At 43.5% G+C, this 71,063-nt stretch overlaps 3 protein-coding genes, 1 long non-coding RNA gene, 1 other non-coding gene and 1 pseudogene across 10 annotated transcripts; 1 reads left to right on the top strand and 5 right to left on the bottom strand.

Moving 5' to 3' along the window:
- Window positions 1-9,013: 9,013 nt before the first annotated feature.
- LOC122682536 (zinc finger protein 621-like) lies at window positions 9,014-30,371 on the bottom strand. Of its 6 annotated transcripts, none has more exons than XM_043885351.1 (6): window positions 30,125-30,276; window positions 29,345-29,428; window positions 14,123-14,349; window positions 12,103-12,229; window positions 11,450-11,557; window positions 9,014-10,089 (listed from the first exon to the last, which is right to left on the bottom strand). In XM_043885351.1, exons 3-6 carry the CDS (start codon window positions 14,285-14,287, stop codon window positions 9,125-9,127), a joined length of 1,365 nt encoding a protein of 454 aa, XP_043741286.1. In that variant the 5' UTR covers window positions 14,288-14,349; window positions 29,345-29,428; window positions 30,125-30,276; the 3' UTR covers window positions 9,014-9,124. The 6 variants fall into 6 exon arrangements, with proteins under 6 accessions (XP_043741286.1, XP_043741291.1, XP_043741287.1 ...); XM_043885356.1 differs by lacking the exon at window positions 14,123-14,349 and adding an exon at window positions 28,803-28,875 and having other exon boundaries at window positions 30,125-30,273; XM_043885352.1 differs by having other exon boundaries at window positions 11,450-11,554; window positions 30,125-30,271.
- Window positions 30,372-36,870: 6,499 nt separating this feature from the next.
- LOC122682734 lies at window positions 36,871-39,827 on the bottom strand. Its single transcript, XR_006337503.1, has 2 exons — window positions 39,081-39,827; window positions 36,871-37,734 (listed from the first exon to the last, which is right to left on the bottom strand). It is a non-coding gene; the product is annotated as an uncharacterized LOC122682734 (long non-coding RNA).
- A 4,367-nt stretch (window positions 39,828-44,194) lies between these two features.
- ZNF619 (zinc finger protein 619) lies at window positions 44,195-58,389 on the bottom strand. Its single transcript, XM_043885808.1, has 5 exons — window positions 57,888-58,389; window positions 57,329-57,411; window positions 51,481-51,681; window positions 50,394-50,510; window positions 44,195-46,156 (listed from the first exon to the last, which is right to left on the bottom strand). The coding sequence occupies exons 1-5, from the start codon at window positions 58,223-58,225 to the stop codon at window positions 44,913-44,915; spliced, it is 1,983 nt and encodes a 660-aa protein (XP_043741743.1). The 5' UTR covers window positions 58,226-58,389; the 3' UTR covers window positions 44,195-44,912.
- Window positions 51,784-52,395, top strand: LOC122683179 (annotated as a pseudogene).
- Window positions 58,390-61,035: 2,646 nt separating the features above from the next.
- RPL14 (ribosomal protein L14) lies at window positions 61,036-64,536 on the bottom strand. The gene is made up of 6 exons (XM_043885809.1): window positions 64,452-64,536; window positions 63,809-63,910; window positions 62,876-62,970; window positions 61,736-61,835; window positions 61,590-61,643; window positions 61,036-61,381 (listed from the first exon to the last, which is right to left on the bottom strand). Exons 1-6 carry the CDS (start codon window positions 64,452-64,454, stop codon window positions 61,094-61,096), a joined length of 642 nt encoding a protein of 213 aa, XP_043741744.1. The 5' UTR covers window positions 64,455-64,536; the 3' UTR covers window positions 61,036-61,093.
- Window positions 64,537-66,275: 1,739 nt separating this feature from the next.
- On the bottom strand, window positions 66,276-66,382 carry LOC122683419. Its single transcript, XR_006337756.1, has one exon. It is a non-coding gene; the product is annotated as a U6 spliceosomal RNA (small nuclear RNA).
- Between the last annotated feature and the right edge of the window lie 4,681 nt (window positions 66,383-71,063).

The raw sequence follows: 71,063 nt of genomic DNA, 5'->3' as shown, positions 1-71,063 counted from the left end.
ATGAATGTGAGAGTTGGGACTATAAAGAAAGCTGAGCGCCGAAGAATTGATGCTTTTGAACTGTGGTGTTGGAGAAGACTCTTGAGAGTCCCTTGGACTGCAAGGAGAGCCGACCAGTCCATCCTAAAGGAGATCAGTCCTGGGTGTTCATTGGAAGGACGGATGCTGAAGCTAAAACTCCAATACTTTGGCCACCTCATGCAAAGAGCTGACTCACTGAAAAGACCCTGATGCTGGAAAAGATTGAGGGCAGGAGGAGAAGGGGACAACAGAGGATGAGACGGTTGGATGGCATCACCAACTCAATGAACATGGGTTTCGGTAGACTCCAGGAGTTGGTGATGGACAGGGAGGCCCGGAGTGCTGCGGTTCATGGGGTCGCAAAGAGTCGGACACGACTGAGTGACTGAACTGAACTGAAATCATATAACTTCTTTCTGGACAGCCGTAAAATAAGCTTTTTGTACTGATCTACTTACAGAGGAGTAAAAAGACCACATTTTGTAAAGCACTTTGAGAATCTTTAATTCAAGATACTTTAGAAACAGAATATCTACTATTGCTTTCAGAAAAGGAATAGGGCAAAGGTGTGGAGTGTTGGACCACTGAGGGGCAGCATTTGGGACTGGGTTCCTGGAATGTGGGACAGAATGAAAGAAGTAGTAAGAGGAGAACAGAGGAGCAAGAAGAGGAGAGGAGGTGTATTTTCTCAGCCTGTGCCACTGATGCTGATCACTCTATACTTTCTCCATAATTCTGTACTTTGTATAAAGGTATATAACTGTGTATAAAATGTGTCCATTTCTAAAGACTCCTTTGCTGTTTTAACTCACATAAATCATATTACAGTGTACGTTAAGGTTAGGGAGGCTTTGTTTTTGCTGTTGTTTGGTTGCTTTTGATTATCAATATATTTATTCTCTGGTAGCACAAAATCAGCCAACTTCTTCAAAAATGTCTTAGCTATTCTTTGTCCTTTTCTGTATAAATTCTAGAGTCAATTTGTGAGGTTCCACACGTACACACGTGCACACACACACAGACAACTTCCCTTGTAAACTTTGATTGGAATTACTTTTAACATAAAAATTCACTTGGCAAAAACTGGAATCTGGATATTGACCTTCTCTACCCATGAATATCATGTATTCTTCAGAAATTTTGGTCATTTTCTATGTCTCAAAAGAATATTTGATATTTTATAAAAGCTGTCCAAAATGTTTTGAAAATCCTTTCTGTTTTAGGACTGCTCCACATTATAAATCTCACTTTCTGAGGCAGAATTCAAAAACTATTTCCCAGAAGCCCTTGCTCTTTAGATGTACACATACAACCAATTTTCACTGAGCAGGTACAACTTGGAAGATGGAAATAAAGGTCATGAGACCGTATAGTCAGGATCGTTCTCAAGTGGATGTGGATGACTTGGTTTTTCTCAGAACAGGTAGCAAACCTCCTGGAGGTCTAGCCCCTCTCTTCGGTGCGGTGAGGGTGCCAGTCTAGTAGCAGGCACCAGCAGCTGCTGGGTTTCCACTGGAGCCTCTTGGTACTGTCCTTGGTCCCTTTTCTGGGCATCTGCCTATGTGAGAGCCCAGCTTGGTTCCTTTTTGGGAATTCTGTAAGCTACCTAGTGGTTTGTACCAAATCCATTTCTGCTTAAACATGTTAAAATAGATTCTGGGGAATTCGCTGATGGTCCAGTGGACAGGACTTTGCATTTTCCCTGCTGTGGGCCCAGGTTCAGTTCCTGCTTCGGGGACTGAGATCCTATAAACTGCACAGTGTGAACAAAGAAAAAAAGATAATGTTGTCTGCAACTACACACAGACACAGAATTAGAAAGTAGAAGTGGGCTGCTGAATGTGACAGAACTGCCTTAGTATACAGGAATGAGAACTGAGTATTGCAAGTTGAAAAGGAGGTGGAAGAGATGAGGTAGGGCCCATCTGTGTCTTTTCAGAATTCTGGCACCAGGGATGAAGCCACAGCCACTCCCTGGAGGTCAGTTATCCCAGCAGAGAGCAGAATGTATCAGCTGAGGCTGGTGAGGACTGGGCAGGAGGTACTGGGAGGTTTGAGAGAGGAGGTGCATAGCAGCAGTCCAGCAAAATGAAGGGAACCCTAGAGATACAGTATCATGAAGAGGTCTAGGACACAATCAAAGGAGTGGTTCAGGTAAAATGAAAGGGTAAGAAGGAAAATGAGAGGTGAGCTGTTGGCAGGCTCGTCCACTGAAAACACCAAGAATTCAGATAAGATTAATGCTGAGCAGAGTGAGAGCAGGTGATGAGCTGACACCTTCAAGGAACAAAGGGCACAGGATCCAGAGGTTCCAGCCTGATGACAGGATTCAAAGGTGGAGGTTTTGGGGAAAAGTCAGAGGTGAAGAATGGCCTGAAACTTTCACAGAGAAAGGACCCAGAATATGTGATGTGAGGGATGCTGCTAGGGAAGCAGCATCCTCAAGAGATGAGGAGGTTTTGGACAGGGAGAAGGACTTAACATCTATTGTTGTTCCCCAACACCCAAAATTCCTGCTACACTGCTCCCAAGGAGAGGGGGTGGGTAAGTGACATGGAATCTCAGTGTTTCTTAAAGACTTTTAGTTGATTTTCCTGTTCTTCACCCCACCAGCATCACCTACACTTCCAGAAAAGAGAAAGTGTTAGTCGCATAGTCATGTCCAAACTGTAGCCCTCCAGGCTCCTTTGTCCATGGGATTTTTCACTCAAGAATACTGGAGTGGGTTGCCATTTCCTTGTCCAGGGGACCTTCCTGACCCAAGGATCAAACCCAGGTCTCCTGCTTTGTAGGCAGATACTTTACCACTAATCCACCTGGGAAGTTTGAAGTCTTGTAGTTCAGAGTTGGGGATGGTGGTAGTTGTGGGAACCAAAATAATTACCCCAAAACTAAAAACAAATATAGACCCTTTCCCCCAGTAAACTTAGCAGAAATAAGATACAATGGACTCTGTTAAAGATGGCCATTGAACATAGCATTCACACCCTCCTGAAACCCCATTGAGAAAGAGATTAAAAATTGAAAGGCATAAACTCAGAAGGACAGTGAAAATAAGCTAATTATAACAGTTTGGGAAATCGAAATTAGGTGAAGGAGTTATGACTTTGAGTAGAGCTAAGAAAAGTAAATCCTGGGCTTTATCCCAGGAATGCAAGGATTCTTTAATATCCGCAAATCAATCAATGTAATACACCACATTACCAAATTGAAAGATAAAAACCATATGATTATCTCAATAGATGCAGAGAAAGCCTTTGACAAAATTCAACACTCATTTATGATTAAAACTCTCCAAAAAGCAGGAATAGAAGGAACATACCTCAACATAATAAAAGCTATATATGACAAACCCACAGCAAGCATCACCCTCAATGGTGAAGAATTGAAGGCATTTCCCCTGAAATCAGGAACAAGACAAGGGTGCCCACTCTCACCACTACTATTCAACATAGTGTTGGAAGTTCTGGCCACAGCAATCAGAGCAGAAAAAGAAGTAAAAGGAATCCAGATAGGAAAAGAAGAAGTAAAACTCTCACTGTTTGCAGATGACATGATCCTCTATATAGAAAACCCTAAAGACTCTACCAGAAAATTACTAGAGCTAATCAATGAATATAGTAAAGTTGCAGGATATAAAATTAACACACAGAAATCCCTTGCATTCCTATATACTAACAATGAAAAAACAGAAAGAGAAATTAAGGAAACAATACCATTCACCATTGCAACAAAAAGAATAAAATACTTAGGAGTATATCTACCTAAAGAAACAAAGGACCTATACATAGAAAACTATAAAACACTGATGAAAGAAATCAAAGAGGACACAAACAGATGGAGAAACATACCGTGTTCATGGATTGGAAGAATCAATATTGTCAAAATGGCTATTCTACCCAAAGCAGTGTATAGATTCAATGCAATCCCTATCAAGCTACCAATGTTATTTTTCACAGAACTAGACCAAAGAATTTCACAATTTGTATGGAAATACAAAAAACCTCGAATAGCCAAAATAATCTTGAGAAAGAAGAATGGAACTGGAGGAATCAACCTGCCTGACTTCAGACTCTACTACAAAGCCACAGTCATCAAGACAGTATGGTACTGGCACAAAGACAGAAATATAGATCAATGGAACAGAATAGAAAGCCCAGAGATAAATCCACGAACCTATGGACACCTTATCTTTGACAAAGGAGGCAAGGATATACAATGGAAAAAGACAACCTCTTTAACAAGTGGTGCTGGGAAAACTGGTCAACCACTTGTAAAAGAATGAAACTAGAACACTTTCCAACACCATACACAAAAATAAACTCAAAATGGATTAAAGATCTAAATGTAAGACCAGAAACTATAAAACTCCTAGAGGAGAACATAGGCAAAACACTCTCCGACATAAATCACAGCAAGATCCTCTATGACCCACCTCCCAGAATATTGGAAATAAAAGCAAAAATAAACAAATGGGACCTAATGAAACTTAAAAGCTTTTGCACTACAAAGGAAACTATAAGCAAGGTGAAAAGACAGCCCTCAGATTGGGAGAAAATAATAGCAAATGAAGAAACAGACAAAGGATTAATCTCTAAAATATACAAGCAACTCCTGAAGCTCAATTCCAGAAAAATAAATGACCCAATCAAAAAATGGGCCAAAGAACTAAACAGACATTTCTCCAAAGAAGACATACAGATGGCTAACAAACACATGAAAAGATGCTCAACATCACTCATTATTAGAGAAATGCAAATCAAAACCACAATGAGGTACCATTACACGCCAGTCAGGATGGCTGCTATCCAAAAGTCTACAAGCAATAAATGCTGGAGAGGGTGTGGAGAAAAGGGAACCCTCTTACACTGTTGGTGGGAATGCAAACTAGTACAGCCGCTATGGAGAACAGTGTGGAGATTTCTTAAAAACCTGGAAATAGAACTGCCATATGACCCAGCAATCCCACTTCTGGGCATACACACTGAGGAAACCAGATCTGAAAGAGACACGTGCACCCCAATGTTCATCGCAGCACTGTTTATAATAGCCAGGACATGGAAGCAACCTAGATGCCCATCAGCAGATGAATGGATAAGGAAGCTGTGGTACATATACACCATGGAATATTACTCAGCTGTTAAAAAGAATTCATTTGAACCAGTCCTAATGAGATGGATGAAGCTGGAGCCCATTATACAGAGTGAAGTAAGCCAGAAAGATAAAGAACATTACAGCATACTAACACATATATATGGAATTTAGAAAGGTGATAACGATAACCCTATATGCAAAACAGAAAAAGAGACACAGAAATACAGAACAGACTTTTGAACTTTGTGGGAGAATGTGAGGGTGGGATATTTCAAAAGAACAGCATGTATACTATCTATGGTGAAACAGATCACCAGCCCAGGTGGGATGCATGAGACAAGTGCTCGGGCCTGGTGCACTGGGAAGACCCAGAGGAATCGGGTGGAGAGGGAGGTGGGGGGTGGGGGGATCGGGATTGGGAATACATGTAAATCCATGGCTGATTCATATCAATGTATGACAAAACCCACTGGAAAAAAATAATAATAATAATAAAAAAAAAAAAAAAAGAAAAGTAAATCCTAAAGCATGTTGCAGGAAGCTGAACAGCGCCTCCATGTGGCAGAAAAGGTTAGGAAAGATTCAGGTAACTTCTGATGAAAGTCTGCTGACAATGCAGAAGACCTGGGTTGGATCCCAGGATGGGGAAGATCCCTTGGAGAAGGGAATGGCTACCGACTCCAGTGTTCTTGCCTGGACATCCTATGGACTGAGGAGCCTGGCAGACTATACAGTTCATGGGGTCGCAAAGAGTCAGAACACGACCAAGTGACTTTTCACAGAAAGAATGCATCCAAGACTATAAACCTTATTCCAAGCCCCACCTTCTGTCACATCCCATAGGCCCGGCTACATCTCATTCTTACTGTTGTTGTTCAGTTCCATTCATCTGCAGCATCCACTTTGTGCTCTCTTTAACCCAAGTGTATTAACTTTATATAAGCAAAAAAATTTTCTCACTCTTTCAGTCAACATGCAAATAAGCCACAAAAACAGCAAAAAGTAGCCACTGTCCACCTCAGGAACTTCCTGGTGGTTGAGAACTCAAGGACTCTCCATAGGCCACATCAGATCTCTTTCCCCTTCCCTTTTCTTCCCTATGGACCAATTCCACTTCCTTTTCTCTCTCCTTCTAAAGTGACACCACCCAAACTATTTTTAGAGGTTTCTTTCCTGAAGACCACTGAGTTAACAGTGCAAGCCCTTTATCAATGTATGCCCCCAGACATCTTCTGCTCAAGGCAGCTCTCTCAAAGCGTGGTCCACACTAAAGGGCTGGGCATCACCATGGATATCCACAATCAGACACTTTGCTGTAGAGCAGAAACTAACACAACGTTGTAAATCAACTATACTCTCATAAAACATTGTTTTAAAAATCAGAATCTCTGAGAGTTAGGCCAGAAAATTACTCTTTCTATACCAGGTTGTTGAGACACATGGTGAAGTTTAAAAAGCACTAATTTCAATGGAGAAACATGTAGATAGAAAAGCAACTTTAAAAAAACGTATGGCCCATTCCATAAACATTTAAGGATTTACTTTAAATTTGTGCTAATACTTTACCAGCTTCCATGGTCGCTCAGCTGGGAAAGAATCCGCTTGCAATGCAGGAGACCCCAGTTCAATTCCTGGGTCGGGAAGATCCCCTGCAGAAGGGAAAGGCTACCTACTCCAGTATTCTTGGGCTCCCTGGTTGCTCAGATGGTAAAAAATCCGCCTGCAATGCAGGAGACTTAGGTTTGATCGCTGAGTTGGGAAGATCCCCTGGAGGAGGACATGGCAACCCATTTCAGTATTCTTGCTTGGAGAACCCCCATGGACAGAGGAGCCTGGCAGGCTACAGTCCATGAGGTCACAAAGAGTCAGACACGACTGAGAGACGAAGCACAGCACAACAGTGCTAGTAAGGCCTATGTTGGAGATACTGTGGGTTGGTTCCAGAGCACCATGATAAAGCAAATACAGCAAGCAAGCAAGGCACATGAATTCTTTGGTTTCCCAGTGCATATAAAAGTTATTTACACTACAATCTGTGAGGTGTGTAATAGTATTATGTCAAAAAAAAAAAAAGAGGAACAGCTTTAATTAAAAATTACTTTATTGCTAAAATATTAGCCATTTTCCAATAATGCAGTATTGTCACAAACCTTCAATTTGTAAAAAACACAGTATATGCAAAACAGATATAATGAAGCACAATAAAATAAGGTGTGCCTGTAATGAATAACTCAAGTTCTTTTCCCAGGAATTACTTCACATAGTCCTTTGCATAGTTATAAAAGACCTCATCTAAAGTCAAAAGCAAGAGCAGTCCATAGTTCTACTTCACTAACCTGTCACAACCTCTTGAGGGTCCCTTGACCTGCAAGGAGATCAAACCAGCCAATCTAAAGGATATCAACCCTGAGTATTCATTGGAGGGACTGATGCTGAAGCTGAAGCTCCAATAATTTAGCTACCTGATATAAAGTTGACTCACTGGAAAAGACCCTGATGCTAGGAAAGACTGAAGGCAAAAGGAGAAGGCAGAGGACTAGATGGTTAACTAGCTTCACCGATCAATGGATAAGAATTTGAGCTAACTCCAAGAGACAGTGGAGGACAGAGGAGCCTGGTGGACTGCAGGTTTGATCCCAGGTCTGGGAAGACTTCACATAATATGGGGCAACTAAGGCTATGTGCCAAAACTACTGAGCCCACACACCTTAGAGCCCATGCTCCACAACAAAAGAAGCCACTGCAATGAGAAGCCCACACACCACATGTAGAGAAAGCCCATGTGCAGCAATGAAGACCCAGTGCCAACAAAAATTAATAAATAAATAATTATTTTAAAAACATGACACAGGCATATTCAGATTTCCCCCAAATCATCTGCTCCTATTTCTTTAGTAATTTTCCAAACTCATAATTTATGCTATCTGGAGAAAAGGAAATGCAGAAACCAACGCTTGCAAACAGCAAACCAGAACCACCACCAAGAAAAATGTACACAATGGGTGGAGCAAAGACGAATGCTTTGGTGTATGTGTGCTTAGGAAACCAAAGTTAAAAGGAAACAACTACGTATCAAGAGCAAAACTAAAGATTAAAAAAAAAAAACCTTTCACGACATGACTGCTATCAATCATATAAATAATTGCTATCACTATGTACACGAATTTCTTTCCTTTTTTTGGATGTGCTGGGTCTTCTTTACTGCACAGGCTGATCTCTGCCTGCAGCAATTAGAGGCTATTCTCTAGTTGCAGTATAGGCTTCTCACGGCACTGGCTTCTCTTGCTGCAGAGCATGGGTTCTCGGGCAATCGGGCTCCAGCAGCTGAGGCAGGTGGGCTCAGTAGCTGCAACACAGGGGCCTAGTTTCTCCAGAGCATGTGGGATCTCCCAGACCAGGGATTGAGCCCGTTTCTCTTGCATTGGGGGTGAATTCTTTACCCCTGAGCCACCAGGGAAGCCCAATACATGTTTTTTAACTGGTTATTTCACATGATTTTTTTGCAGATGTACGAGATCCTCAATGATCTGTGTCAAAGATAACCCAACTTCAACTGCATGAAAACACCATGAACCTTCAACCACTGAACCACCTGCATTAATTTCTAGAGGCCCTGGTTGGAAACTCAGGCCAATTCTAAACTCTGACAGATCTCACATGCCTCCTGTTTCTCCCAGGCAGCTTCTCTCACATCACAGGGACCTGACACGGGGATATCTTCTCTCAAATGTCCGTAATTCACCGCAGCGTCCTACCAGCCCTTCACCCACGGGCAGCCCCATGAGGCAGATACGGTCATTACTGTTCAAGTCTGAAAGGGACCAATATGAAAGTCAAGTGTTTCCATTTTCCACCCAGAAGAGAATATATTGTATATAACACAGTCTTTAAATATATCTCGATTACAATGGGGTTTATGCTCAAATAGCTGGAACACAGGTACAGTATAATCAAGCTGAAGGTAGGTTAGAGATCTGCTGCAACCGCAAGAGAAGTGCCAAGACAGAGGTCACGGGGGGTGAGGAGCAGGGGTCAGAATAACTGGGGAAGGCTTCACAGCAGGAGGAAGACCCTGGAAGACACGAACTACTTGGACAGAGGACGAAAGCACCCCAGAGGCGGGCAGCAGCATGAACACGGGCCCGGAGGCAGGAATGAGGACAGCGTGTGGCAAGGCCATGACCACAGCAGGAGCAGAGCCCGGGCCCTGGAGACGCCCGGGAGCTGAGGGTGCAGAGGGGCCCTGGGGACGCAGCAGGGGCGGCCCGAGAGCCTTGATGGGCTTCTCCACACGGTGCCTTTTCTGATGCTGAAGAAAGCTGGGGTACCACTTGAAGGCTTTCCGACACACCTTACACTCATAGGGCTTCTCTCCGGTGTGAACTCTCTGATGCTGAATGGAGGTGATCTTCTGGGTGAACGCCTTCCCACACTCCTTACACTTATAGAGCTTCTCCCCAGTGTGGAGCCTCTGGTGCTGGGTCAAGGCGGTGCTGGAACTCAGACCTTTGCCACACTCCGTACATTTATAGCGCTTCTCCCCCGTGTGGATCCTCTGATGCTGGGTCAAGGCAGTTTTGGAACTCAGACCTTTGCCACACTCCTTACATTCATAGGGTCCTTTGCCAATGTGATTTTTCTCATGTATGATACAGTTCTGGCTGGACTTGAAAGCTTTGCCACACTCCTTGCACTTGAAGGGCTTTTCCCCAGTGTGCCTACTCTGATGCCGAAGGAGCTGAGAATTATATCGGAAGATCTTGCCACATTCTTTACATTTGTAGAACTTCATGCCGCCTCGGAGTATCAGATTGGGATTCAGATTGAAAGTCTGCCACACTGCCTTGCTTTCAAAATCCAAGTGCTGAGACACGTTCGTGAGAAGCCCTCCCACGGGCCTGCCGTGGGCCTCTGTGCCCTCAGAGGCTTGCTGCTCGACCGCCGGCTCTTCTGTCTTGATGCCCCTCTCACCACCTGACCAAAGAAACCACAAGTTTCCTCATTACTGAACTGGAAGGGAAACGGGTTCCAGCAGTCCTGGTTTTCTCTTCTAGGATGCGGTATTTCAAAAACATACCATGAGATGGTTATGAGCTTCCAAAGGAGGATAAGAAAGAAATAGAAAAACAACAGCATAAACTGGACAAGTGATGACATTGCAGTCCAGGAAGTGCCTCTTATAAGGAAGGGCTGTGGAATGAACCAGGGAATGTGAGGTGGGCAAATGAGAACTTGAAAGAGTGGGAAGGAAAGGAACCAAGAGGGGAAAAAAAGAGTGGGCGAGGTAAGACAGACCAGCACGAAATGCAAACAGGCTTCAAAAGAGAGAGAGGGAGACCCCCAAGGAGGGAAGAGACATCGGTGAGATGAAGGGGAGCAGCTGAGAAGCCCAGAAACAGAGAGAAATGATGGATCCCAATGCCCCACCTGGAAGCCAGGAAACCACCCCCAATTTTGAATTCTAAATAACAACGCAACAATTCTACTTTTAAATATTTCATATAATATTCTGGGATAAAACATTATTTATTTCAGAAAGTCAGTGGGAATACAAGTTGATTGGAGAACTGTAGGCCACCATGGTTCTACTGCTAAAGAAACCACTTTTTACAATATTACAATATGTGTGAGAAGTGAGGCCTGGAAAGTTTCCTCCTAAAGCAAAGAAAAGTGAAGTCGCTCAGTTGCGTCCAACTCTTTATGACCCCATGGACTGTAGCCTGCCAGGCTCCTCCATCCATGGGACTTTCCAGGCAAGAATACTGGAGTGGGTTACCATTTCCTTCTCCAGGGGATCTTCCCAACCAAGGGATTAAACCTAGGTTTCCCACATTGCAGGCAGATTCTTTACCATCTGAGCCACCTGGGAATGAGCAAAGAAAACCCAAATAATTAAAACCTCCCAGGATTAACTCATCAGCAAAGATTCCAGGAAATTTTAGGGTGAGTGGGTGTGTGTGTGTTCAGTGTGGAAATGGGGCAGTATTCTTGCCCTTTCCTCTATGGCCCCATTTAAAACAAATTCATTGTAAACTACAACATTCTAGCATCAGGAACTTTAAAATACTAAAAATGATATAAACACTAAAAAGGCAAATAAAATCATAGCTATGGTACAAATCAGTCTGATGCACAGAATCACACTTTCCTTAAAGTATGGCTGAAACCCTACCACCCCGCCATGAAAACCATCCTTACAGGTTAGGAACAGGAACTCAATACAGGTCAGCAAGTGACCGAGTCAGCTACAGGGAGCTTTGCTCTCCACTGCAGAAGAAACATTTCCAGTAAACCAGGAAGGCGAAACCAGAAGGTGCTAAGTCCCCTTACTTACCTGGACAGATGCCTCTCAAATCCTCTGCTTCCCAGGGATTGGGGTCCCATGGAGCTTCCCCTCTCTCCAGCTGGGAGATCAGATCGGGTCTGGGGAATGGAGATACTACTCCAGCAAGAAAGAGAGACAGACAAGTTGAAGGGAGACATCCAGAGCTGTTACTGAGATCCCTCTGCCCACCCCAAGGCAGGCAAATTGAACTGGGCGGGGGAGAAGGGGGCTTCCTGGGGGACCAATGAGCCACACAGGGGTTCTGAGGAAAGGGTCCAAACTACACTCTGTGGAAAGATCAGGGAGACAGTGATTCTCCCTAGGGAGAAAGTGCAAGCTCGCCCTGACTCAGAAGAAAGGACATCCCCTCAGGAAGGATGAATGTACTGAGATCCTGGGAGGCTCCTGCACACAGGAGAGGGCCCACATCCACGACACTGCAAGGACGGAGGAACTGAGGCCTCCTGGGGGCACCCCAAGAGTCCTTTCCTTCAGGGTCCAAAACCACGCTCTTCCCTGGGAAGGAATAAAGTCCAACTTCAAAGCCAGAGGGAACCTGGCATTTCCCCACCCAGCATCTCCACAGAACCCTAAGGACTACTAGAACCTCCAAGACAATTGAGGAGTACGTCAACTATCAGAGGGCCACTGAGAGACCTTACCCAGGGAAGCCACGTTTGCATAATTCTCCAGCATCACCTCCCTGTACAGGGCCCTCTGCGCAGAGTCCAGGCTGGCCCATTGGTTCTGGGTGAAGTACACAGCCACGTCCTCAAAGGTCACTGGCTCCTGAAACAACAGGTTCCTGCTCAAGCTCTGACTGAGGGCCAGAGGGGGCCAGTGTGAGCTTCTGGGAAGAGGTGGACCTGCCAAGGTCTGTGACTGAGCCCCATGGAAGGCCTGTTCCATGGACAAGAGCACTGGCTCCCACCTTCAAATGTGGAACGCCAAGGCTGTCCCACCTGCTCAGCCCTGCGGCTCCAAACTGACATCCCAACCTCACAGCCTGGCATCCGGGGCTCTCCAGGCTGTGACTGTATCAACCGCTTATGTCCCTGTCTCCATGGAGCTGTCTCTCTAGCATCTGCTGCCCTGACATACCATAGTAAAAGTCGCTCAGTTGTGTCTTTGCAACCCCGTGGACTGTAGCCTGCCAGGCTCTCTGTCCATGGAATTCTTCAAGCCAGAATACTGGAGTCGTAGCCATTCCCTTCTCCAGGGGATCTTCTCAACCCAGAGATCAAGGCCAGGTGTCTTGCATTGTATGTGGATTGTTTACCATCTCAGCCCCCAGGGAAGCCCAAGAAAACTGGAATGGGTAGCCTATTCTTTCTTCATCAGATCTTCCTGAGCCAGGAATCGAACCAGGGTCTCCTGCGTTGCAGGCAGATTCTTTACCAGCTGAGCTACCAGGGAAGTCTGAGGTACCCATAACCTGTCACCTTATTCTCTGTACACCAATTACTCTCCCCATCTCTGCTCAGTGAAAATACACATGCACAACCGCATGGTTTCCTCGCCCTAGTTTCTCTCTAGCCTTCCCCACCAGCTTCCACTACACACAGAGAAGCTACTCCTTTGAAATAGTCCCACTACAGCTACACATTAAAAAAAATGAAATGAGAACTTTAACACCATCTACAAAAAGAAATTCAAAATAGATTAAATAACTAAATGTAAGACCAGATACTATAAAACAGAGGAAAACATAGGCAGAACACTCTGACATAAATCGCGGCAGTATCTTTAAGTTCATCTCCCAGAGTAATGGAAAGAAGAAAATGAGACCTAATTGCACTCAAAAGCCTTTGCACAGAAAAAACCCACAGAGTGGGAAAAAATATCGGCAAGCCATATTACCAATAAGGGATTAATCTCCCAAGTTTACAAATAGCTCATGTATTCAATAAAAAAAAAAACCCAAATCACAAATGAGCAGATCTAAACAGACATCTCCAAGGAAGACACACACATGGTCAAGAAGCACACGAAAAGATGCAAATCAAAACTACAGTGAGGTATCACACTGATCAGAAGAGCCATCATCCAAAAATCTACCAATATAAATGCTGGAGAGGGTGTGGCGAAAAGAGAACCTGCCTACACCGCTGATGGGAAAGTAAACTGATACAGACTCTGTGGAAAAGAGTACAGAGGTTCCTTAAAAAACTAAAAATAGGCATGTTCGGGATATCCAAGATGGTGGAGGCAGAGGTGGACAAACAGTACTTCTCCCTCCATGGATTCATCAGGAATACACCTTCAGACACAGACGATCTTGCAGAACACCAGCTGAGAGTGAGCAGCAGTACCTGATCACCAGAAAAGAATATACAGAACCATGCAAACTCTGTAGGATGAAAGAAGTAGGGGGGAAAAGAGGAGTGTGAAGAGGACTGCACCTGGGGGTGAACTGAAGCAGGGGTGAGATCCCACACTGAAACAACCGTTTGGGACAGAGGAGAAGCACTTGAGGCTGTTGGACAGTGAGGCAACTGATCTGTGACTGTCCGAATGGAATGAGAATCACACAGACAATCCTTGCTGCAGCCATACGTACCCTGAACAGGGATGCTGTATAACTTCAGTGGCTCAGTCGATACAAATTTTTGCGACCCCACGGACTACAGCATGCCAGGCTTCCCCATCCATCACCAACTCCCAGAGCTTACTCAAACTCACATCCATCGAGTTGGTGATGCCATCCAACCATCCCGTCCTCTGTTGTCCCCTTCTCCTCCTGCCTTTAATGCTTCCCAGCATCAGGGTCTTTTCCAATGGGTCAGTTCTTCCCATCAGGTGGCCAAAGTATTGGAGCCTCAGCTTGAGCATCAGTCCCTGCTTCATCTTCTATCCCAAAGTCAAAGTTGCCTGTATCTCTTGACTTCCTACTTTTGCATTCTAGTCTCCTGTGATGAAAAAGGACAACTTTTTTGGTGTTACTTCTAGAAGGTCTTGTAGGTCTTCCTGGAACCATTCAACTTCAGCTTCTTTGGCATTACTGGTTGGGGCACAGACTTGGATTACTGTGATATTGAATGGTTTGCCTTGGAAACAAACAGAGATCATTCTGTCATTTTTGAGACTGCATCCAAGTACTGCATTTCGGACTGTTTTGTTGACTGTGAGGGCTACTCCATTTCTTCTAAGGGATTCTTACCCACAGTAGTAGTTATAATGGTCATCTGAGTTAAATTCACCCATTGCAGTCCGTTTTAGTTCCCTGATTCCTAAAGTGTCGATGTTCCTCTAGCCATGTCCTGTCTGACTACTTCCAATTTACCTTGATTCATGGACCTAACATTCCAGGTTCCTATGGAATACTATTTCTTTACATCATCTGATTTTACTTCCACCACCAGTCACATCCACAACTGAGCGTTGTTTTCGCTTTGGCTCAAACTCTTCATTCTTTCTGGAGTTTCTTCTTGGACAGGGACAGAAGTCCCCTAGAAAGCATAGCAGCTGGGAGTTGGAGCTTAGCGATTTCAGAGCAATCCCAAGGCAAGGTCTACTACTGACTGCAGGGAGACAGCTGGAGTGGACATGAGGGAGGAGACTGCAGTGGGAAATGCATGTGAAGGAAAGCAGGCAAACATGGAGGCAGGGGATACTGCTGAGCCACACACGGGGTGGAGCCATCTCTATAGACTCTCTCTCCCCACACATTCAACACTGGACAGATGAAAGACCCCAGACAGGGTAGCCCTTTAAGCTCCTGACGCTCTGAGCAACAGAGAAGGATCCCACCAGGGTGGCCCTTTGGTGCCTGATGTACCAAACAACAGAGAAGGACCCCAGCGAGGGTGGCCCTTTAAGTGCCTGACGTGCCAAAAAACAGAAATGAACCCCAACTGGTGGATCCTGTGAGTGCCTGACATGCCAAAAGCAGAGAAGGACCCTAATGTAAAGGTCCTGTAAGTGTCTGAACAGGCCAAGCAAGAGAAGAACCAGCCAGAGGCCCTTGATCACCAGCTGCCAGAGGCTAGGAGACTGATAGGACCATAGCTCTTTCGTCTGAGGCAGCTGGTGTCCCTGAATACGCAGCGCTGCCAGAATTCCCATGATCTAAGCAAGCAGCTGTGCCACCTACATGCTCAATCCTCACTGGAGTAGAGCTGCCAGAAGCTAGAAAAAGCTTTACTAGCACCATGCCTCCTGGGACAACTGCCGCCGGCAGCCCTGCGTATCTGGCATTGCCAGGGTCCCTGTGATGCAAGCTTTCCTGCCACCTCCTCATGCGATCCCCACTGGGACAGAGCAGCCAGAGGCTAGAGAAACCCTGAGTAAGTGAAGTTGCTCAGTTGTGTCTGACTCTTTGTGACCCCGTGGACTGTAGCCCACCAGGCTCCTCCGTCCATGGGATTCTCCAGGCAAGAATACTGGAGTGGGTTGCCATTTCCTTCTCCAGGGGCTCTTCCTGACCCAGGGACCGAACGCAGGTCTCCCGCATTGCAGGCAGACGCTTTAACCTCTGAGCCACCAGGAAAGCCCAGAAAAACGCTAAGAGCACCATATTTCCTGCTGCCCTAGACAGTGGCTCCCCTGAGTACCCGAGACTGCCAGGGCTCCTGCGATCCAAGCAGCTACACCACCTCCACACAGAGTCCCCCCTGGGGAAGATCCAGTTCCTCCAGGGCAGCCTTGGGAGCAAACCCCTGGGGATGACTCATGCAGAGGGGGAGATAAAACCACAACTGAAACCCAGGGGCAGTGTGGCTCTTAGCCAAAACCTTCCCACCAGTGGTACAAGCTGCAGATTAAATCCACACAATCAACTAGGCAGATTTTGTGTCTGGAATATGGAAAAGGTCAATGAAACCCGCAAAAGAAAACACACTAGCACTGGCAGTTACAGACAATGGAGGCAAGAACACGCCATTGGAGGACCAGATTAGAGTCTGAGCTGCCCCCAAACAGATCCAGAGGCCAGCCCAGTATTGGAGGGCATCCTAGGAAAACGAGATGGACTGTGACTCACAGGAAGGGAAAAGACACTGACAGTTGAGATCCAAGAAAAAACTTATTATTTTTATATTTTAATTTATATGGTAGTTGCCTTTGGATTTTTTTTTTCTTTTCCTCTGTTGCTATAGTTGTTGATTTTATTAGTACTATTTTTTTTTAACCCCGCCGCCACCCCTCTCCTTGTTAGTACTATTAAATCTATTCATGCTTTTGAGAGTTTTTTATTTCCTTTAAATACATCTGACTTTATGTTGGCCTTTTGCGGTTTTGAGGGGGTTTTTCCCTTTTAAAACAAACTTTTTGAATTTATTATCATTTTTCTACATACATTTTTGTCTGCTTTTCTTATTCTTTTCCTGTTGTTATTTTTAATATATATAAATCTCCTTTAGCTACCTCTATTTAACTTTGCTTTTCTAGTCTTTTCTTCCTTTTCTCTCTTTTCCTCACCATGTTTATTAGCCTGTTTTGTTTTTGTTGCATTATTCCCCAGTTGGCACATTGCTTTGGTTTTTTTTTCCAGTTTATGCTTTAGTTAGTTTTGTTTTTAACTAGTTGATATCATTTTTGCTTTCCTTTGCTTGAAGGGTGAATATCTTCTTTCTTTCTTTTTTTTTGGACTGTTTGGTTTTGTTTATGGGTGTATGTGTGTGTGTATGTATTCCATTATTGTAGTTACCATTTGCCTGATTTTGCATTTGCCATTTGTCTGGGGTTTGCTTTTTTTTTCTTGTTTTAGTGTGCTTGTTTTAATACTCTTTAATGCCAAAACAAACCACCTGTGGAATTTCAGTTCCTAGGTCAGTACTAGATGAAGTACTGAAAGAAAATGTCTACAACCAAAATTGCTCTAACCAGCAAGAATCTCATTCTAAATTGATGGAGAAATCAAATGCTTTACAGAGAAGAAAAGTTAAGAGAATTTAGCTTCACCAAACAGGGACATATATAGGCAATAAACACAAGAGAAAGGAAAGACCTATGAAAACAAACCAAAAACAAACAAATGTTTTAATTGACACTAAAAAAATGTCAATAGGAACATATATATCAATAATTACTTTAAATGTAAATGGATTAAACACTCCAACCAAAAGACACAAACTGGTTGAATGGATACAAAAACAAGATCCATATATATGCTGTCTACAATAGACCCACTTCAGACCTAGAGATACATATAGACTGAAAGTAAAACAATAGAAGGGCTTCCCTGATAGCTCAGTTGGTAAAGGATCCGCCTGCAATGCAGGAGACCCCGATTCGATCCCTGTGTTGGGAAGATCCGCTGCAGAAGGGAGAAAGCTACCATCTGGCCTTCAGAACTAGTCCAGGGGGTCACATGATGTCAGACAGGGCGGTGTGTGCGTGCGCTCTCTCGCGAAGCGAAGCGTAAGGGGGAATAAAAAATTTAAAAAAATGAAAAAAGATACTCCATGCAAATGGAAATCAAAAGAAAGCTGGAGTAGCAATGCTCGATGTCAGGCAAAACAGACATTAAAATAAAGAATATTACAAGAGGTAAAGAAGAACACTACATAATGACCAAGGGATCAATCCAAGAAATCCAAGAAGACATAAAGACTGTATATACCCAACAAGAGTGTCTTGCCCATGCGTGTGCAGGTGTCTCCAGTGGAGGCATGGGTCAGTAGTGGCCCACTGCATGGTTGGGGGCACTGAGTGTGCCTGCACAAGACCTTCTGAAGGAGGTCCCCATCATCTCCATTACCTCCATCATAGTTTGGCCTCAGGTGAAACAACAGGGAGGGAACACAGCCCCGCCTAGGGACAAAAACTGGACTAAATTTGCTGAGCAGGGCCCCAGCCATCAGGGTAAGACCCAGTTTCCCGCTCAGTCAGTTTCTCCCATGAATATTCATAAGCCTCTTATACTTATCCTTCAGAGGGCAGTTCAGTTCAGTCTCAATCCTGTCTGACTCTTTGCAAATCCATGGACTGCAGCACACCAGGCTTCCCTGTTCATCACCAGCTCCTGGAGCTTACTCAAACTTATGTCCATCAAGTTGGTGATGCCATCCAACCATCTCGTCCTCTCTTCCCCTTATCCTCCTGCCTTCAATCTTTCCCAGCATCAGGGTCTTTTCCAATGAGTCAGCTCTTTGCATCAGGTAACCAAAGTATTGGACCTTCAGCTTCAACATCAGTCCTTCCAATGAATAATCAGGAATGATTTCCTTTAGGATTGACTGGTTTGATCTTGCAGTCCAAGGAACTCTCAAGAGTCTTCTCCAACACCACCGTTCCTGGGTCTGGAAGATGCCCTGGAGAAGGAAATGGCAACCTACTCCAGTATTCTTGCCTGGAGAATCCCATGGACAGGGGACCCTGACAGGCTACAGTCCATGGATCGCAAGAGTTGGACACAGCTTAGCGACTAAACCACCACCACCACAGTTCAAAAGCATCAATTCTTCAGTGCTCAGTTTTCTTCATGGTCCAACTCTCACAACCATACATGACTACCAGGAAAACCATAGCTTTGACTAGGCAGACCTTTGTTGGCAAAGTAATGTCTCTGCTTTTTAATATGCTGTCTAGGTTGGTCATAGCTTTTCTTCCAAGGAGCGAGCATCTTTTAATTGCATGGCTGTAGTCACCATCTGCAGTGATTCTAGAGTGCACAAAAATAAAATCTCTCACTGTTTCCATTGTTTCCCCATCTACCTGCCATGAAGTTATGGGACAGGATGCCACATCAGAGGGCACACAGAATGAAAACCACAGTCATGGAAAACTCATCAAACTGATCACACGGATCACAGCCTTGTCTAATTCAACAAAACTATGAGCCATGCTGTGTAGGGTCACCCAAGACGGACGGGTCATGGTGGAGAGTTCTGACAAAACGTGGTCCACTGGAGAAGGGAATGGCAAACCACTTCATATTCTTGCCTTGAGAACCCCATGAACAGTATGAAAAAGCAAAAAGATAGGAAACTGAAAGATGAACTCCCTAGCTGGGCAGGTGCCCAATATGCTACTGGAGAACAGTAGAGAAACAACTCCAGAAAGAATGAAGAGTTTGAGCCAAAGCAAAAACAACAGCCAGTTGTGGATAGGACTGGTGATAGAAGCAAAGTCTGATGCTGTAAAGAGCAATATGGTATAGGAACCTGGAATGTTAAGTCCAAGAATCAAGGTCAACTGGAAGTGGTCAAACAGGAGACGGCAAGAGTGAACATCAAAATTTTAGGAATCAGTGAACCAAAATGGACTGGAATGGGTGAGTTTAACTCAGATGACCATTATATCTACTACTGTGGGTAAGAATCCCTTAGAAGAAATGGAGTAGCCCTCATAGTCAACAAAAGAGTCCAAAATGCAGTACTTGGATGCAGTCTCAAAAATGACAGAATGATCTCTGTTTGTTTCCAAGGCAAACCATTCAATGTCACAGTAATCCAAGTCTGTGCCCCAACCAGTAATGCCAAAGAAGCTGAAGTTGAATGGTTCCAGGAAGACCTACAAGACCTTCTAGAAGTAACACCAAAAAAAGTTGTCCTTTTCATCACAGGGGACTAGAATGCAAAAGTAGGAAGTCAAGAGATACCAGGTGTAACAGGCAACTTTGACTTCGGGATAGAAAATGAAGCAAGGCAAAGGCTAACAGTTTTGCCAAGAGAACACACTGGTCATAGAAAACACCCTCTTCCAATAACACAAGAAATGACTCTGTACATGGACATCACCAGATGGTCAGTACTGAAATCAGATTGATTATATTCGTTGCAGCAAAGATGGAGAAGCTGTATACAGTCAGCAAAAACAAGACCAGGAGCTGACTATGGCTCAGATCATGAACTCCTTGTTGCAAAATTCAGACTTAAATTGAAGAAAGTAGAGTTAACCACTAGGCCATTCACGTATAACCTAAATCAAATCCCTTATGATTATACAGTGAAACTGACAGATTCAAAGGATTAGATCTGACAGAGTGCCTGAAAAACTATGGAAGGAGGTTCGTGACATTGTACAGGAGGCAGTAATCAAGACTGTAGGTACCCAAGAAAAAGAAATGCAAAAAAGCAAAATGGTTGTCTGAGGAGGTCTTACAAATAGCCGAGAAAAGGAGAGAACCTAAAGGCAAAGGAGAAAAGGAAAGATATACCCATTTAAATGCAGAATTCCGAAGAATAGCAAGGAGAGATAAGAAAGCCCTCCTCAGTGATCAGTGCAAAGAAACAGAGGAAAACAAAAGAATGGGAAAGACTAGCGATCTCTCCAAGAAAATTAGAGATACCAAGGGAACATTTCATGCAAAGATGGGCACAATAAAGGACAGAAATGGTATGGACCTCTCAGAAGCAGAAGATATTAAGAAGAGGTGGCAAGAATACACAGAAGAACTATACAAAAAAGATCTTCACGACCGAGACAATCACGATGGTGTGATCACTCACCTAGAGCCAGACATCCTGGAACACGAAGTCAAGAGGGCCTTAGGAAGCATCACTACAAACAAAGCTAGTGGAGGTGAAGGAGTTCCAGGTGAGCTATTTCAAATCCTAAAAGATGATGCTGTGAAAGTGCTGCACTCAATACGCCAGTAAATTTGGAAAACTCAGCAGTGGCCACAGGACTGGAAAAGGTCAGTTTTCATCCCAATCCCAAAGAAAGGCAATGCCAAAGAATGTTCAAACTACTACACAAGTGTATTCATCTCACACGTTAGCAAAGTAATGCTCAAAATTCTCCAAGCTAGGCTTCAACAGTACATGAACTGTGAATTTCCAGATATTCAAGCTGGATTTACAAAAGGCAGAGGAACCAGAGATCAAATTGCCAACATCCGCTGGATCATCCAGAAAAATACCTACTTCTGTGTTATTGACTAAGCCAAGTTTTTGACTGTGTGGATCACAACAAACTGGAAAATTCTTAAAGAGATGGGAATACCATACTAGCTTACCTGCCTCCTGAAAAACCTGTATATAAGTCAAGAAGCAATGGTTAAAACTGGACAATGAACAACAGACTGGTTCCAAATCGGGAAAGGATTACATCAAAGCTGTATACTGTCACCCTGCTTATTTAGCTTATATGTGGAGAACATCATGCGAAATGCTGGGTTGGATGAAGCACAAGCTGGAATCAAGATTGCCAGGAGAAATATCAATAACCTCAGATACGAAGATGACACCACCCTTATGGCAGAAAGCGAAGAAGAACTAAAGAACCTCCTGATGAAAGTGAAAGAGGAGTGTAAAAAAGTTGCCTTAAAACTCAACATTCAGAAAACTAAGATCATGGCATCCGGTCTAATCACTTCATGGCAAACAGATGGGGAAACAATGGAAACAGTGACAGACTTTATTTTGGGGGGCTCCAAAATCACTGCAGATGATGACTGCAGCCATGAAATTAAAAGATACTTTCTCCTTGGAAGAAAAGTTATGACCAACCTAAACAGCATATTAAAAAGCAGAGACATTACTTTGCTGACAAAGTTCCATCTAGTCAAAGCTGTGGTTTTTCCAGTAATCATGTATGGATGTGAGAGTTGGACTATAAATAAAGCTGAGCGCCGAAGAATTGATGCTTTTGAACTGTGGAGTTGCAGAAGACTTTTGAGAGTTCCTTGGGCAGCAAGGAGATCCAACCAGTCTATCCTAACGGAAATTAGTCCTGAATATTCATTGGACAGACTGATGCTGAAGCTGAAACTCCAATACTTTGGCCACCTGATGCAAAGAACTGACTCACTGGAAAAGACCCTGATGCTGGGAAAGATTGAAGGGGGGAGAAGAAGGGGACGACAGAGGATGAGATGGTTGGATGGCATCACTGACTGAATAGACATGAGTTCAAGTAAACTCCAGGAGTTGGTGATTGACAGGAAAGCCTGGCGAGCTGCAGTCCATGGGGTGGCAAATGTTGGACACAACTAGCAACTGAACTGAACTGAACCCAATATAGGAGCACCTCAATACATAAGGCAAATACTAACAGACATAAAAGGGAAATTGATAGCAACACAATAATAGTAGGGCACTTTTAACACCCTCTTACACCAATGGACAGATCATCAAAACAGAAAATAAGGAAACACAAACCTTACATGAAATATTAGACTAAATGAACCTAACTGATATCTTCAGAACTTTCCACCCAAATGCAAAGAATACACTTTCTTCTCAAGTGCACTTGGAACATTCCCCAAGACAGGAAACATCTTGGGTTCCAGATCAAACCTCAGTAAATTCCAAAAAATTGAAATCATATCAAGCATCTTTTCTGACCAAACTCTAGGAGACTAGATATTAATTACAGGGGAAAAAAACCTGTTAAAAAAAACACAAACACATGGAGATTAAACAATCAGTTTCTATATAACAAACAGGTTACTGAAGAAATAAAAAAATTCCTAGAAACAAATGACAATGAAAACACAACAACTCAAAACCTACGGAATACAGCAAAAGCAGTTCTAAAAGGGACTTTTATAGCAATACAATCCTACCTCAAGAAACAGTAAAACATTAAATAGACAATCTAACTTTACACCTAAAACAACTGGAAAAAGAACAACAAAAAAAAAAACCCCAAAGTTAGTAGAAGGAAAGAAATTTTTATGATTTTATGATCTTTATGATTGGAGCAGAAATAAATGAAAAAGAAATGAAGGAAATAATAGTAAAGATTAATAAAACTAAAAGCTGGTTCTTTGAGAAAATAAGCAAAATTAACAAACCATTGGCCAGACTCACCAAGAAAAAAAGGGAGAAGAATCAACAAAATTAGAAATGAAAAAAGTAGAGGTTACAACAAACACAGACACACAAAGGATCATAAGAGACTATTATGAGCAACTATATGCCAATGAGGGCTTCCCTTGTGACTCAGCTGGTAAAGAATCCACCTGCAATGTGGGAGACCTGGGTTTGATCCCTGGGTTGGGAAGATCCCCTGGAGAAGGGAAAGGCTACCCACTCCAGTTTTCTGGCTTGGAGAGTTCCATGGACTGTATAGTCCATGAGGTTGCAAATATTCGGACATAACTGAAAGACTCTCACTTAGCTTCACTTCATATACCAATAAAATGGACAACCTGGAAGAAATGGATAGATTCTTAGAAAAGTTCAATCTTTGAAGACTGAACCAGGAAGAAGTAGAAATTATGAACAAGCCTATTACAAGCACTAAAATAGAAACTGTAATAAAAAATCTCCCCCAAAACAAAAGCCCAGGGCCAGATGGCTTCACAGGTGAATCCTACCAAACATTTAAAGAAGAACTAATCCCTATCCTTCTAAAACGCTTCCAAAAATTGCAGAGGAAGGAACACTTCCAAACTCATCCTACGAGTTCACCCTCACCCCGATACCAAAAACAAGACAAAGAAAACCCAAAAAAGGAAAATTACAGGCCAATATCACTGATGAACATAGATGCAAAATTCTAACAAAGAGAATTCAACACCACATTAAAAAGATCATACACCATGATAAGTCAGGTTTATCCCAGGGATGCAAGGGTTCTTTAATATATGCAAAGTAATCAATGCGATACACCATATTAACAAATTGAAAGATAAAAACCTTAAGATAATCTCCATAGATGCAGGAAAAGCTCTTGACAAAATTCAACACCCATTTATGATAAAAAAAAAAAAAAACTCTTTTTTTTTTTTTTTTTAAATTAGTTGGAGGCTAATTACTTCACACACAAAAAAAAAAACTCTTTAAAAAATGGGCATGGAAGGAACCTATCTGAACATAAAGGCCATGTATGATAAACCCACAGCAAACATTATTCTCAATGGTGAAAAATGAAAGCATTCCCTCTAAGATCAGGAACAAAACAACAGTGCCCACTCTTACCACTATTACTCAACATTGTTTTGGAAGTGCTAGCTAAGGCAATCAGAGAAGAAAAAGAAATAAAAAGAATCCAGATTGGAAAAGAAGAAGTAGAACTCTCACTGTTTGCAGATGACATGATCCTCTACATAGAAAACCCTAAAGATACTATCAGTGAACTTAATAAAGTGGCAGGATAGAAAATCAATACACAGAAATCACTTGTATTTATACATACTAACAAAGAAATATCAGACAAAGAAATTAAGGAATCAATCCCAGTTATCATTGCAACAAGAAGAATAAAATACGTAGGGACAAACCTACCTAAGGAGACAAAAGAGCTGTATAAAGAAAACCATAAGACACTAAGGAAAGAAATCAAAGATGACATAAACAGATGGAGAGAAAGTCCATGTTCCTGGGTCAGAAGAATCAATATTGTGAAAATGATTATACTTCCAGATGTAACCTACAGATGCAAAGCCATCCCTCTCAAATTATCAATGGCATTTTTCCCACTAGAACAAAAAATCTCACAATTCACACAGAAACACAAATGATTCTAAATAGCCAAAGCAATCTGGAGAAAGAAGAATGGAGCTGGAGGAATCAACCTTCCTGACTTCAGACTATACTATAAAGCTATAGTCATCAGGACAGTATGGTACTGGCACAAAAACAGAAATAGAGACCAATGGAACAAGATAGAAAGCCCAAAAAAAAAAAAAAAAAGAAAAAGAAAAAAAAAAAAAAGCCCAGAGATAAACCTATGCACCTATGGATACCTTATTTTTGACAAAGGAGGCAAGAATATACAATGGGGCAAGGACAGTCTCTTCAATAAGTGCTGCTGGGAAAATTGGACAGCTATGTGTAAAAGAATGAAACTAGAACACTTCCTAACACCATACACAAAGATAAACTCAAAATGGATTAAAGACCTAAATGTAAGACTAGAAACTATAAAATTCCTGGAGGAAAACACAGGCAGGACACTCTATGACATAAATCACAGCAAAATCCTCTATGACCCATCCCCTAGAGTAATGGAAATTAAAACAAAAATAAACAAGTGAGACCTAATTAAACTTAAAAGCTTTTGCACAGCAAAGGAAGCAATAAACATGGTGAAAAGACAACCCTCAAAATGGGAGAAAAAAAATAGCAAATGCAACAACTGTCAAAAGATTAATTTCCAAAATATACAAGCAGCTTATACCACTCAATACTAGAAAAACAAACAACCCAATGAAAACATGAGCAAAAGACCTAAACAGACATTTCTCCAAAGAAGATATACAGATGGCTAATAAACACACAAAAAGGTGCTCAACATGGCTCATTATTAGAGAAATACAAATCAAAACTACAATGAGTCATCATTTCACATGGGTCAGAATAGTTATCATCAAAAAATCAACAAACAGTAAATGCTGGAAAGGTGTGGAGAAAAGGGAACCCTCTTGCACTGTTGGTGGGAATGCAAACTGATACAATCAATATGGAGAACAGTATGAAGACTCCTTACAAAACTAGAAATAAAATTATCATGTGACCCAGCAATCCCAATACTAGGCATATATCCTGAGGAAACCAAAACTGAAAAAGACATATGTAACCCAATGTTCACTGCAGTTCTGTTTACAAGAGCTAGGACATGGAAGCAATCTAGATGTCCATCAACAGGTGAATGGGTAAAGAAGCTGTGCTACATATACACAGTGGTTTATTACTCAGTGATAAATAGGAACACATTTGAGTCAGTCCTAATGAGGTGGATAAACCTAGAGCCTATTATACAAAGTAAGGCAGAAAGAGAAAAACAATTACCATATACTAATGCTCAAATACGGAATCTAGAAAGATGGTACTGATGAAACTATTTGCAGAGAAGCAATGGAGACACAGACATTGAGAACAGACTTATGGACATGGCTGGGGGTAGGGGAGGAGGAGAGGCTGGGAGGTATGGAGGGAGCCATATGGAAACATACACTACCATATGTAAAACATAGAGCCAACGGGAATCTGCTGCATGACTAGAGAACTCAAACTGTGACAACCTAGAGATGCGGGATGAGGAGGGAGGTGGGAGGGATGGTCAAGTAGGAGGGAACACGGGTAAACCTATGGCTGACTCATGTTGATGTTTGGCAGAAACCAATGCAATATTGTAAAGCAATTATCCTTCAATTAAAAATAAATAAATTTTTTTAAAAAGACTGGAGAAGGCACATAAATATAGAAAAGCAACATAAGTATCTTTGCTTGCAGATGAAATAGCTATCTTTTTAAAAAATATCCAAGACCTAAGACAATGAGAAACATTTAAAACTGGCAGAATAATTCATTAAGTTACCTAGATATAGGATAAATGAACCAAAATGATTAGTTTTCCTAAATATCACCATAAACAGTTAAAAGACAAAATGGGAGAAAATAAGATGCCATTCATATGAAAAGAGCTAAGAACAGACACAACAAAAACCTATAAAACCAAGATGAAGAAAACTAAATGTCTATTAAAATAAATAAAAGAGGAACTGAATAAATTAGAATATACAGTGCTTCTAAATGGGAAAAATCAAACTTGTAAAGAAGTCAATCCCCAATTTTGCCAATGAGTCCAATAAAATCAACTTCTCCATCAAAAAAAAAAAAAATCAATGAGATTTATGCAGCAGTTGAGGTTCATTTAAAGTCATTTGAAAAAAGTAAGTCATCTTAGAGCTGAGAAAGTTTTGAAGGAAATACATTTTTGAACAAAAAGACGAGGGGAAATTAAACACTACCTTAAAAGGACAATACTTCAAGGAAATGAGAATACAAGTCACAGATAGTGAGAAAACATTTAAAGAGACACACATAATAAAGGACTATCATCCCAAGTACACAAAAAACTCTAAAAACTCAACAGAAAAATGAAGAACCTGATCAAAAAATAGGCAAAAGACCCAAACAGAAATCTCACCAAAGAAGTTATACAGATGGCAAACAGGTATATAAAAAGATACTCTACAACTTATGTGTTCAGGGAAATGCAAATTAAACCAATGAGATACCACAACATACCTAGCAGAATGACCAAAGTCCGAAACACTGACATCACCAAATACTGGTGAGGATGTGGAGCAACATGAACTCTCAGTCACTGCTGGTGAAAATACAAACTGGTGCAGTCACTTTGGAAGACAGTTTAACAGCTCCTTACAAAACTAAACACATTCTAACCATATGATCCAGCAATCATACTCCTTGGTATCTTCCCAATGAGCTAAAAACTTACGGCCACACAAAAACAAGCACAACGATGTTTATAGTAGCTTTATTCACAACTGCCAAAACTTGGAAGCAAACAAATGGTCCTTCAGTAGGTGAATAAATTGTGGTATAATCAATGGAGTATTATAGAGCACTAAAAAGAAAATAAGCTATCAAGCCATGAAAAGTCACACAGGAACCTGAAAAGAATACTACTAAGTGAATGAAACCAACATGAAAAGGTAGGATACCAACTACCTTTTTTGGTATTCTGGAAAAAGCAAAAAGATCAACAGTTGCCAGGAAGGGAGGGCAGGACAAAGGATTTTTAGAGCCTGTGAAAAGACAGTGTATGATACGATAATAGTAAATACACATCATTTATACATGTGTAACCCACAGAACGTACAACACCGAGAATGAACCCTAGTGCAAGTTATGGACTCTAGGTGACTACAGTATGTCAATGTAGGTTCATCAGTTGAATTAATGTACCACTCTGATAATGGGCTATCCATGTATGGGGCCAGAAAGCATTTGGGGACTCTGTTCTTTTTACGCAATTATGCAATGAACCTAAAATTTCTCTCTGGAAAAAAAAAAAAGAGTCTACTAAAAAAAGAAAGATGAGGGTGCAGGGAGAGCAGTACTTTATCTCTTACCTGGACTGCAACATCCTCCTAATTGACTCACACTCTCGCAACCAACTCACCACTATAGGCCAAAAATATTTTTAATATGTAAATCCATCCCTTTCACATGCCCTGCTTAAAATCCTTTAGGGTCTTCCTACTGAACTCAGAAGTGAAACCAAAATCTTCATAGTGACCTCCAAAACACGTGCCTAATTGTCCCACCTCACAGTGAACTACTTCCTCTAACCTCTCTCTATCTCTAGAATACACCCAGCTTTCTCTCCTACCTCAAGGCTGACACATTTGCTACACTCTCTGGAAAGTTTGGCTTTGGCTCTCTCCAGTAGTTCTCCATCCTATTTTTACCCCTTTCATGATGTCTCAAGCTCATGTGACCACCTCCACAAGGGCTTCCCTGACAACCACCTTCAAAGGGAGCTTCTTTGAGGCTTCTCAAATTTGAGAGGATGCATAAGAATCACCCACAGAATTTGCTACAACAGATTCCTAACCCGACCTACCCTCCTCCCCAGTATGATTACTGATCTAGGGTGGCACCTAGCAATTTGCAATTTTAATAAACACCCAGGTGATCCTGATGCTGCCCAGCTGTGGACCTCACTTTTAGGAAGCACTGTACTTGAGCAACAGGTACTTATGATATCAACTTACTTGTTTTTGGTAAAAGTACCCTCCATGAGAAAGGAGAACTTGTCTGCATTATTCAGCACTATGTGCCTAGCATCTGAAAGCATATATGGAAGGAACAATGCAGGTCTCTCTGGGATACACCTAGTATTTGTGGAGCAATCTCTTCAATTAACAATTTTTCTCACCTAGCAACCTTATTTATTTTTTTGCTAACCCCATATTCCTAATTTATCCTCCATCCCCAACATGCTTCCCTTTAGGCAAAGTTGTTTTCTATATCTGTGCACACAACTTTTATTTGTAGAATATCTCAAATGATCTCGATTTTCATGTTCTGGGGAATTTCTTGACATGGGTCCCCCCTTTTCTACTTAAATCTATATATCCAAACTCTTCAGGTTACACACAAGACTCTAAACTCCTCCACCACGTATTTACAACCTTAGCCCGGGGGATGGACTCAAGACGGAAACCACAGCCTGGACAAGTGAGGCCTTTTTGGTCCCTTCCTAATGACCTGATAGCTACTGTGACTCTTAAGACTGAAATGAAGGGAGGCTCACCTGAGGCCAAGTGATTTGGAGCATGGCTGATGTCCCCTGGCTCTGTGCACTCTTCCCGGTTTGGAAAAGCAAGAACCTTAAAAGCTAAGAGAAGAACAGCCATGAGCGCAATGGTCCCTTTTCTACATCATCACCCACAAACGCCCAGTCTTCCATCTCATTGCCAGCATTGGCAGGAGTCTCTACCAGCCCTCCACTGGCTGACTGCCCCCACCTCTTCACGAATTGCTCTGGCTGGTCTTAGGGACAATCCTCTGCCCAAGAGCGCTACTGGGCCCATTCACACCGAGTGGACCGAGACACGCATGACGAATCCGGGCCCTACAGTGCTGGGTCTGAACAAACTTAAAAACCTAAAAAAGTGCTTATGGGGACCACGTCAATGACTCCCAAAAGTGCCCACAGAGAGGAGACAAGGGTGGCTGGATTTGGACTGAGTAAAATATTCAGGGTCACAAGAGCTATCAGGGCACGGGAGACCCCAAGAGGCTCTCCACCCAAGCAAGCAGGAGACCCCAAACATCAGAAACTTCAGTACCGGCGACGGGGGGCTGTTGGGCCAACTTCTTTTAAACAAAGAGGATCACGCCTCGGTGGCAAGGGACTGGACCGGGGCTCTAGGAGGCCCCGCAGCCACCTCTGCGGCTTCTGTGAGGCCGAGACGCGGGGGCATCCGGTCAGAGAGAAGCGAGTTCAGGGGCAGCGTGCTGACGAGGCGCTAAGGAAAACGAGGAAGCCGGCGCCGGACAAGACTGGCACGAAAAACTCGCCAGAACCTACCCTCTTCCCCTCCGAACCCCAAGAAGCACTCTCACAGCCCACACAGAAGCGAGCGCTGGCGCCCACCGCACTTCTAGGCAGCGCATTTCGGTGGTCCAGGCGGCGCGACCTGACGTGACCCGAAGGGGCGGGTTTCTGGCCGTCACTTGGCCTTGACGTCACTAGTGGGCGCCGTAATGCAGCGCTAGGGGCTGGTCCACCCACCCTTGTGCTCCAAAGGCTGAGCCGATTAGGGGCGGCCTGTCGCGCACTGTTGACCCCTTAATCTACTTAGATCTCCACCTCTGGGCTTAGGTGGGGCCGCAGTTAACGGACAGCTTCATCAGCTGTTTGCCTCATTTTCTTTGTGGGTCATCTGGAGCTTGGGCTGTGCAGTTTGGGGAGAGTGACTCCTGCTGTGTCATCTCTCGGAAGCCCACGCCAGGGAGGCTGTTTGTGTCCTAGGCTGGGCAGCCCTTAGGAAAACCATGGTTTCCACCTTTTTAAAGCCCTCTCCCTTCCTAGAACCTAGACGTGTGTGGGACGTTTTAGGATAGAACTAGACCCCCTCATATTTGGACAACGGTGTACCAGTCCACCAGGCTCATCTGTCCATGGGATTCTCCAGGCAAGAATACTGAAGTGAGTAGCCATTTGCTCCTCAAGGGGGATCTTCCAGACCCAGGGATCAAACCCGCATCCCTGCATTTGCAGGCTGATTCTTCACCACTGATCTGCCTGGGAATCCGGTTCAAACTGCTGAATGGTTTCAGTCCTGAGGACTACCCAGGGTTCTCTTGTCTATGCCAATTGTGGTTGCCATTCAAGATTAACTGAGGTACATTGCTCCAAATGTGCCCAGGCGACCTAGGTCCTGTGTCCACACCACTGTGGGAGAATTGGAAATGGGAAGAGTAGTGCCCACCATTTCAGTGGCCAAATGTTTATGGGTTGAGAGCATCAACTAGCTAGTTCCAGAAACCCTGCGGTTAAAAAAAAGAAGAAAAGAAACCTGGCGGTACCACTTAATAACTGGGGGATCAGCAGCAAGTTGCTTTGCCTGTTTCATTGTCTGTTATATGGGTATGATGGGGGTACCCCCCACAAAGGGCTGTTAATAATAAATGAAGGTTAATAATTAAATGAACTCACAGATTGGCAAAGTATTTATGGTGGTGCCTGGCACAAAATAAGTCCTTGAGAGTCTGTTCTGTTTTATAACTGTGTTTTTAGAGATACAAGTCCTGCTGGGGCTCCAGCCTGTAGCACAGTTTAGGGAAACAGTGATTAGCATTTAGGCTTAGAGCCCTTTCCCTCCATATAACTGTATGTGTGTTCCAGGCTCAACTTGGAGAAATTCAGCACCACTATCCAGAAAGGTTTAATTACAAAGGCACCTTCAGTTAGTGCAACTACATGACAGAGGCCCTGAATAGAAACTGAAACAGGAATGGCTTCTCTTCTGTAACCATAGGTATTGTACTGTCAGGGACTTCTCCTCTGCTGTTTCAAATGCCACATGATGGGACCTTTTGTGCTCAGCTGTTCAGTCATGTCTGACTCTTTGCGACCCTTGGACTTAGCCCGCCAGGTTCCTCTGTCCACGGGATTCTCCAGGCAAGAATACTAGAGTGGGCTGCCGTTTCCTCCTCCAGGGAATCTTCCCAACCCAGGGATCAAACCCATGTCTCTTATGTATCCTGCACTGGCAGGCAGATTCTTTACCACTAATGCCACCTAGGAAGCCCTATGATGGGGGCCTTTCACACACTGTATACTCAAATTCTCCTGAAATTAAGCATCTGCTTCACATTGCTCCAGCCCAGCTCCCCTTTTGTAATTACACATATAGATACTGAAACCAAACAGAAACAGCTAGATAGCAACAGCAATCCAAAAGGAAAAACTAATATGTTTGAAAACATATGAATTTGTTGGAATCAATTCATATTCATTGTTGTGTTGCACTAGTCACTTAAAAGGCCTTTGTATAATAACTAAGATTTATGAGACCTTAATATGTGCTAGAAACTATGCTAAGGCTTTATAAGCATCATTGCTCTTCATCTTCATTTCTTAGGTAGGTACTCTTATGTTCCCCATTTTACAAGTGAGAATACTGAACCTCAAGAAGTTTAGATGTAATATGAGGCCACAGAGCTAGAAAAGCCTATTAACCAACATCTGTACAGTTTCTCCTGGGAGCTGAAAAGCATTTTCAACACCATGGAAACATGACAGAGAATTCCCGGCCTCCACAGCCCACAGCCTTTGCTGCACTGCTCAGTCCTCCTGTGTTTCCCCAGCAATTGTCTGAACTGCCTGATGTCATGGTATTTGCCGTCCTCCTCCTGTCCCTCCTAGATTCATGCTCTACTCATCCTACTATCCCAATGGTGTCTTCCAAAATCTCCTAAATCCCATGGCCCCCAAAGACAGGTGTGAATAATTGGCACCGGAGACCTACCTGTTTGTAGACTTTGTCTGTAGAAACTGATGTGGGTTTCTAGCCCCCACATTACTACATTACCCCTACCATGGTTTGGCCTCAGGCCAAACAACAGGGAGGGACCATAGCCTCACCCATCAACAAAAAATTGGATTAAAGATTTACTGAGGATGGCCCTGCCCATCAGAACAAGACCCAGATTCCCACACAGCCAGTCTCTCCCATCAGGAAGCTCCCACAAGCCTCTTACACTTCTCCATCAGAGAGCAGAAAGAATGGAAACCACAATTATAGAAAACTAACCAGACTTATCACATGAATCACAGCCATGTCTAACTCGATGAGACTATGAGCCATGCTGTGTAGGGCCACCAAGACATCATGGTGGAGAGTTCTGACCAAACGTGGTCCACTAGAGAAAGAAATGGCAAACCACTTCATATGCTTGCCTTGAGAACCCCATGAACAGTATGAAAAGGCAAAAAGATAGGACACTGAAAGATGAACTCCCCAGGTCAGTGGGTACCCAATATTCTACTGGAGATCAGTGGAGAAATAACTTCAAAAAGAATAAAGAGATGGAGTCAAAGCAGAACAACTCCCAGTTGTGGATGTGACTGCTGAGGGAAGTAAAGTCTGATGCTGTAAAGAACAATATTGCACGGGAACCTGGAATGTTAGGTCCATGAAAGAAAAAGTGAAAGTGAAGTCGCTCAGTCATGTCTGTCTCTTTGCAACCCCATGGACTGTAGCTACCAGGCTTCTCTGTCCATGGCATTTTCCAGGCAAGAGTACTGGAGTGTGTTGCCCTTTCCTTCTCCAGGGGATCTTCCTGACCCAGGGATTGAACCCAGGTCTCCCGCATTGCAGTCAGACGTTTTACCGTCTGAGCCACCATGAATCAAGGTAAACTGGAAGTGATCAAACAGGAGGTGGCAAGAATGGACATCAGCATTTTAGGAATCAGTGAACTAAAATGGACCAGAATGGGTGAATTTAACTCAGATGACCATTATAGCTACTACTGTGGGCAAGAATCCCTTAGAAGAAATGGAGTAGCCCTCATAGTCAACAAAAAAAGTCTGAAATGCAGTACTTGGATGTATCTCAGAAATGACAGAATGATCTCTGTTAATTTCCAAGGCAAACAATTCAATATCACAGTAATCCAAGTCTGTGCCCCAACAACTAATGCCAAAGAAGCTGATTTTGAACAGTTCTATGATGACCTACAAGACGTTCTAGAACTAATACTAAAAAAAAAAAACCACATCCTTTTCATCATAGGGGACTGGAATACAAAAATAGGAAGTCAAGAGATACACGGAGTAGCAGGCAAGTTTGGCCTTGGAGTAAAATATGAAGCAGGGGAAAGGTTAACAAGAGTTTTGCCAAGAGAACACACTGGTCATAGCAAACACCCTCTCCCAACAACACAAGAGAAGCCTCTACACATGGACATCACCAGGTGGTCAATACCAAAATCAGATTGATTATATTCTTTGCAGCTGAAGATAGAGACGCTCTATACAGTCAGCAAAAACAAGACCGGGAGCTGACTGTGGCTCAGATCATGCACTCCTTATTGCAAAATTCAGACTTAAATTGAAGAAAGTAGGGAAAACAAACCACTAGACCATTCAGGTATGACTTAAATCAAATCCTATGTAATTATACAGTGGAAGTGACAAATAGATTCAAGGAGTTAGATCTGATAGACAGAGTGCCTGAAGAACTATAGAAGGAGGTTCGTGACACTGTATACAAGGTGGCGATCAAAACCACGCCCAAGAAAAAGAAATCAAAAAGGGAAAATGGTTGTCTGAGGAGGCCTTACAAATAGCTGAGAAAAGAAGAGACGCGAAAGGTAAAGGAGAAAAGGAAATATATCCCCATGTGAATGCAGAGTTCCGAAGAATAGCAAGGAGAGATAAGAAAGCCTTCTTCAGGGATCAATGCAAAGAAATAGAGGAAAACGATAGACTGGGAAAGACTAGAGATCTCTTCAAGAAAATTAGAGATACCAAGGGAACATTTCATGCAAAGATGGGCACAACAAAGGACAGAAACAGTATGGACATAACAGAAGCAGAAGAGATTAAGAAGAGGTGGTAAGAATTCACAAAACTGTACAAAAAAGGTCTTAATAACCCAGATAACCATGATGGTGTGATCACTCACTTAGAGCCAGACATTCTGGAATGTGAAGTCAGGTGGGCCTTAGGAAGCATCACGATGAACAAGGCTAGTGGAGGTGTTGGAATTTCAGCTGAGCTATTTCAAATCCTAAAAGATGATGCTGTGAAAGTGCTGCACTCAATATGCCAGTGAATTTGGAAAATTCAGCAGTGGCCATAGGACTGGAAAAGGTCAGTTTTCATTCCAATCCTAAAGAAAGGCAATGCCAAAGAATGTTCAAAGTACCACACAAGTGCATTCATCCCACATGCTACCAAAGTAATGCTCAAAATGCTCCAAGCTAGGCTTCAACAGCACGTGAACCAAGAACTTCCAGATGTTCAAGCTGGATTTAGAAAAGGCAGAAGAACTGGAGATCAAATTGCCAACATGTGTTGGACCATTGAAAAAGCGAGAGAATTCCAGAAGAACATCTACTTTATTGATTTTGCCAAAGCCTTTGACTGAGTGGATCACAACAAACTTTGGAAAATTTTTAAAGAGATGGGAATACCAGACCACCTGACCTGCCTCCTGAGAAATCTGTATGCAGGTCAAGAAGCAACAGTTACAATTGGACATGGAACAATGGTCTGGTTCAAAACTGGGAAAGGAGTACGTCAAGGCTGTATATTGTCACTCTGCTTATTTAACTTATATGCCGAGTACATCATGTGAAATGCTGGGCTGGATGAAGCACAAGCTGGAATCAAGATTGCCAGGAGAAATGTCAATAACCTCAGAGATGCGATGACACCACCCTTATGGCAGAAAGTGAAGAGGAGCTAAAGGGTCTCCTGATGATAGTGAAAGAGACTGAAAAAGCGGGCTTAAAACTCAACATTCAAAAAACAAAGATCATGGCATCTGGTCCCATGACTTCATAGCAAATAGATGGGGAAACAGGCTTTATTTTCTTGGACTCCAAAATCACTGCAGATGGTAACTGCAGCCATGAAATTAAAAGATGCTTGCTCCTTGAAAGAAAAGCTATGAAAAACCTAGACAGCAATTAAAAAGCATAGACATTACTGTCCCGAAAGTAGTCCATGTTGTCAAAGCTGTGGTTTTTCCAGTAGTCATGTATGGATGTGAGAGTTGGACCATAAAGAAAGCTGAGCACTGAAGAACTGATGCTTCTGAATAGGGGTGTTGGAGAAGACTCTTGAGAGTCCCTTGGACTGCAAGGAGATCCAATAAGTCAATCCTAAAGGAAATCAGTCCTGAATATTCATTGGAAGGACTGATGCTGAAGCTGAAACTCCAATACTCTGGCCACCTGATGCGAAGAAGTGACTCATTTGAAAAGACCCTGATGTTGGGAAAGATTGAAGGCAGGAGGAGAAGGAGATGACAGAGGATGAGATGGTTGGATGCCATCACCGACTCAATGGACATGAGTTTGAGCAGGCTCCAGGAGTTGGAGATGGACAAGGGAAGCCTGGCGTGCTGCAGTCCATGGGGTCCCGAAGAGTCAGACACAACTGACCAACTGAACTGTAGACAAAGGTATCTGCCACTGGGATAATCTCATCTCACTTTAAACCACATTTCCCCAAGCACAACCCCACCTGGGTAGACACACATCCACACCTGCCATAACTGCTGGTCAAAGGGAAGCCAAGGCAGGCCTGAGTCTGGTATGACTTCTCTGAGCGCTCATCTAAGAAAAGCTGTCAAGAGGCCAGATCACCTCTGACCATGCCTTCTGAAGTATGGCCAGAGTTCCCTGGCTTCCTGCACCTGCATGGCTCTCAGACTTGAGAAAAGGAAGAGTCTCAGGTCTAAGTAAGGAGAAAAGAGCCCTGAGTGAAACCGCCCCTCTCTTGCAGTCCATGTGAGCATTACTCCCCTTCACATCTCTCACCACCATCCCTGGATTCCCTTAACTCTTAGAACAGTGACTGCTCTACCACTCCATGGCAGCCTGGCCCTCACCCATGGAGTTTTAACTGCTCTGTCCACTTACTGGCAGGGCACAAGGCTTCTCAAAATTTACCACAACACCCCATTATCCAGAACTGAGTCTCAGCTAAAGGAGGGTCCTAGCCTCAGTGACTGCTTGGGTTGGAATAGAAAGTAATTTTTACTGAATGTGTCTGTAAGGTGAGTGCAAAGAAAAACACAGCAAATTGGGCAATCAGGCAAGAAAAGGGAAATTTATTAGAGGGAAACAAGAGGGTGACTGGCCCTTAAGAACCAGCGTCCTCCCTTTCTTACAGGGTCTTTCTTACACCCCACCAATGAAAAATTCTCTGAAGTGACAGTTAATTTTTATCCTGTAGTTGAGTCCTGTGGTCACGTAGCAGGAGGTCTGGAATCTGGTGGTCGTGTAGCTTTGAGAAGGTAGGCGCCAGTGAGAAAACAGAATGTCATTTGGGCAATTTGCTCAGTCTCAAGGATCACTGTGATTTTATTCTTTGTTTTCGAGCTCAACATAATGAGCCATCTTAACAATGAGATCCATGTGGGCCCTATCAGTGTCCAGTGACCATAACCAGTGATAAAGATTCTGTCCTTGACCAAACCCTAGCCAGGCTCCTCTAAGCCCTTTCTCGGCTAGGCCTTTGAACCGTCACCTATAAATGTTAGGGAACAGCAAGTCCATGTGCCAAATGCATAGTGAAGCCAAACAATACCAAAATCTCAAAGTCTGGAAGAGAGAAAGGTTTATTGCACAGCCAAGCAAGCAGATGGGTGGCCCAGGCCTTAAAAACCCCAAGCTCCCCAAAAGTTCTCAGCAAAGCCCTTTTATAGGAAAGGTAAGGGAGGGGCATGGTTAGTTGCTGCAGACTTCTTGATGTCAAATTCTTTGTTCTAGAGGGCAGGTCATGATCAGGTGAAGATGTTCCTGTAAATCTCTACCAGACGAATGTTATTCGCAGGAAATACTCTCTCAGAGGCCTATTCCTTTCCCAGGCAAGGCAGTGGAAGCTACTGTAAGGGAGAAATCATGCCGCTATTTGTTTTTCTTATCAGCAACCCAGCTTCCACATTGGAATGACTGTGAAAAGAGAAGGAAAAGCAGAAGAACTATAAGCAGAAATGAACAAGATGGAGAGCTATAACCAGAGAAGTCAGCCTTGACACTGCTGAGTTAATTACACACATACATCCCAAAGAAAAAGATCTAAGAGCAACAGAGCCTCCCTCAGTCCATGGCCAGAAGTACTGGTTTACCCCAAACATAGAGCACAGAAGAAATCATTGGCAGCATATCCCCACTTCACATAAGTGAAAGTCACTCAGTCGTGTCCGACTCTTTGCAACCCCATGAACTATACAGTCCATGGAATTCTCCAGGCCAGAATACTGGAGTGGGTAGCCTTTCCCTTCTCCAGGGGATCTTCTCAACCCAGGGATCAAACCCAGGTCTCCTGCATTACGGACAGATTATTTACCAGCTAAGCTATAAGGGAAGCCACTTCACATAAGCCCACCAGCAAATCTACCCCAATCCTGGTCAGCCACAAGCCATCAAAAAGGAGAATCTGAATGCACAGACTGAGCTCACTGTGAGCCAGGAAATGTTAACTGAGGATGGTCAGTGCGTCTGGTGGAAGACTATCAAAGATAAATTGCCCAAAGCTTCCCGCCAGTAGGGAAAAAAAATCCTGAAGTATCTTTGTTGCTAGGAGACATGGAGCTATAGGAATGACAGGAAGATTGTAGGGAATTCCTGGTGGTCCAGTGGTTAGGACTCCATGTTTCACAGGCCTGGGTTCAATCCCTGGTTGGAAACTAAGATCCCACAAGTTGCATGGCACAACAAAAGAAGAAAACAACAGATGGCCATCAGAGAAGTCGGCCACAGATATCTTTTGGGTACTTGCTCCCTTTCCACAGGGTGGGGCCCCAGCAGCCTCACTGCATTATGTGAACCACCCTACCCTCAGAGGAGAGTAGGCCAGAAGTCAGCACTTAAACTGGACAGTTCCAGATAGTCTTTCCTAAGAATATGGAATCAAACCTGGGAGATTATGATTGGGCTGGTTCCTAGAATGGAGTTATAAATGTGGGACCTGTAGCAAATTCTGCCCTGTGCCTGGGGATAAAGAAAACAGGAATTCAAAGAGGGGAGAAGAGATGGAAGGTGCAAAGCCTGCTTAGACTGAGCCTGAGTGCTGCATGAGGTTCTGACTGGGTTTCCAGACTCCAGACACCTCTGCTGTAATCTCACCCTTGGGTGCCAGGATACACTCAGGAGTCATAATGAATTAAGCATATCTGAGTTAATTCAAGTGGGTCTCTGCTATTCTTAAACAGATCCTAAATAACATACTTAGCAAGTCATTGGTCAATGCAAATGTCTCAGAACTGAACAACTCAGGTAAAATGACACCCACATACCTTTCTGGAGGGAAGCAGGCAGTCTTCAAGCAAATCGGCGGGAGTGGGGGAGGTCAACTGGTTATACTATTATTTCACTTTCAGAAAAAAATACAAAGTTGTGAAAGAACACCATGTGTAAGTTTATTTTTACACATCTATCCTTTCTGTGAGCTACATTATGGCCCTTTTCAAAAAACTCCTGAACATCTAATGAAGTGCCAGACACCTGACGACCCTGAGCCCTGAGTTAGAAAGAATGGCCCATTACTCACCCTTCAGCACCTAGTAGGTGCTGAATAATAATAATAATGTTCAATTAACAACAGACGAAAACCCTAAATGCCTGTTGAATTAATGAATAGAGGAGGAAATAAATGGGAAAACAGAAGTTACCAAAAGTCAGAAAATCATAACTCTCTTGGCTGGGAGGACTCAAAAGCCACTTCCAGCCCAGAGCAGATCTGTTTACTTTTTCCTACACTTCTTGCTTTCCTCTCATGGTATAATCTGTTTAGAAGTTCCTCTTTTCTGCTGGCTAGTTAAGAGTCCTTAGTCCCACCCTTCCTTGTTATAATCCTCTCAGGTGCCTTGAGCCCCTTCTTGCTAAATGGTGTTTTGGGGAAATAAATAGGACAAAATTTATATACATATACATACACACATATATATGCATATTACATATAAATATATATTATTTCCAACACACACACACATATATATAGGTGTGCATGTGAAGAGGAAAAGGTAAAATTTTACATAACCTCCTGCTCCTTCGAGCCTCTGTAACTAAGCTTGCTCCTTGCAAAGTCTGGATCACGTAGGTCATGTAGTCTCAGAAAGTGGGGACTTCCAATACTAGGAACTGGAGTTTAACTCTCACCCTTGTCCTGCTCTTTGCAAATGCCCAGCCCCTGCAAACCTGCTTGATCATGCCTGTCCATGTAAAGGTGAGGCATCCCCCTCCCCATCTTGACTGCTATTCCTGTGTGTGTGAAACCCCTTAGTTTAAACCAGCCTATTAACAGCTAGTGTTGCCCACTACAGTCTGTCTATAAAATCTCTGTAACCACTTTGTTCAGGGCTCAGAGCCTGGAGTGTTAACTCCTCTGGGCCCGCCGGCATAGTAAACCTGAGTTCTCCAACTCTCTTGAGCATGGTGCTTGGTTTCTCGAGTACTGGTTTCTGCAACACGTGTGTCAGGAATGAGATAATGAAACCATAGTTACGGTCATTTCCCTACATTTTGACTTTTTCTTTACAATGATTCTGGATAAGGCATCTTTGTATATTGTGGGAGCTCTGACCACAGTTCGGTAAATTAAGTTTGATTTGTGCCTGTTAGTCTCTTGTATTACATAAACCTTATCAAGAAATGAGAATAAAGAAAAAAATCCTTAACACCCTACCAACCTTTTAAATTTCTCCTGTGCTGAGGGAACTTTTTGGGGTAATAGAAATTTTCTATGTCTCAATTATATAACTATATTCATTTGTCAAAACTCGCCAAACTGTATATTTAAAAGTATGAATTAACTGTCTATAAAGTATATCTCATTAAGCCTAACCAAAATCCAAACCCTGTCTTTATGCCCAATGTACATATCATTTTCTTAGTATCTATCTCCATGTAATTATTTAAAAGTAACTTCTATATTGCTACACTGTCTGAAGATGTGATTCTGAGAAAGGACAGGGCCTCTAACCACTGGATGAAAAGTGTGATCAAACCAGTGAGATCCTAACATCTGGTCAGATCAGCATTCTTTAAACTCTTGTGTTATCAAAATCGTTAATTAGAAAATTAATTCAAAAGCACCCCACCCCCAGGACTTCCCTAGTGGTCCAGCGGTTAAGTCTCTGCACTGCCAATGAAGGAGGCTCAGGTTCAGTCACTGGTCAGGGAACTAAGATCCCATATGCTGCCCAGCTTGGCCAAAACATAAGATGACAATGACAATAATCAAATTAAATATAAAAAAGCACCATCCCTTACAAACGACTGATAGGGGACATGGAGCAGCTGTGAACACGTTGAGGGCAGGCATGGTAACTGATCAGGAACAGGCTCTCTTCTAATTCAGGAGCTACAGCAAGTCACTGTTGGGCTTCTCTTCTTCCCTCCAGTGTTTCCCAGTGTGATGCCAACAAGATCACCCCATGTCTAATTTACAGACACACCCAGAGACCTGCCCTCAAAGGCACAAGCTCAAGTCACTTCTGTACCAACATACTTGAGTAGGCACTAAAGTTAAACAGTGACATGGATGGGAATGGCAAAGAAACCCAAACAGAAAAACCACATCCCCTTTCAATCATGTTCTTGTCACTGATTATTTTCCTGCTGTATAGCTTGGTTGCACAAGATCCTGATAATGGTCACTATCGAGGTAATAGAAATCCAAGGCTAGATGCCCCACAGTGAACTTTGCTACTGGCCCCACCAAAGGGCCCTCCTGAAATTCTGAAAGTAATCATTGGATACTTTTCATGGTTACTTCCTCCCACAGACTTTGCATTTCCTCTACTTTTTGAATTACGATAGCCCTTCTTGTTGTAATGCCATCCTCCTAAAACCCAAAATATTCTACCAATTCTTCCAACTCTAGTATCCCTAGAAGGCAGGAGTGGACTGACGGTAGGCCAAAACTGGGCATGATAAAGAAGAAATACTGGGACTTCCCTGGTGATCCAGTGGCTAAGACTCCGTGCTCCCAATGCAGGGGGCCCAGGTTCAATCCTTGGTCGGGGAGCTAGATCTCACATGCTGCGACTGAGAGTTCACATGCTGCAACAAACACTCGAAGCAGCCAGAAAATAAATAAATAAATAAAAAAGGAACAAATACTACTGGGGTTCCCTAGTGGCCCAATGGTTAGGATTCTAGGCTTTCACTACCTTGGCCTGCGTTCAGTCCCTGGTCAGGGAACTGAGATCCAGTAAGCACCATGATGCAGTCAAAAAAAGAAAAAGAAAAAGGAACAAACACTACCATTTCATACCAGGGGAAAGTGAAGGTGTTAATTGCTCAGTCGTGTCCAACTCTTTGTGTGACCCCAGGAATCTATACATGGACATCAGCAGATGGTCAATACCAAAATCAGATTATATTCTTTGCAGCCAAAGATGGAGAAGCTCTATACACTCAGCAAAAATAAGACCAGGAGCTAAGTATGGCTCAGATCATGAACTCCATATTGCCAAATTCAGACTTAAAATTGAAGAAAGAGGGAAAACCACTAGACCATTCAGGTATGACCTAAACCACATACCTTATGATTATACAGAAGTGACAAACAGATTCAAGGGATTAGATCTGACAGAGTGCCTGAAGAACTATGGATGGAGGTTCATGACATTGTATAGGAGGCAGTGATCAAGACCATCCCCGAGAAAAAGAAATGCAAAATTGCAAAATGGTTGCCTGAGGAGGCCTTACAAAGAGCTGAGAAAAGGAGAGAACCTAAAGGCAAAGGAGAAAAGGAAAGATGTGCCCATTTGAATGCAGAGTTCCAAAGAATAGCAAGGAGAGATAAGAAAGCCTTGCTCAGTGATCAGTGCAAAGAAATAGAGGAAAACAATAGAATGGGAAAGACTAGAGATCTCTTCAAGAAAATTACAGATACCAAGGGAACATTTCATGCAAAGATGGGCACAATAAAGGACAGAAATGGTATGAACCTAACAGAAGCAAAAGATATTAAGAAGAGGTGGCAAGAATACACAGAAGAACTATACAAAAAAAATCTTCATGACCCAGACAATCACGATGGTGTGATCACTCACCTAGAGCCAGACATCCTGGAATGTGACGTCAAGTCGGCCTTAGAAAGCATCATTACGAACAAAGCTAGTGGAGGTGATGGAATTCCAGTTGAGCTATTTCAAATCCTGAAAGATGATGCTGTGAAGGTGCTGCACTCAATATGCCAGCAAATTTGGAAAACTCCGCAGTGGCCACAGGGCTGGAAAAGGTCAGTTTTCATTCCAACCCCAAAGAAAGGCAATGCTAAAGAATGTTCAAACTACTACACCATTGCACTCATCTCAAACTCTAGCAGAGTAATGCTCAAAATTCTCCAAGCCAGGCTTCAACAGTACATGAACCATGAAATTCCAGATATTCAAGCTGGATTTAGAAAAGGTAGAGGAACCAGAGATCAAATCGCCAACATCTGCTGGATCATTGAAAAAGCGAAGGAGTTCCAGAAAAACATCTACTTCTGTCTTATTGACTATGCTAAAGCCTTTGATTGTGTGGAACACAACAAACTGTGGAAAATTTTTAAAGAGATGGGAATACCAGACTACCTGAACTTCCTCCTGAGAAATCTATGTAGGTAAAGAAGTAACAGAACTGGACATGGAACAACAGACTGGTTCCAAATCGGGAAAGGAGTATGTCAAGGCTGTATATTGTCACCCTGCTTATTTAACTTACACGCAGAGTACATAATGAGGAATGTTGGACTGGATGAAGCATAAGTTGGAATCAAGATTGCCAGGTGAAATATCAATAACCTCAGATACAAAGATGATACCACACTTATGGCAGAAAGCAAAGAACTAAACAGCCTCTTGATGAAAGTGAAAGAGGAGAGTGAAAAAGTTGAACTAAAACTCAACATTCAGAAAACTAAGATCATGGCATCCGGTCCCATCACTTCATGGCAAATAGATGGGGAAAGAATGGAGACAGTGAGAGACTTTATTTTTTTGGGCTCCAAAATCACTGCAGATGGTGACTGCAGCCATGAAATTAAAAGACACTTGCTCCTTGGAAGAAAAGCTATGACAAACCTAGACAGCGTATTAAAAAGCAGAAACATTACTTTGCCAACAAAGGTCTGTCTAGTCAAAGCTATGATTTTTTTCAGTAGTCATGTATGGATGTGAAAGTTGGACCATAAAGAAAGCTGAGCACATAAGAATTGATGCTTTTGAACTGTGGTGGTGGAGAAGACTCTTGAGAGTCCCTTGGGCAGCAAGGAGATCCAACCAGTCCATCCTAAAGGAAATCAGTCCGGAATATTCATTGGAAAGGCTGATGCTGAAGCTGAAACTCCAATACTTTGGCCACCTGATGTGAAGAACTGACTCACTGGAAAAGACCCTGATGCTGGAAAAGATTGAAGGCAGGAGGAGAGAGGGATGAAAGAGGATGAAATGGTTAGATGGCATCACTGACTCAATGGACATGGGTTTGAATAAGCTCTGGGAGTTGGTGATGGACAGGGAAGCCTGGTGTGCTGCAGTCCGTAAGGTCACAAATAGTTGGGACACGACTGCACAACTGAACTGAACTGCTGGACTGCAGGCCACTAGACTCTGCTGTCCATGTAATTCTCCAGGCAAGAATACTAGAGTGGGTAGCCATTCCCTTCTCCAGGGAATGTTCCCAACCCAGGGATCGAACTGAGGTCTCCTGCACTGCAGGCAGATTCTTTACCGTCTGAGCCACCAGGGAAGCCCTACCAGGGGACAGAAGAGGGTAACCAAACTTGGTCCTTAAGTATGAGAACTTAAATGGAGCTGGGAAAACAATAATGACTTACTTATAGGAGACCAGAAGAGTATCATCAAAGACATGAGCAGAAGCCCAGAGGAAAGTCTGCCACACTAGGGATAACGGAGTTGGAAACGTGCAGGAGCTCACAGGGAATGAGGTAAAGGGTTCAGGCTATGAGTAGATGACTTCCAAGGAGAAGCATGATTCTGAAAGAAATGCACAACTTGGACAGGTGAAGACTTGGCCGTTTCCGACGAGGGGAACAAGAGGAAGGGAGGCACAGCAGGAGGAAGCAGCAGTGCCCGTGAACAGGACAGGGGAGCCCCTGGTGTGGCTGGGGCAGGTCACGCATGTTGGGGAGACAGAGAGGACAGGACTGAAGTGGGGCAGCAGGGCTTCACTGGGGATGGCCTTGTAACTTGGTCGGGTTTCTTCCTGGTGTGCACTTTCTGATGGTGAATGAAACTCGCGCTCCATTTGAAGGATTTCCCACACACTTTACACTCATAAGGTTTCTCCTCAGTGTGAACTCGCTGGTGCTGAACCAGGGTGAATTTCTGGTTGAACGCCTTCCCACACTCCTGGCATTCATAAGGTTTCTCCCCAGTGTGGATTCTCTGATGTACTATAAAGCGTGAGCTACAAATGAAAGTTTTCCAACATTCGTTACATTTATAGAGCTTTTCCCCAGTGTGGAACCTCTGGTGCTGGAGAAACAGCGAACTCCGGCGGAAAGCCTTGCTGCACTCTTTACATTTGTAAGGTTTCTCCCCGGTGTGGATCCTCTGATGCTGAATCAGAACTGAATTTGATCTGAAGCTTTTCCCACACTCCTTACATCCATACGGCTTCTCCCCAGTGTGAATTCGCTCATGGATGACGCGGTCATAGTTACACCGGAAGGCCTTCCCACATTCCTTACACTTAAAGGGTTTCTCCCCAGTGTGGATTCGCTGATGCCGGATAAGTTTTGAGTTGTAGTCGAAGGTTTTCCCACAGTCCTTACATTTGTAGGGCTTCTCTCCCCTGTGGAGTTTCTGATGCTGAAGGAGGTGCGAGTTTTGACTGAAGGCTTTTCCACATTCCTGGCAAGGGTACGGTTTCTCCCCAGTATGGATCTTCTGGTGCCGTGACAGTTTTGAGTTACATCTAAAGGCTTTGCCACATTCTTTGCATTTGTAGGGCTTTTCGTCCCTGTGAATTCTCTGATGCTGGTGAAGGTCTGCATGTTGGTTGAAATATCTGCCGCACTCACCACAATTATAAAATACCTGTTCTCTAGGGAGGCCCTGCTTAGTAATGAGATGCATGCAGACACCACAGCTTCCTTGCAATTGTCTGGCTGTCTCTTCTCTTCCAGCAGTGGAGGATGGACGATCCTGGACTGGCAAACCTGTGAAACTGCCATTCTTTGAGTATTTTTTCTTCCCTGGGTCATAGAGCTGCAGCTTCTCTAAGCTGTTCTCAAAGTGAGGGTGCCTGGGAACATCCACCAGCGGCACCTCTGTTATCAACTTGTGAGACTCTGGTCCCTTCGAAATGCTCAGCTCTGTAGTCTTCCCTCTGCTCTCAGTCTTGGTTTTACCACCTAGCATGATGAAAACATAACATGATATCACTGAATCACTCTGCTGTACATCTGAAACACAACACTGTTAATCAACTGTATTCTAATACGAATTAAAAGTTTAAAATAAGTAATAAAGACACACAAACACTGAAAGTGAAGGGATGGGAAAAGATATTCCATGGAAATGGAAATAAAAAGAAAGCTGGAGTAGCAATACTCAAACCAGACACAATACAGTTTAAAACAAAGACTGTAACAAAAAAAAATGGGTATTATATATTGATAAAGGTATCCAAAAAAAAAAAGAAATAAAAGAAAACATAACAGTCACCTAGTTATGCTGCAAGGAGAAAGGGATTAAGCAGTACTATTAATGCCGTGACCAGGACACATGTACTTTTTGGAGAGAGACATAGCCTCCTGATGATACCCTGAAGGAAAAGTAAAAATACTGGAGGTAGAGAAAGCAAGCAATGCCACTAGGACAACAAAATCAGTAGAGACAGCAAAAACTATTAATGGAGACAAATGAAAGAAGAAAAAACAGGAATAGGGTGGAGAAAATGCTGAATGGGAAACAATTAAGAAAAGCAGAGGGAGGGAATTCCCAGGCAATCCAATGGTTAGGACTTAGCATTTTCATTTCTGTGGCCCTGGGTTCAATCCCTGGTTGAGAACTAAGATCCCACAAATCCAAGGTGTGGCAAAAATTAAAAAAAAAAAAAAAAAAGAAAGCAGATGGAGCTGAGGTTGAAGAAGATCTTTAAACTGGGGCAAAAAGAGCTGAGTAAGCAGCTCTCACACCACACAGCATCCAGAGGCCTGGAAGATGCTGTCTGTAACAGCGGACCTCAAGGTCCCCATCAAGGCAAGAAACTGTCCGAATGCTTTAGAATATTCTGTAATGTTTAAAGAGATGTTTTATATTGCAAGCCTGACTGGGGAAAGGACAGTTTGTAACACTGCGGGTTGTGAGGGGTTCATAAAAGGACGTAATTGCAAAACTCGTGTGCTGTCCCGTGGGAGAGAGACTTAGCTGTGGAAGGAAAAAAGACATGCCTGGTTCAGACCCTTCTAGGACTGGAGATGGCCACTGGTGGGGAGGGGGGACCCACACTCTTACTGGTGGTACTACAACAGAGAAGCCATATTTGCCTTTCCAGACACCAAAGATTTGACAAGTGAAACTTCTAGCTTAGTGCTTCTCAAGTTATTTTGACCAGGACTCACCATTTAGATCCCATGGAAACAAGAGTTTTAAAGAATACTACCCTTAGTAAGAATGATGAATATATGATGGATTTTATACTAGTTTGGTCTATTTTATTTAAGTCAAGCCCAATCTAGTCTAATTTTTAAATGGTGAGCACAACTCACTAATGAGTTGCAACCCAGAATTTTAAAGCCACAGTTCAAGATTCTCAGGAACAGAGGTCTTCAAAGTGTGGTCCCAGGATCATCATGGTCTGGGAACTTGTTAGAAATGCAGATTCTCAGGCCCCACCCCAGTCTACCAAATTAGAATTTCTGGAGGTGGCGTCCAGCACCACAAGTGATTTAACAAGCGCTGCACACTTGGGTTTGACAGCCACTGATCTAGAAACTAAAAGCAGCAGCTGGAGGCTGTGTTTAAAATTGTTTTAGGTTGCATTGCCTGATTAGGTGGCCATTAACCACATGTGGCTATTTAATTAAAATGGAACAAAGTTAAAAATTCAGTTCCTCAGTTGTATCACCAGCATTTCAAGTGCTCATGTGGCTAATGCCTCCCACATCGGACAGTGCAGATACAGAACATTTTCATCACTGTAGAAAAGTCCTACTGGCCAAAGCTATTGACAGGCTAAATGCACAATGTGCAGCTGTGGCAAAGGGATTCACTGACAAGTGCAGGTGGGCCCCTGGGAAAGCTTTTTCCATCAAGGTGGGCTCAAGTGCTGGAGTCAGTCTAAAGGGGCTGGATGAAGACAGAGTGGGGGTGAGTAAGATAGGGGCATTTGGTTTACAGAGGTTCTGAATAGCATTAGGGGTTGAGGGAGTATAAGAACAGGGCGATTGAATGAGAAAGACTATCCACCAAATCTGTGGATGGTTCTTCACATTTAACTTCAATTCATTATCTTTCAAGGAAGGGGAATTCCCTGGCAGCCCAGTGGTTAGGACTCCGTGCTTCCACTGCAGCAGGGCAGGGGTCTTTCTATTCCCTGGTTGAGGAACTAAGATCCCTCAGGCAAAAGACAAAAAAGGAAACCACTCATTCCCAATAAATAAACATGCTTTCCACAAATCAATTAATATGAAACTTCATATGAATAGAATGAAAGAAAAGAATCATATGATCATCTCAACAGGTAAAGGCTTCCCTGAAAGGTCAGTTGGTAAAGAATGTGCCTGCAATGCAGGAGACCCCAGTTTGATTCCTAGGTCAGGAAGATCTGCTGGAGAAGAGATAGGCTACCCACGCCAGTATTCTTGCCCTGTGCGCTTCCCACTCCAGGAATTCCCTTGTGGCTCAGCTGGTAAAGAATCTGCCTGCAATGCGGGAGACCTGGGTTCGATCCCTGGGTTGGGAAGATCCCCTGGAGAAGGGAAAGGCTACCCACTCCAGTATTCTGGCCTAGAGAATTTCATGGACCGTACAGTCCATGGGGTTGCAAAGAGTTGGACACAACTGAGCGACTTTCACTTTCAATAGGTAAAGAAAAGAATTTCACAAAACTCAACATTCATTCACCATAAAAACTTAACAAATTAGGTAGAGAAGGAACATGGGCTTCCCTTGTAGCTCAGTTGGTAAAGAATCTGCCTGCAATGCAGGAGTTCCTAGTTTGATTCCGAGGTTGAGAAGATCCCCTGGAGAAGGAAATGGCACCCCAATCCAGTATTCTTCCCTGGAGAATCCCATGGACAGAGGAGCCAGGCAGGCTATCGTCCATGGGGTCATAAGAGTTGGACATGACTTAGCAACTAAACCACCGGCACAGGGAAGGAACATATCTCAACATAAAAAAGGCCATAAATGAAATGCCCACAGCTAACATCATACTCAAGAGTGAAAGGTTGAAAGTTTCTCCTCTAAGATTAGATACAAGAGTGTCTACTCTCACCACTCCAATTTAACACAATGCTGAAAATCCTAGCTAAAGCAAACAGGCAAAACAAGAAAGAAAGAAAGAAAAGGTACCAGAATTAGGAAGGAAGAAATACAATTTGTTCTATTTGCAGATAATAAGATTTAAAATACAGAAAATTCTTAAGACTCAACAAAAAGAACTGTTAAATCTAAACAGTGAATTCAGTAAAGCTGCAGGATATACAACTAACATACAGAAATCTGAATACTAACAATGAGTTTTCTGAGAAATAAATTGATCCCATTTATAACACCATTTATAACAGCATCAAAAACACTAAAATACTTAGAAATAAATTTAACCGAGGGGTTGAAAGATCTCTACTCTGAAAACTACAAAACATGGATGAAAACAACCAAAGAAGACACAAATAAATGGAAAAATATTCCATGTTCGTGAACTGGGAGAATTAATAGTGTTAAAATGTCAATACTGAACTTCCCTGGTAGTCCAGTGGTTAAGAATCCACCTACCAATGCCAGGAACACGGGTTCAATCCCTGTTCCAGGAAGATCCCACATGCCTTGGAGCAACTAAGCCTGTAGGCCACAACTACTGAGCCTGTGCTCTAGACCCCGTGCTCCACAAGAAGAGAAGCCACTGCAACAAAAAACCCTTGCACCACAAGGAAGAGTAGCCTCTGCCCGTCGTAACAGAGAAAACCTGAAAACATCAAGGAAGACCCAGCACAGCTATAAATAAATAAATCTTAAAAAAAAAGTCAATACTGCCGTAAGTCATCTATAGAGTCAATGCAACCTCTATCAAGATGCCAATGGCATTTTTTTTAACAAAAGTAGAAAAACACTCCCCAAAATAAACAGGATTTCTTTCAAAAGCTACTTTCTAATTTAGTGTTTAGGAATTTATAAAAAGTCCATTCTCCTGCTACAGTTTCTCTCTCACACACACACACACATACAAAATGTCCTTACAGAAACAAGTTGTCTGTTTTGTGTATATTCTTACGTTAATCAACAGAAGTCTACCTTCATTGCTAAAGGTTTGAAATCCTTTAGCTTTACAAAGAAGAATGATGGAAAATAAAAGGTCTGGACTAGTCTTTTCCAGTTTGGGGCTGAAGCTCTATGGAGGAGAGAATGGCAGGTTCTCCTGCTTACCTCTGCAGATGCCTCTCAGGTCCTCTTCCCCGACCAGTGTCCAGGGATCCAGGCGCCCTGGTTCTTCCCCTCGCTCCAGCCAGAAGATCAGATCTGGTTTGGGGAGTGGAAATGCTGCTAAAGGACACAGAAAAGGAATAGAAAGTTGAGGAGAGTCTCCTCGGACCCCTCTCAGTCTACCCCCCACTTTGCCAGGTGGAAAAAGCAGTGACGTCCCAGGAGACGAAGGGAGGCCAGGGTGGAGAGACTCTGGGGATGAAATGAGGGCACAAACTGTTTTGCCCAGGAAGATTATTCTGGCTCTGAAAGCACAGGAAGTCCACACTGTCACTGGAAGAGTGTACAGAAGGCCTTAGGAGACTCACACAGAGAAGATGGGGCCACAGTCTCCTCCAGGGAACTGAAAGAGTGAAGGAATGAATATGGAACCTTCTCAGTGCTCTGACCCCAGGGCAAAGCCCCTCCCAGGAGAATTCCCAAGGGGAAAGAAGGAAGTTTTTTCTTTTTTTGGCCACACTGCTCAACCTCTGGGATCTTAGTTCCCCAATCAAGGATTGAACCCACACCTTTGGCAGTGTTGGAGAAGGCAATGGCAACCCACTCCAGTACTCTTGCTTGGAAAATCCCATGGATGGAGGAGCCTGGTAGGCTGCAGTCCTTAGGGTCGCTGAGAGTTGGACACGACTGAGCGGCTTCCCTTTCCCTTTTCACTTTCATGCACTGGAGAAGGAAATGGCAACCCACTTCAGTGTTCTTGCCTGGAGAATCCCAGGGACGGCGGAGCCTGGTGGGCTGCCATCTATGGCGTCGCACAGAGTCAGACACGACTGAAGTGACTTAGCAGCAGCAGCAGCTTGGCAGTGTGGAGTCCTAACCACTGGACTGCCAGGGAATATCGGGGAAGTCTTGTTTAAAACTGAAATGAACCCAGATCTTTCTCCAGTAGTTAGTTACTGCAACTGAGGATCGGGGAGCTCAGCTCATGGAGCATCAATTCTGGTGGTATTAGAGATCCCAGATACATTACAGAGGAAGCCAGGAGCCCCAAAGGGCAGAAGCAGAGTTTTAGGAAGGAAGGAGGACTCACCCAAGGAGGTTATGTTTACATAATTCTCCAGCATCACCTCCCTGTACAGAGCCCTCTGCGCAGAGTCCAGGCTGGCCCATTGGTTCTGGGTGAAGTACACAGCCACGTCCTCAAAGGTCACTGGCTCCTGAAACAACAGGCTTCTTCTCAAGCCCTGGACGGAGGCAAAGGGAGGGGCCTGAACTTCCGGGAGGGCGTGTCCTGGAAAAAAGAGCCACGGAAGAAGAAGCAGAGGACTTATAGCCATCACTGTAAAGACCCGTTTAGACAAGAACCACTGCTAGATGCAAAATCTAGGAGGAAATGTTGACAAGCAGGATATCTGCATGATTTTAAATGTTTCCCTCGCTCCGGCCCGGGGCCGCCCCGCCCCCGCCGGCCAGGGTGCTCTAGGCGCGGCGCGGAGACCCCCTGCACCCGTGCGAACACGGCGCTGCAAGCGGTGCGGAGCGTGCGGGCCGCAGTCGGCAGCCAGCGCGCCCTGCTCGCCGCGGCCCTGGGGACTGCGGGCGGGTGCCGCCCGGGCGCTGCGCACCGGCCCTGCTCTGCTGTCGGTGCGGAAATTCACAGAAAAACACGAATGGGTAACAACAGAAAACGGTGTTGGAGCAGTGGGAATCAGCAATTTTGCACAGGAAGCGTTGGGAGATGTTGTGTACTGTAGTCTGCCTGAAGTTGGGACAAAGTTGAACCAACAAGAGGAGTTTGGTGCTAAGCTGCTAGTGAACTCTATTCCCCTCTATCAGGAGAAGTAACTGAAATTAAGAAAGCTCTAGCAGAAAATCCAGGACTTGTCAACAAGTCTTATTATGAAGATGGTTGGCTGATAAGATGACATTCAGTAACCCTTCAGAACTACATGAACTAATGAGTGAAGAAGCATATGAGAAATACATAAAATCTATTGAGGAATGAAAATGGAACCCATAAACTACTTTGAAACAACTTAATCTAGCATTGTTGTCTTAAATTAGTGGTGGATAGATATTTAAAAAGCAACTTTTAGCAAAAGAAACTACTTGTAACAATGTTTCCTGAAGAAACTACCCCTTAACTTTCTAATGCCTTCAGATAAACACTGTGCATCTTTTCCACAGCATCCTGTGATTTTTAGGCTAGGCTCCAGTTATAACATTCAGAATTCCTGAAATTATCTCTGGTAAAACTAATTACAAAAATTATGTAATTCAAGGATAACATGGTTATCTTATACCTTATATGACATTGTAACTTGCTTACAGCTATCCTTGGATTTGGGTCAAAATAATCTTCCCACTAGAAATAACTGCCAGTGGAGAAAAGTTTGTTCGTTGTATAGTGTCCAGTGAAGAATATTACTGTCTTAATTTTGCAATATACTGTGTTTGCTGGTGCTATTTTTATACAGTGAAGCAACAGCCTTGCAAGAGAATAAACAATTTAATAATAAAATACTCAACTTCTTAATCATGTAAAAAAAAAAAAAAAAAAAAGTTTCCCAATAGATTTCTAATCAGTTGCAGGGGAAAAATAATAACTATACAGTGAAGAAATCAGATAACACTTTGACCAGGAAATCTAAAGTTGGCTAGTGTGACTGATGAACTGGATTTCTAATTTTAATTCATTTTAATTTAAATAGGCACCTGTAGCTAGTGGCTCCCTTACTGAACAGTGGATAACAGACACTTGGCTGACCCTGAATGTTAATATTCTGCCTCTACTTCCTTGAGAGTCAGCAGACGAGAGCACAGTCCTGACCATCTTCCCTCACTTTAGGGCTTCCACCCTCCACACCTCTCTAATTACTTATGTATCCTTTGTTCTTTGTTCTCTGCAACATGCAGATTCTCAACATCCAGCTCTATCTCTCATCATTCTGCTTCATTCCTTTGCTGACACTTCCTCCCTCTCCATTATTAAATTAACAGGGGACTTCCCTCATGGTCCAGGGATTAAGAATCTGCCTGCTAATGCAGGGGACTGGGGTTCAAGCCCTGGTCCAGAAAGATTTCACATGGGGGGGGGGGGGGGGGGCGGTGCGTGAAGCTACTGACACCTAGTGGTTGGAGGCCATGGATGCAAGTTACTTAACATCCTAGAGTGCACAGAAGGGTCCCCCACAACAAAGGATTACCTGGCCCCAAATATCAACAGTGCTGAGGCTGACAAACCCATTTCTACAGTCACACTCCCGAGGTTCAGATTCCACCGCTATAGCCATTAGCTGTCTGAACTTAGATGAGACACTTAACTTTTTGTGCCTCAATTTCTTCATCTAAAAAACTGATACTAGCAATATGAAGCTAATGAGGCTCTTGTAAGGATGGAATGAATTAGTATGTGTAAAGCAAACATCACCTGGCACATGATAATATATAAATCTCTGCACTTATTACAACAACAGATGAGATTGGGGGAACTTCCTAGGTGACTCCAAATAACAAATGTTTCTCATAGAGATTGTAGCAAAGACTGACAGTTCTTAATATATCTATCCATCCATCTATCTCACTTCTAAGAGGTTTCTAAAAGAGAACAGCTGAGAGGTTTGCATTTTTAGCATCTCCTCTTCTATCTCGAATGCACATGATAGCTGGAGATCAAGCAGCCGCCTTAGACTGTGAAGTACCCTTGGGCAGGAAGGCCAGTGCTAGGATGGTGGAGCAGAAAGACAGAAAGAACCTGGATGTGTGATAATAGTGGAACCATCACACTCGCCCTAGACTGCCTCTCCCAGACTTCTCTGGTGTAAGAGAGAAGCTTTTTTCCTGTTTAAGCCACGTTTAAGTCACTGTTACTTGGGTTGGTTTGTTTGGCCACACCACAGAGCATGGAGGATCGTATTTCCCTCCTCAGGGATTAAATGCTCACCCACTGCAGTGGAAGCCCTGAGTCTTAACCATTGGACTGCCAGGGAATTCATCAGTTGGGGGGTTTCTTAGTGGAACATAATCCCCCATGACTACCATACTTTAGGCAAAGCCTCTGGAGAGAAAAGACTGACCCCAAAGATGTTAAAATTTTTCCGAACATGGAACTCATGTTGGCTTAAGTGCTGAAACATAAGTGGATGATCCAAGGTCCAGAAAAATGAACCAAATACACACTGCTAAGTTTCTGGGATGGAGCTTTCTCATTTTATGATACACCCATTACATGACACACCAGCTTTCTCACTGCATGGTCTAGGAATCTAGAGAGAAATTCACTGAAATCATCCTCTATCAGTAAGAAAACTCCAGAGGGAAAACTTCCTTCAATGCTGCATGAATTTGTGCCAACAATGAATACAGCCTTTTAACACAGATTAAACTGAAGTTTTTGCAGTGGCCTTAGAGGCACTGGCTTCAGTTCCAAACTCAGCACTCCTCCAAAAATTCACCTCTCTCATCAATCCACACCCTCCAATGCTCCCAATTTGGGTTTCACTGCACCCTGACTCTGTGGTCTGCAGAGCAAACTCCTCCTGGAGGCATGCCTATTTAATCTCAGGAGGTGGCCTTCCTCTGTGTATTGCCACACAGACTCAGTTCAGTTCAGTTCAGTCACTCAGTCGTGTCCGACTTTTTACGACCCCATGAATCGCAGCATGCCAGGCCTCCCTGTCCATCACAAACTCCCAAAGTTTACTCAGACTCATGTCCATCGAGTCGGTGATGCCATCCAGCCATCTCATCCTCTGTCATCCCCTTCTCCTCCTGCCCCCAATGCCTCCCAGCATCAGGGTCTTTTCCAGTGAGTCAGCTCTTCGCATGAGGTGGCCAAAGTACTAGAGTTTCAGCTTCAGCATCAGTCCTTCCAATGAACACCCAGGACTGATCTCCTTTAGGATGGACTGGTTGGATCTCCTTGCAGTCCAAGGGACTCTCAAGAGTCTTCTCCAACAACACAGTTCAAAAGCATCAATTTTTCAGCACTCAGCTTTCTTCACCATCCAACTCTCACATCCATACATGACCACTGGAAAAACCATAGCCTTGACTAGATGAACCTTTGTTGGCAAAGTAATGTCTCTGCTTTTTAATATGCTATCTAGGTTGGTCATAAGTTTCCTTCCAAGGAGTAAGCGTCTTTTAATTTCATGGCTGCAGTCACCATCTGCAGTGATTTTGGAGCCCAGAAAAATAAAGTCTGACACTGTTTCCACTGTCTCCCCATCTATTTCCCATGAAGTGATGGGACCAGATGCCATGATCTTAGTTTTCTGAATGTTGAGCTTTAAGCCAACTTTTTCACTCTCCTCTTTCACTTTCATCAAGAGGCTTTTTAGTTCCTCTTCACTTTCTGCCATAAGAGTGGTGTCATCTGCATATCTGAGGTTATTGGTATTTTTCCGGGCAATCTTGATTCCAGCTAGTGCTTCTTCCAGCCCAGCGTTTCTCATGATGTACTCTGCATATAAGTTAAATAAGCAGGGTGACAATATACAGGCTTGACATACTCCTTTTCCTATTTGGAACCAGTCTGTTATTCCATGTCCAGTTCTAACTGTTGCTTCCTGACCTGCATATAGGTTTCTCAAGAGGCAGGTCAGGTGGTCTGGTATTCCCATCTCTTTCAGAATTTTCCACCGTTTATTGTGATCTACACAGTCAAAGGCTTTGGCATAGTCAATAGAGCAGAAATAGATGTTATTCTGGAACTCTCTTGCTTTTTTGATGATCCAGTGGATATTGGCAATTTGATCTCTGATTCCTCTGCCTTTTCTAAAACCAGCTTGAATACCTGGAAGTTCACAGTTCACGTATTGCTGAAGCCTGGCTTGGAGAATTTTGAGCATTACTTTACTAGCACGTGAGATGAGGACAATTGTGCAGTAGTTTGAGCATTCTTTGGCATTGCCTTTCTTTGGGATTGGAATGAAAACTGACCTTTTCCAGTCCTGTGGCCACTGCTGAGTTTTCCAAATTTGCTGGCGTATTGAGTGCAGCACCTTCACAGCATCATCTTTCAGGATTTGAAATAGCTCAACTGGAATTCCATCACCTCCACTAGCTTTGTTCGTAATGATGCTTTCTAAGGCCCACTTGACTTCGTGTTCCAGGATGTCTGGCTCTAGGTGAGTGATCACACCATCGTGATTATCTGGGTTGTGAAGATCTTTTTTGTATAGTTCTTCTGTGTATTCGTGCCACCTCTTCTTAATATCTTCTGCTTCTGTTAGGTTCATACCATTTCTGTCCTTCATTGTGCCCATCTTTGCATGAAATGTTCCCCTGGTATCTGTAATTTTCTTGAAGAGATTTCTAGTCTTTCCCATTCTGTTGTTTTCCTCTATTTCTTTGCAATGATCGCTGAGGAAGGCTTTCTTATCTCTCCTTGCTATTCTTTGGAACTCTGCATTCAAATGGGAATATCTTTCCCTTTCTCCTTTGCTTTTTGCTTCTCTTCTTTTCACAGCTATTTGTAAGGCCTCCTCTGACAACCATTTTGCCTTTTTGCATTTCTTTTCCATGGGGATGGTCTTGATCCCTGTCTCCTGTACAATGTCACGAACCTCCACAGACTAGCGCTCCCCAAATTTTAACCTGCCCATTAATTCCCCAGATATTGTACAAATGTAGATTCTGATTCAGTAGATGAGGTTCTGCCTTTCTAATGAGCCCTCTGGTCAGGCCAAACCTGTTCATCTGTGCACCGTCCTCACAATCTGCCTGGATGTAGATTCTCACTTTCTAGAATTTCTAGGCTGGTGCTTCCCTCTTTGCACACCTGATCCTTCCAAATTTATTCTACTCTCCCTCATTAACTCCCCTAACACACTCCTCTGCCATACTCTTTGATGGCTGCAAAGCTAAGCACATGACTGGCCAAGGCACGTCCTTTCATATCTGTTCTGAATGTGGAAAGCTGGGAAAAAGCTCACCTGAGACCATGTCTGGAGAATGGCTGATGACCCCTGGCTTCATGCACTGCCCTCTCTGTTTGGAAAAGCAAGAACCTGGAGAGCTAAGAGGAGAAAGAACCACAGTGAGACTGACCCTGTCTTGTTCCGCACACTCGCCACCTCTTCCTCCCTCGGTCTCCTCACCACCATCCTAGGAAAGATACTCTACAAATTTACCTGATGAGGACAGAAATTCCTAGAAAGAATCTCTGAAGCAAGAGTCAAGGACTGCAGAACATTTGACTTGTAAGAAAGTCCCTGGCCCGCTTTGAATGCATCACTATGTAGTCTGCGCCGAAGGCTTCTACTGACCACGGCTTCCAAAGATCCCAAACAAGCCTTTGCAGAGAAAGTAGGGTAATATAGGCCTCTGGAGCTCTGCAAGGGCTGCAGAACAAAATGCAAGCGGAGTTCTGGCCCCGGGAGGAAAGGGTAAAACGTTTAACGTCCTTGTTGGGCTATGAAGACCGAAGCCCGCATCCGGATATGAACACTCCACTCTGGGAAACAGGCGACTCTAAACGTCACCAGCCCGCACCCTGAGTACCGCGAGTCGGAGGAAGGAGGTCGGGCCGGCTCTTCAGGGCAGAAAAGTCGATTGCTCCTCTCCAGCAGAGGGCTGTGCCCAGGCTCGCAGAGCTTCGGAGGCCTCTGCTCGGCGAGCTCCAGGATGAGGAGGGCTGCGCCGCGAGGGAATGGGATCGCGGAATTCCCGGCAGCTCGGCGAGCGCGAGTGCCAGCGGGCCCGCCAAACCTAGCCAAGGCGGAAGCGGAAGCGCTCCCAACTGGCGCTCTCTGCGCCTCTCTAGGAAGCCCGGAGGCTGGCCTTTCTCTATGGTTCCCCCCAAGCCAGATCCCCGATGACTGCTCGCGCATTAGCTCGTATCTGTGGCTGCTTAGGCCAAGTTGACACTTCCTCAAGGACAGAGATTCCACGTTATACTTGCGATGCTTTAAGTTCTGTCGCTAACACTTGCTGTGTGTGCTTAGTCGCTCAGTCCTGTCAGACTCTTTGTGACCCCACGGACTGTAGCCCGCCAGGCTCCTCTGTCCATGCGGATTCTCCAGGCAAGAATACTGGAGTGGTTTGCCATGCCTTCCTCCAGGGGATCTTCCTAACCCAAGGATCGAGCACACAATCTTCCACATTGCAGGCGGATTCTTACTGTCCGAGCCACCAGGGAAGCCCCACACTTGCCAGCAGCAATCTAACCTAATGATATAGCCCGTCTCCCTGGCTTACTGGCTGATGGCCTGGACTGTGACCTAAAATCATGAAGTCTGGGATCCGACTAGGTTCGAACTGTCTTCACTGTACGGCCTTGGGCAAATTACTAAACTCTTCCTCAGTTTCTCAACTGAGAATGGAAATAGTTTCAAACTCATAAATTCAATGGATTAACTGAGTCAATTCATAAACTGCAAATTATCAGATACAGGGTGTAATACCGTGACTTAAAAATTACGTATTTGGTATTTCCATCCAGTCCTTGACACAAGAAGCCTCTAAAATTCTTGGGAGTCTCCAGAGTGGTAGGACTTTCCTTTTTGACTGAGATGACCAGTGGCTAGGGTCTCCTAACTTCAGGATGGGATGGGGGGGCTGGTCAGCCGAGGAACCACCAGGACTGTGGCCATCGTGGGTGACCTGGTCACCACCACCACCAACCCCCGACCTGCCTGGAGCAGAAGGGCTGGGGATCTAACTAATCACCAATAGCCAATGATTTAATCAAACATGCCTACCTAATGAAATTCCATAAACTCTAAAGGGGTAGGGGGCTCTAAATGGAAGGCAGCTTCCAGGATGAACATAAAGGTGCTGGAAGGGTAACAAGCTACAAAGGACATGTAAGCTGTGTGCCCCTTCCCTCACAACTTAACTCATGCATTTCCATTTGGCTGTTCTGAGTTACCTTTTGGACACACCTGTAACAAATGTTTCCAAGTTCCTTCTCCAGATCTTCCCGAACCAGGCATAGAACCTGCAGGGATAGTCTGCTTGGCAGGCAGAGCCACCTGGGGAAGACTGCAACATGCCTTAGTTCTATTAACAAAGGAGGCAGTCATGGAAACTCCAATTACAGCTGCACCGTGAGAAGTACAAGAGGCCTGAGAACCTTGCAATTGGCATTTGAAGTCAGGGCAGACCCCTCTGGGGCTTCCCTGGTGGCTCAGCTGTAAAGAATCCAACTGCAATGCAGAAGAGGCAGGAGACTGAATGGGTTCAATTCCTGGGTCAGTCAGATCCCCTGAAGGAGGGTATGGGAACCCACTCCAGTATTCATGCCTTAGAGAATCCCGTGGACAGAGAAGCCTGGTAGGTTACGGTCCATGGGATCACACAGACACGACTGAAGTGAATGACCATGCACAGACCTGCTTACCTGTGTTGTCTGTGGCTCACCTGGGCAGTTTCTATCAGATGTGCTTCAGTAAAAATTCTTAAGGGGGAAATAACTACTTTCAGACAAGCAAAGTGAAAACTGCGTCGCTTAGCTGTGTCTGACTGTGACCCTGTGGACTGTAACCTATCAGGCTCCTCCAACTATGGGATTTTCCAAGGCAAGAATGCTGGAGTGGCTTGCCATTTCCTTCTCCAGGGATCTTCCCAACCCAGGGACTGAACTGGGTCTCCTGCATTGGAGGCAGACACTTTACCATCTGAGCCACCAGGAAGCCCAAAATATACATGTTCATGGACCATACAGTCCATGGAATTCTCCAGGCCAGAACACTGGAGTGGGTAGCCTATCCCTTCTCCAGCAGATCTTCCCGACCCAGGAATCGAACTAGAGTCTCCTGCATTGCAGGTGGATTCTTTACCAACTGAGCTATCAGTGACGATTTCAGACAAAAAAGCATTCATAAATTTTTATACTCATGCTAACTGGAATACTAGAAGATGCAGTTCATGAACCGCAACACAATTTCACTAGTGCCACTTTGGACCTTTACAGAGTATGCAAAGCTTGAAACCACCTGACCTTCCCAACTCTTCCTGTCCCATGTTTCAGTTCATTCAACAGGACACAATCTAAATTTTATACATCACTCTATTCAAAAAGGACTCTGTGGCTTTCTATACACTATCCACCCACCACAGAGCCAACACCTGGCTTCCTAGTCCTGTGGTCTCTGGCAAGTCTTCTACATGCCTGAGATTCGTACCTCCCTTCCCCCCACACCGTGTTCTGGGTAGAAACTTAAGATCCCACTTTAGACAACCCACCTTGTACTTGTTAGAAGGACAAGTAATCCAAAATTGCCGTATTTCCTCTATCACAGCAACTATTACACTGCATCACTTGCCTATTAATGCCACTAAACAAAAATGAGAAATGACTGTGAACTGGAAACTAAGTAACCACCCTATCCAAATGTAGTATTTATTTACCTAGAGTGTACTTTTATATGAAAATTTACTCTTGAGCATAAGAAGCATCTGGGATTTTAGTTATTTATGAGATGTATATTTGTACAAGGAAAGAAAATTAACCCAGTGGCCTAATTATCATGATTTCCCGTAAGAACATTACTTAGGACTTTGTGTGATGACTTGATAGTATCTGAGTCTGGACAGAGTGGGACTCAGGAATTCCTTCTCCAATGAGGACAGTAACAATCCTACCATCAATCTACTTCATAAAGCCAGCCCCAGCAACAAGACTAATCCACAGATTAAATAATTTGCCAGCACGTCAAAAAGAACCTTTATTCTGATTTGAATAGCCTCTTACAGACTCATGCTTTCTTGCCAGATGCCTTTGGAGCAGGTGCTTTCTGGGATGGAGCTTTCTGACCCTTCTGAGATTTAGCAGGAGGTGCAGCCTTCTGGCCTGCGGCCTTCTGGGCAGGAACCTTCTGGGCTGGAGCCTTCTTACCCCCGGTGGTGATCTTTTTCGCTGGAACCTTGGCAGCGGCAGCAGCTGCTGCAGCTGCCCCCTTAGCAGCAAGGGCTTTCTTGGGAGAGGCTTTTAGGAGAGCTGCCTTTTGAAGTTTCTTAACTTCAATTTTGATTAGTCTGTTCCTCTGAAAAATTTCAATAAAAATGTTCATTATATATGCACACAAAACTCTTACCCATCCAATATATATGGATATATAGATAGATACAGGAGACCACCCTTATAATGGATAAGAATTCTAGGAAGTCAACTTTATGGTCAATACACTTAGGCAAAAAGAATTACCGGACAAATAAATTCAGTGCTGGAACACAACAATCACAAAAACTTACCATTTTCCTTGCCTTCATGACTTTGTAACGATCAAAATCTGTCATCTTGGCTTTCTGTGTTTCCAAAAAAAAGAACTCTTGTCAAACCACCTTCTAATCCTCCAAAATCAGAACATGTCCAAATTCAAATATCTCTAAATCATTACCTTTTCTCTGGCTTCAATCTTCTTGGCCCACCTTGTGGCTGCCCACTTTGCATTGATATCTGCCTTCTCCCAGGCTTTCCGGACATACTTCTGGCGGGCACTAGAAAGAACCAAGAACAAAGATTTAAGAAATCAGCTCTGACGTCACACAGATTCAAGGACAGCTTAGAAAAAGCACAAGAAAAATGCCACAAGAACCCTTGCGTTTTCTACTTCCAGTTGTAGTTGTCTCCACAGAACACAGCACAAGGCACAATGTTATCTTCTACTTGTTCCAACAGTGTTCACTAAGCCAGGATGTCTTATATCCTCCAAACACACAATTTTTTAAAATAAAAATATGCAAACCACTCCACTTTCAGAGTTTAAAAATCACCTCTAATAATGTGCATATATCACTCAAATAGTGGATGAGTAGAAAGCAATTTCCTTTTCATAAATAACATAGTTGTCCCTTATGGCTTGCTTTATTCTGTACAGTAATGCTTAAAGATTTGTGTTCAAATGCCATAAAATGGAATTATAACCACTTCAGAATTTCTTTCAAACATCAAAATCCAGTATGCTTATAAAGTAAACCAGTCATAGCACAGGTTACACTGCAAACAATCGTCACCACACAGCAACACACCAGTTTTTAACTTCTGTAACCTACATCATGTTAAAAATCACAGAATGACTGCCTTAATTGCTCATGAATAGCCAGGAATAGAACCTCTTTGGTGGCTGTCATAAGGAGATGACAGTAATGTTAAGTATTAGCTGACACATATGAAAAGTTCAACTAATGATAGTAGTTTTTGTTCTAAAGCTAAAATTGACTAACACATGTTCAGGGAACCACACATATAGGAGGTTCTCTGTTGTGTGAATCCTGAAAGAAAGGGGTACAAGAGAAAAAGAATGGGAAATCTGGACAAAGGGAAAGCCAGAGAACCACCGGATCACAAGGCATTTTATTAGTAAATAATGTCTAGTTTTACAATGCAAATCTCTCTTCTAAATGGCTCTCACTCTCACACTGCTTACTATATTCTCAAGAGAAAAAAAAAAATAACCAACAACATTTTTAAATGAAATTAAGCAAACTTTTACTAGTATTAATAAAACTATGGGAGGGGGTGATAGTTGGATAGTTACCTGTGCGGGAACTTGAGGATGAAGTCAGTGAGCTGCATGCATTTGAAAGGCATAGCTTGTCTCCTTACTTGAGTGCAAGGTCCATCCACCAAAGCCTAGAAGAGGTTAAGATCAAGGATCTCAGTATAAAAATGTAACAGCATTCAAAATGCAGATATCCTACATAATATTAGTCTTTTCAGAATCATCAAATTCTTATATTTAAAATCTTTCTTAAAGGTTAAAAAAGGACTTAGCAGTAAGTTAAGCATAGAACCCAACATATAGTTTTGTCTTTAATCCTTCCACTTCCCACAAAAAAAAAACTATCTTTGCTCAATCCCTTAGTTTGTGGTGCTCAAGTAGTGACAACAGGAAACGAGGGCTTTCTATGGGACTGGCTTTGTTCCAAATTCGCTTTGAACATAATAAATGATTTACATCTCGCCAATGTTTTAGCCCACCTTTAGTTTAAAACTGCCTAGTTTCACTGAAACATGTATATTATCAAATGTGAAACGGATCGCCAGTCCAGGTTTGATGCATGGGACAGGGTGCTCGGGGCTGGTGCACTGGGACGACCCAGAAGGATGGGATGGGGAGGTAGGCGGGAGGGGGGTTCAGGATGGGGAACACATGTACACCCGTAGGTGATTCATGTCAATGTATAGGAAAACCACTACAATATTGTAAAGTAATTAGCCTCCAATTAAAGTGAATAAATTTATTTAAAAAAAAAAGAAAACTGCCTAGTTTAAAAGACAGAAGTATTACTCAAACCCAGCAGTACAGGTCAATTCAAGCCTCTGCTCTGTAACCCCTATCTGCGCTGGCTGTTTAACTAAAACTACCACCCATTGTACTATCTTAAGAGGGCCGTTGAAACCATTTACCTCTGTCGTCTACACTGCCTCCAGTGCCATGTGAAGCCGTGACACTTTTCCTTACACTTACCCTGTTCTGATCAATAACATCTACAATCGCGACCAGCTTCCCGGCATGAGGCCCAAAGGAGACGTAGGCCACCCGGCCAACCTCTACGAAGCGCCTGAACACCTAAAATTGGGAGGCGCGGGGGGAGAGAGAACAACGAGACTGATTAAAAATACGATCCAGTTTGCCGTCTTTGTAACTTAAATATAGTATGGCTAAAAACAGGAAAAAAAGAATGTTGAGGAAAACACGCCCAAGTGCCATGGGACAACCAGGATGGACGAAATCCACAGAGGGAACGGTGGCAAGTCAGGCTCCCGCTGGCCTCCAGGTCCACGAAGCCAGCACGGCCAGACCACCATGCAACGCTCTGCTTCGGCCACGGCGGGCTGGCTAGGCCACTGGCCGCCGCAACGACGCGGCGGAGGCGGCCAGAGCGCGCACGCGTGACCCAGCGAGCGCCCGGCATGCCGGGCCCTCCACGCGCTCCTCGGGCGCGCATCCTGAAAGCTCCCAACTCTTGTGTCTTGCCCACCCGGGGAACCTCACTGCACAATACCTAAGACCCACTGAGCGCCGCTGCTCGCCTCCGGCCCCCAGCCCAGGCAAAGCTGCTCGGAGCGGTATAGGGGTCAGACATGGAGCCCGCGCCGGCGATACTCACCATGTTGGCGGCGTTCGGCGAGAAGGAAGAAGGCCCACCCAACCTTGCGCATGTGTAGAAGGCCGCCCCGCCCCGATAGTGAACGAGTCGCCGACGTGGGCACCGATTGGTTGGGACGTACGCACGTACGCGCACACATGGTCACTGGGAAAACATGGCGGAGTCTGCTGGAGCTCGGCTATGCTTTGTGGTTGGGTTTCGTGGGTTTGGCTTAGTCGACACCGCGCGTGAGCAGCTGTTTCTTAAGACTTCAGGGTGCAGAAGAGCACAGAAGCTGTGCTTTCCTTTGTGACTGTTTGCAGTCCTTTCGACTTCATCTTTTAACGTTCTTCCATCTTTTCTTCCACTATTCGTCTAAATGTTACTGATGTCTTAGTACGATTTTTTTCTCTCCGTAAGTGACCCCATTAATTTTATTAACCTTTCTTCTTAAAAGAATTCAAACTTTACAGAAAAGTTACAGAACAAGTATAAGTAATCCCCCTAAACATGTCACTTCGAGTTCCCAAATGTTAACATTATCCTGTTGCTTAATAATTTTTTTGACCCATTTGAGAGGAAACTGCAGACATCATGTTCCTTTACACTTAAATGTGATGTTTCTTAGAAACAAGGGCATGATTTTATATAATCAGTACAATAGTCAAATTCAGTAAGTTAATAACAGTCATATGTATGTGTGTATATATATACACACACTTATGTATGTACATGTATGTATGTATGTATTATTTTGGCTGTGCCTCAAGGCTTGCAGGATCCTAGTTCCCAGACCAAGGGTCCAGACTCTTAACCCAGAGTGAAAGCCCAGGATCCTCACCACTGGATCACCAGGGAATTCCCACCTAATTTATTAATTTGCACTCTTAATTTAACTATTAGAAATTGTTCCATTTATGTTATTGCCAGCAAATGAAAAAAGTCTTAAGGGCTTATAATCTTGTGAAGGGTTACAACCTGCATTTAGTTACGTATGATCTTTTAAAATCTGTAATAAACCTATCTGTGTCGTTCATATTACTGACATTTAAAAATACAGGCTAGTTGTTTTATAGGTCTCAAGTATATGCTCTGTAATTTCATTTATAGAAAATTCAAATCAAGCAAACTAATCTATGTTACTAGTCATTTCTACCCCTGGTGCAGGCAGCAGTGGCTTGGAGGGGGAAGCGGGGTTTTTGAGCTGCTGCTGAGTTGCTTCATCTGAGTGTTGGTTACACGAGTGTGTTCAGCTTGTGAACATTCAAATCTCTACCTTTATGATTTGTGCATTTCTTTCCCCCAAACACATTTCCTAGCTCTACAATCAGAGAATCTTGATCTGCAGGTCTGCAGAGGAGCAAGAATTTGCATTTAATAAACAAGCTCCCCAAGTCTTTCACTGAATACTTTGGGAAAGACTGGGATTCCCCCGTTATTTTTCTAGAGTTCACTAAATGATTACGTCCCACTTGTTTTAAGTACTCCAAAAGTCCATTTTTCACCACACAATCCAGGGGTCCCCAATTCCCTGCAACCAGAACTCACAGCAGGAGGGGAGCAGTTATCTTCCCCGAAATTGGTCGCTGGTGCCAAAAAGACTTGGGACCGCTGGCCCAATCTACAGGATAAAGTCCTAACTCCCCAGCAATTCAAGGCCTCCATAGTCTAATCCCAACCCCTTCCTAGGTTTTTTCTCTCTGGGCATTCTGCCTCCTTTACCCCTAATATCGCAATAGTTAACAAGTTTCGGGACTTTTCATGTAATCAGCTCCCTCTTCCTAGAATGTGGTCCCCATCTTTCTCTTTGAAAAATGGCAACGCATCCCTGAAGTATTTTTTTTTTTTAATATGGAACACTTCACGAATTTGCGTGTCATCCTTGCGCAGGGGCCATGCTAATCTTCTCTGTATCGTTCCAATTTTAGTATATGTGCTGCCGAAGCGAGCACTCGTTGAAGTATTTTAAGACGCCTTCCCAAACAGCCCCAGGCAGTTTTCAGGTTTTTCGAAGCTCCATTAAAATGCAAGATAACTCTCCAAGCAAGCCTTTTCTGCATCGCGACGTCAGGGTCGTCCAGGAATGAGCAAGAGCATTTCATATATTTACACCCTTGAAACAAGGGAAAAGAAAACGCACGTTCCCAGGTCTGGTTGGCTGGTTACGTCCCTTCCAGGACACCTAACCGGCTCGTCCAATCACCAGGAGGAAGGGCAACTCGAGAGGATGCCAGGATCCAAGATGGCGTCCTAACCCCATCCGGTAGTTTCCTTAGCCTCTCCCTGCGGGGCCACGCCCCTGTCGTACGCCGTTCCTACTCGTCCAATCACTGAGAGGAAAGGCGGGTCAAAGCCGGCGCCCGCGAGAAACAAAGCGACCGTAGAGCGTTGTAGGGCTCAGGTGTTTCGTCAGCGTGAAGTGTCTTGGAAACTATGTTTCCTTTTAAGCCGAGCGCCCTAGTGCCTATTTGTGACAAGAAGTGGTGAAATGTTAAAGGCGAGGCGGGCGCCCTGCTTCGGGTTTCAGTTTGAGGCTGAGAGCAGAGGAGTACGCTGGTCCTGGATCCAGGCCGCGGATTGCGGCGGTGGGGCAACAGCTTGTCCCCTTCCCCCCAGTTTCCACAATACCTGCGAATGTCAACGTGGCCAGAGCTGTCTACCTGTATAGCCTCAGCTGAGTAAACGTGTCTCGAGTTTTTTTATTCCTCTCAATCATGAGGAATGGAAGCATCAGTTTAGCAGAGGAAATGTTTGGGACTAAAAAGAGGGGGAAAAAAAAAATCTAAGCCTGTTCCAAGAAATGAAGTAAAAGCCACCGAGTACCGTGACAACCTTGTTCCTGTACCCTTTCTGGGATATGAACTCATCCCAATTATAATGAAACTGGCATGGTAGACTATAATATTCCTACCTGGCATATTATATTTAGGGATGAAAAATGCATATTACAGTCAAGTGAAAAAACTACCACCTAACAGTTGAGAATTATGTTGTATTTGGTGGCTTTTCTGAGGACTTAAGATCGGAAGAGAGCCTCTCAGATCTCTCTGAGGGACTACTGAAGAGGTAAGGGAGGAGCTAGGATATACAAGAGTTTTGTAATAAAACCGGCGAAGTTCATGAATTTAGTGCTTTTTTATGTATGGGAAAATGCAAGAGTGTGGGCTCTTTGCAATTATCTTTTTGATAATGGGCTCCCATGGTGTCTCGGACCAGGGAGAATCTGCCTGCAATGTGGGAGACCGGGTTCGATCCTTGGGTTGGAAAGATTCCCTGGAGAAGGGAATGGCACCCCACTTTAGTATTCTTACCTGGAAAATTCTATGGGTAGAGGAACCTGGTGGGCTGCAAGTCCATGGGACCTCAAAGAGTTGGACATGACTGAGCAATAATTTAGCTATTACAGCTATAGTGTATTATAGCTGTAGTCCTTCTAGGGCTGTCTAGAAACAATATGCTGTGCTTTTCTCCATCGTGATTCCCCTCTGAGTGCATAGTTGGGGTAGTTACAGTAATTGATGGCTGCAACATCCTTTGTTACTGACATGGCAGCATTTTTCGTACACGCAACTGTTTAAAATTTTTCCGTGTTTGGACCCTGGAAGCTGAACAAGACAGGGTCCAAGCCCCATCAACCTAAGACCACCTGGAATAAACCTGTAGTACAGCAAAGTCAGATCTCTTGATAAAATTATAATGAAGGACACTGCATACCAGAGACGTTACGGGACATATAACTGAACAAAAGAATGAGGTAGGGTTGTAGGATTGTGGAGACGTGAAATTTAGATGAAATACAAATGAAATATTGCGTAGACAAAGCAGAGCAGAATTTTCTAAAGTGATCAACATCAGCCCTAAGACAACAAAACGGACCCATGGTCTTGTTTTTATTAAAATGTCCAGAAACACCCTTTCTAAAGCTTTATCCCTGGAAGGTGAATTGTTTCATTCTTACTGATAAAATGTAAAGCACAAGGTTTTCCAGAGGCTCTGATTTTAGACAACAGAGTTTCTCAGTAAGAAAGCAGTAGTCACTTAAAGAAGAAAGTTAACATGATTCTTCACAGATGTAGCATTCATTGGTAGAAATATTGTTTTCCTATTTACTTTATTTGTATCTGATTTTCCTGCACAGTGAATAGTCATGCAGATCTTAACTTTCTGAGACAGAGCTAATTTTTAATTAACAGAAATGTTGATGATATACAGGAAGATATCCTGAGGGTTTCATCCATGGGGAAGTTTTAAATCTTTTCTGTTGCAAAGCAAGAGGTAAACTCACAAACCACAGGAAATTACACATCCATGGATGAATAAAATGTCCATCATGAGGAGGACATTGGCCTATTCAATCACAAGAACCTAAGTAATATCAAATGAAGCTTACTTACTAACCCAGTGGTTCCTCACTTCTGAATTCCAGTTCATAAAGAAGCTAACAGGCACTGAAGTGGGTCATGACTCTTGGGATGTAATGCCCAGTTTTATGTTTTAGTAGTACAAGTTCGTCCAATACTCCAAATGCCTGGATGGAATATTTTTGGTCTGTCTGTTCTGTTTAACAACCAAGGAGGTAGTGTTGGTTTCTGTACCAATACAGACTGGTCCAGTGTCAAGAAATTACTTGGGAAAATATGGTGATCTACTGTATCGCACAGGGATCTACATTCAATATCCTGTGGTAAGCTATAATCTATAATGATATATATATTCTTTCATTTCTACTATATTTTAATATAGTTTATTATATAAACTATAATGAATATATGTCATAGTTTACCACAGGATATTGAAAAAATATATGTATTTTTTTCATTATAGTTTGCCATAGGATATTAAATATAGTTCCCTGTGCTATACAGTAGGACCTTATTATTATACATACACACACACACACATACATACAAACACACATGTGTAACAGAATTGCTTTGCTGTGCAGCAGAAATTGACATTAAATCAACTATACTTAAATTTCAAAAAAATACTTGGGGAAACATATCATAACATAGTAAGGCCACAGCAAAGCTGGAGGCTTTTGTTGCCCCTGAGTATTAGAAGTTGACAAAAGGTGTCATGATCTAAAGTAGACCATTAAACTCACTTTCTGTGGGAGATAGAATATTTTGTTGCATAGAAGGCTCACTAACACCAGGATTAAATATGCACTCTCACATTATATTACAGGATTGGACCCAGTATTGAAAGAGAACATTAGCTATGTACTGCATGGTGCTCTGGAAATAACTGAATAAATACAGAATGAACTGATAAGCTAATAAGCCTTCAAATCCAGAACAAGCTCGCGGAGCAGGTAAAAGCAGCTGAATTCTTGAGTGTGATCATAGATGGGAAAGCTGGTATTTCTTCCAAAGAAAATCTCCCCCTTTGTGTGCTGTTTTCACTAGAGTAAGGAAGGTAAGTGGAGCTTTGTTAGTATCTAATTGACTTTGTAGAGGCTGTTGACACGACAGAATCTCCCAACCTAACGCTTCTTGTAGAGAACAGCAGCCTGGGGTTTACCAAAGGAATTATTGTGGGGTTTTGATGATCAGAAGGTGATTTCATGAGTGGCCAGCTGGAAGAATTTGTTCTTGGCTTCTAAGCTACAGGAGCTGGACTCAGCTATTATTTGGTCCTGTGCAGTGGAGTCAGTCACTAACTTCTAGACACTATGGCCAAAGTCATCACGGTACCACTAAAAGCATTCTCAAAGCACTTTGCGTCTCACCTGGGTTTGATGCAGGCATCCCTGAATGAATGGGGTGAATACTGGGAGGAGGAAGAGAAGTGGGACGTTGTGATTTATAAGGAAAATATTTATTTGGTCATTCAGATGGCTAAAACTTGGAATTTCCTAAATGCTGAGAGTGATAAAGGTGTCTTTTTTTTTTTTTTCTTTTTAATTTAGCTGTATTTGTTACAACTTTTAAAGGTGTCTCTTGTTATGTTAATAAGGTGATTTTTAAAAGTAGTATGGGGGCTGGTTGCCTGGAGAACCAACTCTGTGATTAGAGGGTTGGAGCTTTCAGTCCCATCCTTTGATTTTCAGGAAGAGGGGGAAAGGATCTGAGATTGAATTAGTTGCCATCGTTTCCTATGCCAGCATTAATACAACCTTCTTCATTATGGTCACTATTTTAGCCACTATACCTGTCTATGTCCCACCTGGGGGTGGAAAGGATCAGAATCTGTCAGAGGCATTCTGGAAGGAAGCAAGAGCTTTGACTGCCCCTAACAGGTATTCCTCAGGACACCTAATATGCCTAAGGTCTTGGATGACTTTGACATATATTTACACTGACAGTTCAGTTCAGTTCAGTCGCTCAGTCGTGTCTGACTCTTTGCGACCCCATGAACCGCAGCACTCCAGGCCTCCCTGTCCATCACCAACCCCCGGAGTTTACTCAGACTCGTGTCTGCTGGGTTGGTGATGCCATCCAACCATCTCATCCTCTATCATCCCCTTCTCCTCCTGTCTTCAATCTTGCTCAGCATCAGGGTATTTTCAAATGAGTCAGCTCTTCGCATCAGATGGCCAAGGTATTGGAGTTTCAGCTTCAGCATCAGTCCTTCCAGTGAATATTCAGGACTGATTTCCTTTAGGATGGACTGGTTGGATCTCCTTGC

The sequence above is a fragment of the Cervus elaphus genome, chromosome 24 (assembly GCF_910594005.1).
Source record: "Cervus elaphus chromosome 24, mCerEla1.1, whole genome shotgun sequence".
In the NCBI taxonomy this organism is placed as follows: domain Eukaryota; kingdom Metazoa; phylum Chordata; class Mammalia; order Artiodactyla; family Cervidae; genus Cervus; species Cervus elaphus.
The sequence above is the reverse complement of the archived record's forward strand: the minus strand, read 5'-3'. Positions and strand labels throughout refer to the sequence as shown.

Coding starts and splice junctions, on each gene's coding strand:
- ZNF619 (XM_043885808.1), bottom strand. CDS start 58,225: ATGCGCGAGCAGTCATCGGGGATCTGGCTTGGGGGGAACCATAGAGAA. Junction 57,412..57,887: donor TCCGACTCGCGGTACTCAGG/GTGCGGGCTGGT, acceptor TTCTCCTCTTAG/CTCTCCAGGTTCTTGCTTTT. Junction 46,157..50,393: donor CCTGAGAGGCATCTGCAGAG/GTAAGCAGGAGA, acceptor TCATCATGCTAG/GTGGTAAAACCAAGACTGAG.
- LOC122682536 (XM_043885351.1), bottom strand. CDS start 14,287: ATGAAGCAGGGACTGATGCTCAAGCTGAGGCTCCAATACTTTGGCCAC. Junction 12,230..14,122: donor GCATCACCAACTCGATGGAT/GTGAGTTTGAGT, acceptor CTGTTGTTTCAG/GAGCCAGTGACCTTTGAGGA. Junction 11,558..12,102: donor TGCAAACGTGGCTTCCCTGG/GTAAGGTCTCTC, acceptor TTCTTGCTGGAG/TAGTATCTCCATTCCCCAGA.
- RPL14 (XM_043885809.1), bottom strand. Junction 61,836..62,875: donor ATCCTCAAGTTCCCGCACAG/GTAACTATCCAA, acceptor GGTTCTTTCTAG/TGCCCGCCAGAAGTATGTCC. Junction 61,644..61,735: donor AGATTGAAGCCAGAGAAAAG/GTAATGATTTAG, acceptor TTGGAAACACAG/AAAGCCAAGATGACAGATTT.